Source organism: Copadichromis virginalis, linkage group LG4 (genome assembly GCF_057382275.1).
Source record: "Copadichromis virginalis isolate Kocher_CV1m ecotype Utaka linkage group LG4, C_Virginalis_male_GT1.1, whole genome shotgun sequence".
NCBI lineage: Eukaryota > Metazoa > Chordata > Actinopteri > Cichliformes > Cichlidae > Copadichromis > Copadichromis virginalis.
The window spans coordinates 2,622,112-2,683,059 of NC_140621.1; the positions used below are offsets into that span (position 1 = coordinate 2,622,112).

Sequence of the window (60,948 nt, forward strand, 5' to 3'; positions counted from 1 at the left end):
TCTAGAGACCTTTGAAAGATACACTCTCAGAAAAGATGTGTCTTACCCACTTTTTGTGTTCATGTATTTTAAAACGCACACACACAAATAATTGAGCACATTATTCTCCAATCACGTTGCAATTTGTGTGCACCATTATTCTATTTTTAACTGTCATAAAATGATCATTGGTTTCTTTTGGTGTGAGAGCTGAGGCGAGGAATGAAACGAAAGAAAAAGACAGGAAAGTCAGTCATTCGGTTAAAGACATTCAGCAAAATAATATTCAGGTCACAATTTCTAAAAATGTATTCAGTAGAAAACAGTAACTAGCGCATCCTAATGTGAGACTTTCCCATCCCCTTATTGAAAGATAAAAATGATTTACTGATGTTTTCCTGCTTTATATAGATGTGTGTTAATCTTAGCAGAGTTGTGTTTTTTCTACTGATGATTTTTTTACAGTTAGAACTGCAGTAAATTATTTTAATTTACTCAGTTTTCATGCAACCTTTGGAAGCTTTCCATGCCACATCACCTTGTTTGAGTCTTTCTGTTGGAGCTATTTTATTTTTTTCAAGAGGTGCAGTAGTGAAGGGAGAGGAGTCGGATGCTGGGGGTCTGGGAGGATTTGTGGCTCCCAGAGTGGAGGAAGAGAGGAGGTAGGTCTGTGGGCAGGCTGGGTTCTGGAGCAGGGTAAAGAGCATGGTGGTTTGGGTCCAGAGCATATTGAGTCTCACAGAGGTGGGGAGCAATGTGGAAGGTGCAGGAAGCAGGGCCAGTTGAGAGTGGGAAAGTGAAAAAAAGAGAAACAGGAGAGTTCTTCTGGTGGTTGAGCAGGTGGATCATAAATTCATGAAGGTAGGTATAACAGTTTGCCAGAAAATCACGGCCACAACCGGTCCTTAAATATGGAGGTCTCTAATGAATTATTACTTCCAGATGCAGGGAACAGAAAGCCCAGGAAGGTAGCTCCACCGGAAGGAACCACCCAAAGCTTCCTGGAGAGAAAATGGTACAAACCCCCCAGCCTGCCCTCAATGCTGACATAATAGGTTATATTGTGGTTCTAAACTGATGTGGTGTGAATGTGAGCATGAATGGTTAAACCTGCAACTGCTAAGATTGTATGGTGCTTCTCACCCTGTGATAGCTGGGATAGACTCCAGCAACCATATGTGGGTTAAGTCCCAGTTGGACATGTCTACTATGGCTGATAAAAAAAGAGAAATTACGATGACTGTTTAAAACGTATACATTGAGAAATAAAAGCATTTCTGATCGTTAAAAAAAAAAAAAAAAAAAAGAGAATTCCCCAACACTGTTTGACAAGTTTGACGAGCATCTTGACTTTTGGTCTTTGGATATTAACAGTCCTGGGTATGTGACTTCTTGTTTAACAGAAATGTTACAGAGAGCATTTGCAGTGCAGCCTTTAATTGCTAGTAATTCACATGTTTTTTAGATTTAGACATAAACCAGATGCCTCAGAGAAATCACTAATAACACTAAGGGCTGGACGGATTGTTCTTAGAAAGGTGTCTGTTTCTCATAAAGCCTGATTGTGTCTCATCGATAATTGTGTCCAAGAACTCTTTCATTCTGTTAGCAAGTACTAAAGCCATAATCTCATAGTCATCATTGAGCAGAAAGATGGGTCTCCAATTATCAATAAGAAGTAAGTCTTTGTTTGGCTTTGGAATAAGTGTTATGAGACCCTGAGTAAGAGTAGGAGGGAGGATGTTATTCTCTACACTTCCTATGAAAAGCTGCAGTAAGAACGGAGCCAGGAGATTAGAAAATGATTCATAAAACTCTGCAGTTAAACCATCTGTGCCGGGAGATTTGTTGGCCTTAAGTGCAGAAATTCCACAGTCAGAGGGCCGTCACAGTGACTTCTATCTTCCACAACAATAGTTTTTAGGTTTTTAATATTATTGAGAAACAGCGTTGAGACATATATATATATATTCTACTTTTCTAAATGATTGACTATTTCAATGGAGAACCTAAATGACACGGACCCGTGTTTGTTATTACATATCTCTATTTTGAATGTGACAAGTCTATCATTGCCTGTTATTCATAGGTATTAACAGAGTTTTTGGCCTTTTTTCCCTCTATAAAAGCTAATTGACTCTTTACAGTGGCCTGCTATGGTTAATAATAACATGTTCAGTCATGAGTGAAATCAAAGCTTTTCTTCACTTTAGCATTTAACATTCCCAACAATATAATGTGATACCTTAATTAAAACACAGCTAATAAAACACAATTTTCTTAATGCAAACATCAGTGACTCAACATTAGCAACCAAAGGGTTCAGTCTGCAGCTCACACTCATGTGAAGCTACAGCCTCCCCCTTTAGTCTCTGTCATCCTTCTGCTCCTGCACAAACAAAGCAAGACAAAACCTCCACCCTTCTTCTACAGGCTGGGTGAATTGTTGTGGACATTCACTAATCCTAAAGTCGGCACCGTTTTTGTCTCAGTATCAAGTCTAGATCCTGGTTACCATAAAAATTGAAGGGGTCTACAACAACTACCATCCTTCTATCTTTATCCTGGTTGCAGCAGGGCCGGGAAATAACACTGAAGTGATAGGTTACCAGGCAGGGTACACCCCGGACAGCTCACCAGTCTATCAGATAGAAACACACAGCCGTTTACATTCATGGATAATTTAGAATCATCAGTTAACCTAGCTCTAATAACTGCCTGACTTTTCCTCTCACACTGGAAACCAGAATACCCAGAGAGAAACCACTGCAAACTAGCCAGACTGTGGCCTTGAGCCCAGGAGCTTCTTACTGTGGAGCAACAGCACTAACCAGCATGCCAACAATGGAGGAAATACAGGAAAGCTATGATTTCCTGTATTTGATGCAATGAAGTTGAATTTCGTACAGATCTTTAAAGCCTGAGGCAATCGTGTTAAACACACGCGAGATGCTCACGTAAATCCAAGAGCTGCCCTTTTTTGTTCCTTTTTTTTCTCAGTGTGTTCCTCCTTCAGTTTGTCAATATAAAATTGTACTTAGCAGTCAGTATAAGCTTTGAGTGATATAAGTTTGCATGTGACAGAATACTGCATGATGACCTTTTGATGACTTAGATTTGATAAATTCTTCCTCACAGCGATAAAAGCTGAACCAGCTGTGATTATTTCACTCCTGCCAGGAAGAGGAGAGCTGGACACTTTATCTGCACTAACAAGAAGAGAACCACACACACACTCCCTACACACTAACATCCCTCTGCCTATGAATAGATGTATTCACTGTTGTATTACGTTTGTATATAAATAAAGACAAGTGCAAGAACAGAGCGCACATCACAGGCCCCACTCTGGTGGGAGCATCTGTGATCATGCCCTTGCAAGTAAAAGCTGCAGCGTCTGTGTGTTTCTACCTTTAGATTCTCAGCTGAAGAAGTGTCTTTAGAATAAATCTCTTGAGGAGTAAACATGACTTGGGATCTGATGATTTTTTTAGATATCTACAGATCAGAAATTATTTTAATCACAACTTAATTTGTAGAAACATTCTTATTACTAACCAAATCTGAAGTGCAAAGTAAAATTATTTCTAAATTATATAACAGCATCCGGCGGTGTAAAAACGACAGCACTCTGTATATTAAAGCGAAGTGGGAAAAGGAGGGTAATTTGACAATTACAGAGAAGTGTTGGGCTCACGCATGCAAGATACAGTGGGCTACCACTGGGTCTAATGTTTGGCATGAATTTAGCTGGAAAAGCATCATGAGATTTTTCATTACCCCTGCTCAACAAAGATATCGAGGACTTGGTGATAAATGTTGGAGATGTGGGGGAGACGGAGCTAACCATTTCCACATCTTTTGGGACTGTAAAGATATTCGCCAGTATTGGTCTCTAATCCATGATCATTTACAAAATGTTTTTTCATTTGTTTTTCCTTCAACTTTTGAGACCATGTTTTTGTGCAATGCACCAGTGGATAAACTGGATTCCAACGACAGAAGACTCCTGTATATCCTTCTGGCCGTAAGTAAAAAGCCTCTTACGAGAAGATGGCTTAAGCCTGAACCACCAACGATAGAAGACTGGATCCATTCTGTACAAGAGATCTATACGATGGAAAAAGTGTCATTTTCTCTTAAACTTCCAGGGAATATGGTCTAAATGGACAGACTATGTTAAGCATATGAGGTGTGATTTTGTGTACGATGTTACAACCCTGAGTACTACGTAAACCTGGCTGCCCTGCTGCCTCCTAACCCTAGTTTTTTTGTTTGTTTGTTTGTTTGTTTGTTGTTGTTTTTTTTGGGGGGGGGGTTGTTTTTGTTTTTGTTTTTTTCTTCTTTTCTTTTCTCTTCTCTTTCTGTTTCTACCTGTGGCTCCCTATGTGTGTTTTGTTAGAGTCTTCCCAGTTTAGGTTTTGTAGAGTTTTGTGTTCAGCAATAAAAGCTGCCATTTTGAGTTCAGTCTTGTCTCCAGTGAGTTTGCGTTTGGGTCAAATTCCTGCCTGCACACAGCCGATCATGACATTATTGACCAAAGATAAGCTCACATGTCACCTCATGACACAGACACTTATTTCCACAGCATGCACGAGGACTGACAATAAGTGTCTATAAAGCCACTTCTATCTGCCACACCTGTGCTTCTGTCATGGTTGCTCTCCTCTCACTCTGTCATTTATCCACAGTCTGCCTCCCTCTGCTCCGTCAGCTGACGTCCTCTCTACACCACCTGCTGTGTTTTATCCTGCAAAAACACATTTAAGAAGCGTTGGACCGAGTAACGGGAGGAACTGCTATAAAATCCATTTAAAGGAGGTGGTGCTGAGTGCTGTGACTGGGGTCCCACCACTGACATCACGGGTGGAGGACATGTTGGAAAACTGCTACAAAGTGCTGTGCAGCCAGCAGAGCTTACAGTCTGTCCTGTGTGTCATACAGGCTCTCACACTTAGTGTTTCTGTGACACATTGAAGAGAAGTTTGTGTTGTTCACAGTTGTGCTTGTACTGAGTGACAGCTGACATGACCTAACAGGAATAATGTGTCTGTGCTGAATGAGAAGTAACACACAATGAAGTCTTGATGCATCTCAATCATCCAGGAAAGTGAGTCTGTTGCTTCTGTTCATCTGGACGCAGCGTTTTGTGGGAGAAACGTGTCGTCATCATCAGGTGACGTCTTCAGTCTCAGCTGCAGGTTTCAGTCTTACAAACAGGACATTTGCATAAAGACTGAAAGCAGCTGCAGGAACGATGGGCTGGGAGCTCCGTTCCTTCATCTTAATTATGCAGATTCTCAGGACCATTGATCAACAACCACTGATCCATGTCCATGAGTCCCATTCACAGAGATGTGGGAATGGCTGCAGTCACAGCATGTAAGATGGAAAGAAATTAGAAGTATTTAGCTGAAGTGGATTTGATTTATGTTACTTCTTTTTTAACTTGTAGTTCTACATTGGAAGATTATTGTGATATTGAAATATAAAAATAAATTTATATTCTATTATTTTCTCAAAATAAGCGTCACACTCGTGGAAGCCGGTGTAGCCGCCGAAACGCCTGCATTTATGGAGACTTTCAGCCCCAGGTAGGCCAGTTATGGATCTTCGGATCCACATTATGTCAGCAGCTCCACCGTGAACTATGTTAAAGACAAACACGCTCACGCCTCACAGACGACAGCTTACAGTCCTGTAGAGATAAAGTGACTTCGTACAGCCCCGACCTGCAGACGCTGTGCGCAGAGGTTCAGGAGCAGAAGTCCCGTTGTAAACATATCACGGCAGACCCGACGATGTTTCCATGAACACGCTTTCAGCATCTCTTTATTGACCACTCAGCCTGTGAGTGGGTCCTGTCTTCTCCACGTCCACACCACCTTCATGAATGCACGGGCACCCCCCTCCAGACCTGATCCCTCCGTCCGTGCACATACCACTCACACCCGTCTCCTCATAATGGGGCGAGTTTTATAAAGTGATATTTCAGTGTGAATTTATACAATGACTTCATCTTTGATCCTGACACTGTGGGGCCCCCTTATACACAGACGCGTTTTAGACACTAGTCTGTAAAGGTGTATGTTAGACAAATTGTGTTGCCTTTGATGTACATTGTCATATTGTCTCAGTAACGGGACATTGGCAGATATTTTAGACAACCCCCCCCCTTCACTAAGGTGTCGGTTATATTCTCCTCACAAATGTAATAATAACTTCTAAGCTCTCCTGACAGGATAATAACACAAACAGACACACATTGTCATGGGTAGTGAGGCAGACTCAGCGCAGACCAGAAACTCCTTCAAACAAGAGTGAATTTATTTACAGTGCTCTCCACAGTGAAACATGTGTACAACGGTGTTTGGGAAAAGGGGCCGGGATTCCAGGGTCCGGGTGTGAAAGGGGCCGGAGTCCAGGAAGAGAAGGTTTTCACACGGATTTCACAAACAGCTCCTCTTCTCTCCACCAGCACTCTGGCTCACGCTCAGTCACAGTGCACAGGGAACGGGTCCAGGGGGAATGCTGACGGCTCAACGATCCAGCGACGAGTTGAGCAGGTCCGCCATCTTAAGTAGTGCTCTAATTCGTGATCGGCGGCAGGGGTGCTGATCATCCCCAGGTGCGTGGGCCAGGGGCGGGAGCCCACACTGAGCTCCGCCCCGGCAGGAGAAAGAGAGAGCAGAGGCGAGAGAGGGAGAATGAACAAAACTAAGTGTCTGACTGGCGTCAGCTGGCGAGGTGCGGGGACCATGACACACATGGAGCTGACTGTGAGTCCACAGGAGGCCTCCGTCCCCTCACTGTCTCTGCTGTGGTGAACATCTGGAGTCCTTTAACTGCTCGTCTCACAGGAGACTCAGCGAGGACGCCTCTGGTCTGCTCACTTTATCTCCACCATCTCCACCCACATCACTGACACTCAGCCCCACCCTGTCTCTATCTGTGACCTTTCACCCACTTTAACTAAGGTGGTGATCTACTGTGATAAGTTTCATCAGAAGCTTCATGGTAGAATCAAACTCTGTTGGTTCGTTTGCACGATAATGTTAATCACACACACACACGCATGTACGCACGCACGCACACACGCACGCACGCACACACACACACACACAACAATTCTCACACTGGGGTTTTTGCAAATGATATCAGTGACCACAACCAAGACCACAAACAGCTTTTAAAGGAGATTTGAAGCTTTTCTGGCAGCAAGCTTCATGATTTATGGGACTATAACTGGAACAGAATCTACCTGATCACCAATGGTGACGCTCCAGATCAAACCCTGATAACTCATAACCTACATGGTCATTTCAAGTGTGGGGGATGCATTAATTGTCAATACACCAAAAATGTCAAATCATTCAAAGACCCTATAGGTGACAAAGCCATTGCCACAAAGGGCTTTATCACATGCAGAACTAAAAATGTAATCTACATGATACAGTGCCCATGCAATAAGATATATATAGGAGAAACATCCCGCCCTCTTAAAGATTGAATTAATGAACACAGAAGTTCGATCAAGAGGAATGATTCAACCAGCCCTGTTGCAAGACACTTCAACGATAAACATCCAAATTCACCATTATTTTTCCGGCATTGAAGCCATTAAACTAAACCAAAGAGGTGGCAACATAAATTTTATCCGGAAAAAAAGAGAAGCATCTTGGATATTCCGTTTTAAGAGTCTGCACCCCAGAGGTATGAATGAGCATTTTTCGATCAATGAGGTTTTATGAACTACATCTTTTTTAAAAAGAATTATTTTTATTTTTTTATCCTAATTTTATCAGTTAAATTACTCTCACATGAGTAATGTTTATTCAAGTAATCTTGTTATTTCAGCCAAAGAAGGAGTAGCGTGCTAGACATCTCACCTTAAGTCCTAATTTTAAGTCTAATCTTTAGAGACTTTACAATTTAGAGACATAAATAAGGTTCTTTTAACAAATGTGTTCCCATGTGATGATGTAATCTTGTTTTCTAATTCTAACGTGCTTTTACCATTAAAGACTGCCCCCCTGTTTTTGTTTTGTTTGTTTAAAATCTGTGTGTATATTTATAGCATCCTTCTTATGCATTTCATGCATGTGTTATTTTCAGACATATGGGGGTTATGTCCCCCCCTCCTCATCATTAATGATCTAGCCCAGTATTTACTTGGGCGGGACTTAACCAATTAACCAATACCTACCTATTATATGTCAGCTGACCTATCTATGAAGTTTTGACTGGTTAATTTGAATTTTTTTCTGTTTCCTGTCTTGTATTTAAGCAATTCTTTACAATGTTTTACTATGACCGTGATGAAGGCCACAAGCCGAAACGCGGTGGTCAATTATTAAAGTTGTTCTTCTTCCCTCAAGTGTTGCTGGAGTTCCTGCTTTTTTTATATACAAGTTATATGCCAGACAAAGGAGGAGGTGATCAGTGCAATATAAGGTGCAATGTGATGGGTGGTGGTGCACAGTGAGTGTCCAGGGTGCGAGGGGTCCTTGAGGATGACATTGCCAGTATATAAATGTCTCTGAGGGAGGTTAGTGTCGGGCCCAGGGCCGCTCTGCTGCCCTCACCACCCGCTGCAGTTTCCTCTTGTCCTCCACAGCAGCTGAACCACAGTGTGCAGCAGAAGGAGCTCCATGGTAGAAGTTCATTAGCAGTTTGTGATTAGCATTCTTGGACATACGTAGATCTTGTGGAGATACAGAAATTATTTTTACTGCAATAATATAACCTGCATTATTAACATTGCCTTAATAATATTACTTACAGGATTGATATTGTATCAAAGATGTTTGCCATCATATTAACCTTTTTCATTACAGGTGTAGCTATGATCATTTTATACACATTGCATATTTGTGCTCATTCAGAGTTGATGTTCAGTCTATTAAAGGTCTCAAGCTTTGTGAAGCGCTATGTCTTCACAATCCATTGTGTGGGTGACCTGGAACATAGAAGGCCGCGTACACGCTTGCAAACACATATAATCTAGAAACTTGCCAGGCCAAAGGTCTGGAATTCATTTAGCTTCTAACTGCATGTTAGTCTACTTGGTAACAGATGACAGGAGAGCAGTTAAGAAAGGGATCAGTCTTCAGGGACCATGTAGGCTTGAAATGTATTACCATGTATGGCAGGTGTTATCAAAAACTGAACTTTTGTATCTCTTTTTACACATTTAAGATGTACCATTGACTGTAATCGATGTATTTTAATCTGTAATTGACGCACGAGGGGGCGTAAAACCCTGATGCTATGAAATCATCATCTTGTGTATTCTTAGGGGGAGGCGTTTTGCTGATGTGATGCTGTATACTTCTTCTCCTGCGTGTGTTTTAATAAACTCATTGTCTGATTGCACTCTCCTGAGCCTCTGCTGGTGTGTTCTGTTGCTCAACATTTTTCGAACTCGAAACAATCTCAAATTAAAAACCAATGATTGATGCAAAACTCATTTGTTACTTTGGGTTTGCTAGTTTCAGTTTATTTTATATAAACTTTTAGTTATGTCATTTCTTCTTCAAGTAATGATTCAAGACAAAGAGAAGGTAATAAGGCAAAGACGTGGTATTGGCCACTAGTGAAGTGTGTGACTGTCAGGCTGCCAAACAAACCTCTTCTCCAGCACGTCACACTTGTGGAGCTTCCTGGAAACTGTGACTGTAACAAGAGCAGAGATCAGATGTGGAAAGGGCTCATTCAAGTTTAATTCAAATGTATCTGCACCTTTAACTTTATCTGCACCAAGTCTGATCTGTGTGATCATTCACATGATCTGAAAGCAACTTAAAATTCAAATATAGATCTTGGGGAAGAAACACTGACTCCACATTCACAGGAGACTGAAGACACAAAAATAAAAGAAATGAATCAGCCAGTTGACCAGTGTGCTTATTTTAGGAACTGTTTAATATTAGATTTTTCATAAACTCTGAGACATTGTAAGTACATTTGTAAATACACCCTCTAGTGTAAAATTTGTGTTGATGAAGATGAAACAAGGGTTGACATTTCAGCAAACAATGATCCCAAACACAGCCAGCTGGTTTCAGAGAGAGAAACTAAAGCTGATAGAACGGCCATTGACCTGAATCCTCACAGTTTATAGAAGGGGCCCTGTTGATGTGGAGAAACATCTGAGCACATGTGATGTGCAAGTTAAGAGCATTTGAGCATCTCATGGTGGTTACCTCAGATACTATCTGTCACTTTGTGTAGAGCCACGCCCACAGCGCACAGAATACATGTGTTCGACTAATTTGTCCACCAGGAGGCATCTTGATGCTGTCATCATACACAAAGGCTTTTGTACAAAGTGTTAAACAAACTGCAGCAAGTGTGTTCAAGACTTTTTCCCTGTCTTATTTCTCTTTATTACACATAATCTATGGAAACGTGTGGTTTGATTACTTTGCATGTGTGGATTTGATGGGTTGTTGCCACATCTGGTGAGATTTTCATGTCAACAGAACCTTCTGAAATATATTTCTTTAGAAAATTGGTGACATTGGTGACATTCGTCCAATACCCGCTCTAGAAGAAGCCCTACAGTACAGAGATTCTAAAGACTGCAAGGTGGCATCAGCAGGTATTGAGGTAAGGACAGGAAGAAAGTGGAAGGCTGAGAAGGCAGTTGAGGTGGCGGAGTCACACCTAAGGAAGAAAACACTGGTGAGGGTCTTAGCAACAGGGGGAGCAGGCTTGGGGTACTTCCCAAAGGCCCAGGTCAGCAGGGCACAGGGAAAGGAGAGACACCAGCTACTCCAGGAAGAGGTCCGAGCAGGTGTGGAGGAGGGGCGAGTAAGTCGAGCTGTAGGCCTTAAGCGGCAGAGAGCATGGACAAGGTGGGAGAGCACCTTGCAGCGCAAGGTCACCTGGGCAAACATCATGCAGGCAGACTTCCACCGGATCCGATTCCTAGTGCAGGCAGTATACGATACTCTGCCAAGCCCAGCAAACCTCCATCTGTGGGGGAAGAGCGAGACACCTGTCTGTCCCCTGTGCTCTGGAAGAGGGACCCTAGAACACCTCCTTAGCAGCTGCCCAAGGGCCCTGGCCGATGGTCGGTATCGTTGGCGGCACGACCAGGTGCTCAGAGTAGTTGCTGAAAAGATTGCCTCAGCAATCAGCACCAGCAAGCATCATCATGCTCCGAGGAAGGCAATCTCTTTCATTAAGGCTGGAGAGAAACCCCAGGTGCGCCCGAATTTAACAACCGGCCTCTTCAACACAACCTCTGATTGGCAGCTACAGGCTGACCTGGGTAAACAGCTACAGTTCCCTCAGAACATTGCAAAAACATCCCTCCGTTCAGACATGATAATTATTTCTGAGGCCTCAAAACAGCTGATCATGCTGGAACTCACAGTGTCCTGGGAAGAGCAGATCGAGGAGGCCAATGAAAGGAAACGAGGAAAGTACTAGGAACTAGTGCAGGAGTGCAGGGGAAGGGGCTGGAAGACTTTCTATGAGCCCATAGAAGTGGGTTGTAGGGGCTTTGTAGGACAATCACTATGCAAAGTCCTAGGCTGGCTGGGCGTGGCTGGGGCAGCCAAGAAGAGGGCCATCCAGGCTGTGAGTGAAGCGGCAGAGAAAGCCACAAGGTGGCTGTGGATCAAGAGGGCTGATCCGTGGGTAGCTACTGGTACGCAAGTCGGGGCCTGATCACCCCCAGCTGGGTCGCCTGGGCGAGGGTGTATGATGTTGTGAGACCCGAAACACCTGATGACCCCAGGATACATCACTGAAGATGCGTACCAGTGCATCCCGGAGATGTGTCTTTATAGTCTTTTATAGTTATAGGAAAGCTTGGCTGAGGTTGGAATCTGCCACACATGGAGTTGAAATGACAAAAGATGAGACTGAGAAAAAAATATGAGAAAACCGAAGCAAAAATCCTCCTTATATATGACTTTAATTATCCATAAAATCATCAACTACAACTATTGAACAGCGTATAAGTTAAAGTAAAAGCTTTAAAACCAAGTTAGTACAAACATCACTAATGTCACATAACTTTGTCTTGGGCAGTTAAAGGTGAGTCTGTCACGGTTCTTTGTGACCCAGCATTTTAACTTGTATTTTATATTGTGCTTCTAAGTCCTTGGTTGTGCTGTTTTGTGGGGAAACAGGAGATGTATCACTCCTCCTGTTTCCCCACAGCGTTTACACTTCAACCTGCTGTTGGTGGCTTTTTTGCTGTGACATGTAAAAGTCACAGTGGTATAGTGTCTCTTTAAGACAACCCAAGTTGAGGGTTAATGTTGTCATCGGTATGCGCCACTGCCCTCTCTGTGAATGTGTGGACATGTGCTTGCACGCTAGTGCATGAGGAGGGACGGATTTTATGTTTTACCTCTCCAGACACCTTTCTTTTGCAACGTTATGGGTTGTACGAACACTGTGCTATGTTTGTAAACACTATGTTTGTTAAGCTGCAGCCGTTCAACCGGGCTTATATGGTTGCCGAAGAGAAGGTCGATCGTGGCTCAAGAGTTGGCAGTTCGTCTTGTAATCGGAAGGTTGCCGGTTCGAGCCCCGGCTCGGACAGTCTCGGTCGTTGTGTCCTTGGGCAAGACACTTCACCTGCTGGTGATGGCCAGAGGGGCCGATGGCGCGATATGGCAGCCTCGCTTCTGTCAGTCTGCCCAGGGCAGCTGTGGCTACGACTGTAGCTGCCTCCACCAGTGTGTGAATGTGAGAGTGAATGAATAGTGGTATTGTAAAAGCGCTTTGAGCGTCTCGAAAAGCGCTATATAAATGCAATCCATTATCAGGTGCATTAAAGGACACACTGTGGAATTCCCAGTGTGAGTGTGTATTCTCTCTGTACCAAAGACGCCTCGTCCCAGTGGCCCCCAGGATTACAGGCCCGTGGCACTGACCTCCCACATCATGAAGACCCTGGAAAGGCTCATCCTGGACCAGCTGCGACCCATAGTAAGACCACATCTGGATCCCCTTCAGTTCGCTTATCAGCCTCGTCTCGGAACAGAGGACGCCATCATCTACCTGCTCAATCGTGTCTACACCCATCTGGACCAGCCGGCGAGCACTGTGAGGGTCATGTTTTTTGACTTTTCCAGTGCTTTCAACACCATCAGGCCGACCCTCCTGGGTGATAAGTTAGCAGCGATGCAGGTGGATGCTTCTCTGGTGTCCTGGATTGTTGATTACCTGACAGGAAGACCACAATATGTACGTCTCCCACAGTGTGTGTCTGACAAGGTGATTAGCAACACAGGGGCACCACAGGGGACTGTCCTCTCCCCCTTCCTCTTCACCCTCTACACCACAGACTTCAGCCACTGCACAGAGACCTGCCATCTTCAGAAGTTTTCTGATGACTCTGCGGTGGTTGGATGCATCAGCAGGGATGATGAGACAGAGTACCGGGCTGTGGTCGACTCCTTTGTCACGTGGTGTGAGCAGAATCATCTGCAGCTCAACGTGGCAAAGACCAAGGAACTGATCGTGGACTTCAGGAAGACCAGGAAACACTTGACCCCTGTTTCAATCCAGGGGGTCAGTGTTGACATTGTGGAGGACTATAAATACCTTGGAGTACACATTGACAATAAACTGGACTGGGCTAAAAACACCACAGCACTTTACAGGAAGGGCCAGAGTCGTCTCTATTTTTTGAGGCGACTGAGGTCCTTCAACATCTGCCAGAAAATGCTGAGGATTTTCTATGAGTCTGTGGTGGCCAGTGCGATCCTCTATGCTGTTGCATGCTGGGGGAGCAGGCTGAGGGTCGCAGATGCCAACAGACTTAATAAACTGATCCGTAAGGCCAGCAATGTTGTGGGGATGGAGCTGGACTCCCTCAAGGTGGTGTCGGAGAGGCGGATGCTGTCCAAGATAAAGACAATGTTGGATAACACCTCCCACCCACTCCATGACATGTTGGTCAGTCACAGGAGCACGTTCAGTGAGAGACTGAGATTACCGAAAAGCACCACTGAACGACACAGGAAATCATTCCTGCCTGTGGCCATCTCCCTGTACAACGCATCCACTTAACACACTGTTTGCTGCTACAACTACACATGTTTCTTTTCCAAATATTTATTTATAAGTGACTTATGTATGTATGTGTCACGGCTGCACAGCAGTCGTGTGGTGAATTGAGAAAAGGATCCAAGATGCAGGCACTGACTGGGGTGCGAGTGAAAATTTATTTGCAGAGGTGATAAAGTGACAAAACAGGAAGAGCAGAGCGGGGAGTAAACAAACCTAAACTGGGAAAACTAAAGAACAAAACTTAAACCAGACACTCACGGGAGGAGGAGCGAAATGCACAAAGAGAGATGGCAGAGAGACGCAGAATGAATACCAGGTAACAGAATAATGCAGACTGACATGGAGTTAAACAGACGACGCGACAGAGAGCACAGGAAAACACAGGGCTTAAATACATGGGGAGTAATCAGGGAATGGGCCACAGGAGGGAGACACAGCTGGGAGCAATAAGGCTAACGAGACAGGGGAGAGGTAAAACTGAACACACTGACATGAGACATGAACTTTCAGAATAAAACAGGAAACTAACAGACACAGAGAACCAGACCGGACACTGAACTTGACAGGCAGACTCATGAGCAGACACAATAACACCATGGACAGACAGAGGGAACACAGAGAAGTGGAAGCAGGCAGGCAAAGAACAGAAACCTAACAAATGGCAAAATCACAACAGAATACACACTCGGAATGAACAAAAGCACAAGGAACACAAAACACTGAGTCCTCAGACTCAGGACCATGACAGTATGTATGTATATATATGTATATATTGTACTATTCTTAGTTAGTGTATTGTCTGTCTTGTCTTAATGTTGGTTTAAAATGGAGCACTGTAACAAAAAATAATTTCCCCCAGGGATCAATAAAGTATTCTGATTCTGATTCTGATTCTGATTTTGACTATCCTGCTAAGTGTTTTTGCCGCCTCCTCTCAACCACTAAACACAACCCGACATTACAGACACTTAGTAGTAGAACTGACACACAAAACAAAACAACAACTACACTAACTATATACTCTGCAACACACCCAGTGAGCTTGATTTGAAGTGGGTTTAATAAACACATTGCAATGTGGAGAGAGCATCCCAGTGAAACACCAGGACCATCTCTGTGGCCACCGCCCTTACATCTTATATACAGACACACAGACAAAGAACATCCACAAACTTTCACATGCTCACACACATGTAAAGTGGAAACAAATAAATCTCCTTTCTGACAGTTTCAGCACATTTCTTCTTCTCTTAGCTGCTCCTATCTGTATGTTTCAGCCTGTATTTTTGTAAGAACTATAACAGTGTGGACAGCAGGACCCTATGATTGTCTGTTATTAACAGTATTGAGTCTGAACTCTGTGGGGAAAAACGTAAGTTGGAAGAACATTGTTATTCAATATTTAACCCCAGTGCGTGCATTATGATAGAAATGGACAATGAACAGGACGCTGGACGCTCCTTAGAGGCACAGGCTGACACTCGATGATGTCTCAGACAAATCTGTGCTATGGAAACAAAGATCGGCATCATTCACTTTCAAATCAGCACATTTTTGGAACATTTCCTCCGATTTCAATGTCTGAAAAAGGACTAAAAGTGGGTGGAGGGACCATTTTAAAAACATATATAAAAGTATTTAAAGCAGAAAATTCACATTGTTATGAATATAAACATTTTCTACCGTATAATTTTCCTACCATGTTGGAGCAGGAGGGTGGGTGACCCACCATCCTGTATTTGGACCTACTACATCAGAGCATCTGCGTTAAAATAGTGATGTCGCTCTATAATGAGTGACTTTGAGTTTAGTGAAAGAAATGTTCATTCTAATTGTAATTATGAACTATGTGCAGATATTCTTGATGCCATTACAACTGCTGAGCAGTACAGGCAATGTTTAAATCGCCACGCCTCACTGGAAGTGTTTTATTTGTGTTTTCTTTTAAGTGCTTCACATGTTAACTGTGTTGTGTTTCATACATGACTTCTGCTCTTTTGTTTCTTAGAGTTCTCGTTTCTACACTGTGAAGCCTGCATCAGCATTAAAGGATTTCTTCAGCCTGCTCGAGCTGCAGGTTCTTGCTTGGCAATAATAATCTTATGGTCGCCCACTCGCTGTGTGTGCAGTTTCTTTCTCACAGCTCATCACTGGAGTGAATACTCACTCACTACTTAAGTGCATGGACGGCTGTTTATGTGTATCATAGATTTCAGTTATAAACCACAGACTCGTTTATAATGAAGCAGCTTCTCTGGTTGAATCCTGTCATCCTCCTGAGGTATCAGATTTCTCCAGAGAGCCGCTGTCTTACAGCCTCCGACTACCTACGTGGTCTCCGTTAGGGGGGGCAGAAGAGGCCCCAGCCCTCCATGCACCAACAATCTGTAACAGCTGATCCCGGGAAACACAGACGTTCCCAGCATAGAGACAGAATCTGTCCACTGTGATCTTAGTGTGTGCAGTACTGCAGATTGTGGGATAGATGTGATACCAAGTAAATGTATGGCCAGTATTGCTGATACTATAAAAACAGCTTATGCAGGGGAGAGCAGTGTATCATAACTTATGACATGAATCATAAGTTTGCAACTTCTGCAGACGTTTTTAATGAATCACTGTGATTCTGCAACACTGAGTTAATAAAAACACACCTGTGAGCTTTTCATTTTAAACTTTTTGTAGACCTGAAAGGTCCGTGTGCCTGTCTGCAGAGCACAATGTATGAAATGTGCCTGAGACCTGAAAATATTGCCTTAACTGTTCACCAAAGCCTGCTGTATGTGACAGTGAAAGAATGATATCGATGCTTCAAATAGATTTAGACTTACAAACCGTTGTTTGAGGGCAAGTCAAGGCAGTTCAACTCTACTCAGTTATGGTGCATTATAAGCCATATATCTTTAATAATTTATATTTTAATTATGAACTATCAACACTTGAAGATTCCCCCATCTCCTCTGAACAGAACGGTCTAAGAATGACCGCTCCAGCCCCTACGGTTAGGAAATTATGGCCAGTCGTTTGACAGGAATCCATAAAACCAGGAAGATTCAAATTGAATATTCAGAGTGGTTGACTGACATCCTGTGTGTCTCTGTGCATTTGTGTTTCCATATGTGCTCATATTTCTAATTGTGTGTATCTGCTGGCTGTTCTTTCGTGCGTTTTTAACATTTCTGCCAGTTTTTCACAGTTGAACAACAAGTAGTTTTGAGTGAACGTCACCTTATTCAGCTTTTTTCAGCTGCTCATTTTCCAATATTTCTGCTTAAGTTGTTACTTTTCTGCTGAATTGTCGTGTTTCTGCTCTGTTTTAGTTATTATGTTTCTCTTAAGTCACAATATTTTTCAATATTCAAAATGAGCAGATCCAGTTTCACTGGCATAGATACACACAGGCCACACGCTTAATAAGATAAGATAAGATAGAACTTTATTAATCCCTCGGGTGGGTTCCTCTGGGAAATTCGACTTCCAAAAAAAGCACAGCAACGACCGAAGTTACAGTTACAGAATATTATATAAAAAAAACAATATATATATATATATATATATATATATATATATATATATATATATATATATATACACACACACACACACACACACACACACACACACACACACACATATATATAATACAGAGACAATATAAATAAAATATACAAAGGGGATAAATAGAATAAATAGGAATAAAAAATAAAAATACATGTGAATTGCACATTTCAAGTATTGAGGTCTATTGCACTGTTGACTATTTACAAAGAGTATTGCACAAGGTATTGTACAGTGAGGTGAAGAGGCACTACAGCTTAGTTGTTCCCCCCTCCTTTGTCCTCCTGTTTCCCCTCCCTCTCCCCTCCAGGGAGGAGTTAAACAGTCTGATGGCGTGTGGGACAAAGGAGTTTTTAAGTCTGTTAGTTCTTGTCTTTGGGAGAAGCAACCTGTCACTGAACAGACTCTTCTGATTGTTTATGGCCGTGTGCAGAGGATGCCCAGCATTGTCCATAATGTCCATCAGTTTCTTTAATGTCCTTTTCTCTGCCACTGTCACCAGAGTGTCCAGCTTCATGCCGACCACAGAGCTAGCCCTCCTGATCAGTTTCTCCAGCCTGGATGAGTCCCTCTTTGCTGTGCTGCTCCCCCAGCACACCACAGCATAGAAAAGTACTCCAGCAACCACCGACTGGTAAAACATCCTCAGGAGCTTCCTGCAGATGTTAAAAGACCTCAGCCTCCTGAGGAAGTACAGTCGGCTTTGGGCTTTTTTATACAGGTGCTCTGTGTTGCATGACCAGTCCAGTTTATTGTCCACCCACAGCCCGAGGTACTTGTACTTGTTGACCACCTCCACCTCCTCCCCCTCTATCTGAACCGGCAGTGGACCTTCTCTGGACCTCCCGAAGTCCACAACCAGTTCCTTAGTCTTTGAGGTGTTGAGTTGCAGGTGGTTTGTGTGACTCCATGCGACAAAGTTCCTCACCAGACTTCTGTACTCCTCTTCCTGATCATCCCAGATACACCCCATGATGGCCGTGTCATCTGCAAACTTCTGAATATGGCATAATTCAGAGTTGTAGCAGAAGTCAGAGGTGTACAGGGTGAAGAGAAGAGGGGACAGCACAGTTCCCTGTGGTGCTCCTGTGCTGCTGACCACAGTGTCAGACGTGATGTCCTTCAGCCTGACGTACTGTGGTCTGTCGGTGAGGTAGTCGGAGATCCAAGCCACCAGGCAGGGGTCCACCTCCATCCTGTTCAGTTTTTCCTGAAGCATACAGGGCCGGATGGTATTAAAGGCACTGGAAAAGTCAAGAAACAGTATCCTGACCGTGCCTTTTCCCTCATCCAGGTGTGAGTGGGCTCTGTGTAGGAGGTACAGGATGGCATCCTCCACTCCGACACCCGCCTTGTATGCAAACTGTAGTGGGTCCTGGGCATGTTGTACCTGTGGTCGGAGGAAGTTGAGGAAGAGCCGCTCTAGAGTCTTCATAAGATGTGACGTCAGTGCCACCGGTCGGAAGTCATTCAGCTCATTGGGCCGGTTCTTTTTAGGGACCGGGACGATGCAGGATGTCTTCCATAGGGCGGGCACTCTCCCCAGTCGCAGACTGAGGTTGAAGACTCGTTGTAGCGGCTCCCCAAGTTCAGCAGCACACGCCTTTAGCATCCTAGGACACACCTTGTCTGGGCCTGCTGCCTTTCTGGGGCGAAGCTTCCTCAGTTGCCTCCTGACCTGATCCACTGTGACACTGGGAGATGTTTGGGAGGAGGGGAGGGGGGGAGATGTCTTGCTGCTGATTGGAGGAGGGGGGTGTCATGGTGTCAGGAAGGGGGGGAAGCGAGGGAGGCAGGAGAGTGGGGAGAGGACTCTGTAGTGAAGGTGAGGGTGGGGGGGTTGTGGGCTGGTCAAACCTGTTGAAGAAGTTGTTGAGTTCGTTTGCCTTCTCCACAGTCCCCCCCACTGTGCTTTTCTTGGTGTTGTGGCCTGTGATGGTTTTCACACCATTCCAGACCTCCCTCATATTGTTCCTCTCCAACTTCTGCTCCACCTTCCTCCTGTAGGTGTCCTTTGCTTCCCTCAGGCAGCGTTTCACCTCCCGCTGTGCTGCTTTCATCTCCTCCTTCACTTTGCTCCTGAAAGCCTTCTTCTTCATGTTGAGGACAGCTTTGACTTCCTGTGTTACCCACGGTTTGTTATTAGGATAACACCGTACCGTCTTAGCAGGGGCGACTGTGTCCACACAAAAGTTGAGGTAGTCTGTAAGACAGTGTGTCGCCCCCTCTATGTCCTCACCATGTGGGCTCAGGAGCACATCCCAGTCTGTGGTGTCATAGCAGTCTCTCAGAGCATCCTCCTTTTCTGGGGTCCATCTCCGGATGGAGCGCGTTGTGACAGGCTGCCTTTGGACGAGGGGTGTGTATTGTGGCTGTAGGTAAACCAGGTTGTGGTCTGACTTCCCTAGTGGGGGGAGGGGGGTGGCTCTGTATGCATCTCTCACATACATACATACAGTAGGTCAATTGTCCTGTTGCTCCTTGTGGGACAATAATAGTCCCTGTTCACTCTATGCTCTGTGTGTGTGTGTCCTAAATTAAAGGTAAGAACACACACTCTGACACACGGATGCAAATATAAGTCATCTTTATTTATAGAGCACATTTAAAAGACATCAAGTGTCGGCCAAAGTGCTGAACAGAGGGATGATATGGTGAAAAGAATTAAAATAGATAAGATGAAAACATCATAGAAACATTGAGACATCCGTATATGTTTGTAAAAAAATATGTGTACATGCAAATATGCACATATACAAAAATGTACACATTCACACTCAAGCACACATATGTGAACTTAAAATACACGTACACGTGTCTACACATGCAAACATCATCCAATGAGATAAAAGAGCAGAATAGCTGAAACACAATAACAGAGGTGTCAGAGAGATCCGTGGAAAATAGGAGGGGCTTCAGATTGGATTTGAAGACTTCCAAGGATGAAGAGGATTTCATGAAAGGGGGACGACAGCAATGGAGAAAGCTGTCACCTCTAGATTTGAACTGGGAGCGTGGAACTAATGACAGCATCTGACTGGAGGAGCGCAGAGTTCGAGTGGGGCGGTGTGGGCTGAGAAGACCTGAAATGTAACCTGGAGCCATAATAATAAACGCACACGCAGCTGCAGAAACCCAGCATTACTGGGTTTCTGCAGCTCCTGGTTTCCTGTTTAATACATTCACACAAGCAATCAAACGCTATGAATCGTTCCACAATGTTTGCAGTCACTTTGTAAAAGTTGTACAAAGGCAGTCACGGATCAGCTCATGATCTGGATTCATTGTGGCTGCTACACAGATACTTCTGGGTCACTTCTCTCAGTTAGGAACCTTCCTCACCAAACTGACTGTTGGACCACACCCCTGGTTTCATGAGAAATTGTTTCAGCCATGATTTCTCTTCCTGTATTTCAGAGTAAAGACTGAAGTGACAAATGGAAGCATGTTTAAAAAACACAATGTGAGAGAGACGTTGAGGTCCTTAGAAGTTACCCTGGGTTTTTCTGTCCCCCTGCTAGATGTTACACACCTTGTTATTGGACTGGTTTCTACTGCTGGACTACTCCTGCGGAGAGTAACAATACTCTTACTAATTAGCTCCCTTTCACACCTTTGGGGATATTTATTTCTGTGTTTGCAGCGCTGTGAGCCAGAACAGCGAGAGAAAAATCTGCAGCAGCGACGAGCCGAATGCTTACGTGAATCGCAGCAGCTGCACATGTGCTACGCTGAATTAGAGGATATCTTTGCTCTGGATTTCTATTTCTACTTTTTCATTTCTATATGATTCTTCTTGCATCTAAACAAAGATGATTCAATTTGCTAAATGTTGATGGCTCTTCGTGCTCAGGTGTAAATGAGACGTAATATTTGCTCTTGGTTTGGTTCTCCTGTACAGAACCTTGCAGTACAACAGAAACCTAAAAACATTATTTGTAGTTGTTATTCTTAGTTGTTCTGCTGCCTAAATACCACAGGGTCTGATTATGAAGTTATTGAGCTGCACATACTTTACGACCTGCTTAAGTTCGAGGTCACAGCGTCTGTAGAGCAGCTGGAACATAATGAAGTCTACAAGGTTAAAGTTTTCTCTTCAGTTATTGTTCTTTCTGCTGCTTGGTTTGATGGATCTGAGAGCTTTTGTTTTTATTATTGTTATTATAATTATCATGAATATTTTACTCTCTAGAAGCTTTAAAATAGTGTTTGTGTTTGAAAAAATTGATTTAAGAATTGAACAGAAACATCTGTCCTTCTGAAAATGGCCCAAAGGCACGGAGACAAAGTCAAAGGATGCAACCTGTAACTTTCTCTTCCTTCATGTCAGGACCATCATCCATGATTTATATAAAATGCATATAGCAACAGTAGCACTTTAGTTTGGACTTTATGATTTCTGTAACTGGAAAATATTATTTTGTTCAAAGACAGAAGTGACCGCATAGTTGCAACATCAAAGGGAAATATTAATTAATTAGCATCAAGTATATTATTCTGAAGGCACATTTTCAGGAGACACAAACAACCAAAAAAGCAAATAGGCCTACTCAGTATTGTCCACTGCAGCACCATGAATTCAGATCAAGCAAAAACAACATAATACAGTAATAGAAAAAACACTATACTGTACACACAAAAAATCATGACAATTGTGCATACGTGGGCTCATGGATCCCGCCGTCTGTTGGGGTCTGGCCACAGGACCTCATCGACATCGCAAGCAATGTCCTCTCCCGCTGGGCACCGGGGAAAATATCCTCTTCCATGTCGAAACCATCCATGGATTGCTGTCACCTGACTGTCGCCGCAGGCCTGTTCCATTGCCTGCAGAAGAGGCATGCGGGCATGTAGTTGGCGGTCATATACACGCCATCTCCAAGCCTAAAAAAATCCTCAATAGGGTTTAAAAATGATGAGTAAGGGGGCAAGCATACCACTTCAAGTTGGCTGTGGTTGGAGAACCAGGCCTGGACCAGAGCAGCCGATGGAAACTGACATTATCCCATATCACCACAAACCTGGGCTGATCTGCTCTGTTCTGTACAACTATATCATGGAGAGCATCTAGAAATGTGAGTATGTGTTGGCTATTGTATGGACCTAGTATTGCATGATGGTGCAGAAGCCCTCGAAGGCTTATGGCGGCACACAATGTGATGTTTCCCCCGCGCTGCCCTGGGACGTGCACAATTGCCCTTTGGCCAATTACATTACGACCCCGTCATCTTGTTTCGCACAGGTCGAATCCAGCTTCATCAATGAAAATGAGGCTGTGCAGCTCCATCCATGGCCAAGACTCTCTGTAAAACAAAGAGAACATATTACTGCACTACAGTGCTACACATACAGAACCCTCACCCATCACACAGGTACCTGTGTAGCTCTCAGGATGGATCCATGTGGTACTGATATGGTACATATTCAGCTGCTGCTGGATTTCACCAATACTGTATTGTCATGTAAAGGACAGTTACACGTACCCGTACGTATTCAGCTCGAAGTCCTTTGACCCTGTCACTGTTCCTCTCAAATGGGACTCTGTAGAGCTGCTTCATGGTGATGCTGAGTTTTCCCAAGATGCGTGTGATGGTGGTGATGCTCACATGGTCTATGTTGTTGAACACTCGCCTGTCTGCAAGTATTTGCTTTCGTAGCTGGTGGAGACGGATGGCATTGTCTGCCCTCACTAGGTCCACAACGGCGAGTTCCTGCTGTTGTGTGAACAGGCGTTGGCGTCCTGCCCCAGAAGGTCTTCGAGTCATTCTAGAGAAATACAATCAGAATCAGAATCAGAATCAGAAAGGGTTTATTGCCAAATGTTGAGCAGGTTTACAACATTAGGAAATTGCTGCGGTGCTTCAGTGCAAACATACTGTCATAAAAATATAAAATGAGAATAAGAATTAAAAGTGCTAAGTAGATAGATATATACATGATATATACATGATATATACATGATATATACATGAGTGCAGGTGGTGATCAGTGCAAACATGGAATGATGCAGTGACACAGCGTAGGGTCATGTGTTAGTGGTGCCAACAGTCATACGGTTATTGTTCATGTGTCCGACAGCAGAGGGGAAGAAACTGTTCTTATGGCGAGAGGTTCTGGTGCGAATGGACCGGAGCCTCCTGCCTGAGGGGAGCAGGTCAAACAGACTGTGTCCAGGGTGAGAAGGGTCAGCTGAGATCCGAGCTGCACGCCCCAGTGTCCTGGAGGTGTACAGGTCCTGCAGAGATGGGAGTCTGCAGCCAATCACCTTCTCAGCAGAGCACACAACACGCTGCAGTCTCTGTTTGTCCCTGATAGTGGCTCCAGCGTACCACACGGTGATGGAGGAGGTGAGGATGGACTCGATGATTGCGGTGTAGAATTGCATCATCGTCCGTGTTGGCAGGTTGAATTTCTTCAGCTGCCTCAGGAAGTACATCCTCTGCTGGGCTTTCTTGATGACGGAGGTGATGGTGGGCTCCCACTTCAGGTCCTGGGTGATGGTGGTACCCAGGAAGCGGAATGAGTCCACAGAGGTGATGGGGGTGAAATACAACCACATACTGTCATCGCTTTGCTTATTTTCTTACACTACTTTACTGTATATACTGTATCATCCACTGTACAACACTGTACTTCAATATAAGTAATCATGGTATGTTTCACAGAAACTACCACTTTGGCTGCAAAAGCAGCATTAGCACCCTGCAGTACGCTGTACACTTGATATGGTAACTGTAGAACAGTGCTATGAAAACCATCTGAGTAGAGTAGAAGGCAGAGAGGTGAAGACAGACCTGCTTTCTAGTCTGAATGTTCTTACAGTTTTTTCTGATTGCTTAAGCACATTTTTTGTAACTATTGGCTAATTTTGCAAAACTCTTCACACAAATAAGAAAACCTGTCACCCAATCATCAAAACATTTTAGTTCTCTTGCAAAAGCAAACACAGCTAGATTAACTCCTCACACCTTCGTAAAAATGGTGTTTCCGTATCAAACAGTACACACAAGCCATCATCTACTAAGCACACAATGCGTCAACTGCACACTGATGGTATGAATACAAAACACATCTGGCTTTTGCTTTCTCTGTGCACAAGGTAGGCTATGTCAGTTTGAGCTCATACATCTGTCATAGATCCATAAGCATAGAGGGATCCAAACTTCAAGTACTGCTGTTTATTCAAACACATCAAAACAAACACAAGTGTTTATTTCCAAGTATAGGATTATTTGCAACCGCCATAATGACTATATGGGTTACTTGGTCTGCAGTGAACATGCTTCCTCTGCCCCAGCATCTGGTCATCTAGCAATTCTGTAAAGTAACAATTTCAGTATTTTTACATCAATGGTATTGGTGTGTTTCTCATTGGCATATGGCAGTGCTACAGATCTTTGTGCGAAGTGACTGTACTCACCGATTCTCATTTCAAGATGTCCTTATGGTACTTGCTACAGTGTAGCGGCTCGAGTTAGGCTGGACCCGTTGGCCAGCTACCCTCAGGGTCATTCCACGGTTGATGACATGGTCCACTATTGTAGCTCTGATGTCATCAGCAATTCTATTTCTTACTCTTCCTACCCTTCCTCTCCCCCCTCCTCATCTTCCTCTCCCCCCTCCTCGTCTTCCTCTTGCTCCTCCTTGTCCTTGTCGTCCTCTTCATCCTACTTCTTCACCTCCACGTCCTCTTCCTCGGCCTCCTCTTCTTCTCACTCTTCCTGCTCCCTCCATTGTACTCCGCACACACAGCTTACCTGTATTATAGTGCTTAGGCTGATTGCAAAGTGAACGAATTATCTAAAGAAGTTTTCACATGTGAAAGTGTGCCAGACAGTTGGCAGATTAGTGTTAATGATAGCCATACATGTGTATACTTTTGCTAGGAGTGTGTTGGAAATTTGGTAATTGAGTGTTGTGCAGTGAATTGTGCCTACAGTTTTGCAAAGTGTGTGTTACAAAATTGCAAACTGAGTGCAAAGCAGTTTTTGTGCTTTTAGTTTTGCAAACTCAGTGAGTGGTTTTGCTATAAGTCTGAATAGTTTTAGAGATTGTGCTACAGGAATCACAGTTAGGGTTTAAGCATTCAGAAAAAACTGTAAGTAGAAATTTCAGGTATCTGTACTTTACTCGAGTATTTTTTTCCTGACAATGTTTTACTTTTACTCCCTACGTTATCGGAGAAATATCTGTACTTTCCACTCCTTACATTTACAAAGCAGACATACTTTTGATTTTAAGGGGAGTTATTTCATCACACCTTCAAACGTCAACCTGATTTGAGCCTCAACAGCAACACGTGAAAGGCAGTCCTGTTCGTGTATTAATCACCAGAGGATGTCGCAAAATGAGATGAAAGAGGCAAAACCGTGTGAAATAGTCTGGGATTAAAGTGGGCCACTGTTTTTATTTCTTTTTCTGCACAGCACCAGAATGACTGCAGTTGCAGTACTTCAGCATCTGCCTGGCCAGGAGTGAACATAAAAGGATCAGTATTTTTTAAGTGACTTCTATCAGTTCAACAACCATCAGCAAACACAACAACTGTTTGTTTGCAGTTTGTCTCAGTGTTGTTTAGAGGCTGCATGATAAACAGGTTAGTTTGCTGCACTGTGGTGGAGTTAAACAGTGTGCTGGACTGTTGCTCAGCGGCTGCTGTGCTCACGGTCAGAGTTACGTTACATCAAGTGTAGCAGAGATTAATATGATCATCACCACAGGTTCTCATACCGACACTGTGACAAACCGTCAGTATGTTACATGTTGGGAATGACAATGCTCTGGATCTTTAGCTGATGATGCTGAGATTCGTTCACCTTCATACCAGCTGTATAGTGTCTAATATAAGACAGTATAAAGAGTATACTGTCAGTGTAGAGGACAGAAATCAGCCAGACAATTCATAAAACATCAGCTGGCATCTTGTTGAATTCAATTCTTTACATCCACAAAGAGCCGTGAGCAGCAGCACCCTGGATCAGCTGATCACTGAAGCTCTCGATAGAGACGACTGAGTTGTGATTCACAATCAGTCACAACATCTGACTTTGATGTTCCCCCACTTGCTAAACCCTGACTGTGCTCATTTCCCTGTTTAGAGGCAAAGTCACCCTCTACAGTGCACGCAGCAGAAAACAGATCTGAATGAGTCCTTCTTTAGATTCTGCTCATGCTCCATCTGACTGATTCAAGCTGAGGACAAGTAGAATTAACACTTAAACTGAAATAAAGCTTTTATTCCATCTACTAATATTATTTTAATATTACATTAATATAGCACAAGGTTCATTAAACATTCAAGGAGTTACTTTGAGTACTTTTCAGAGCCTGTACTTTCTCACTTTGGTTAACACGAGTATCCGTACGGACACTTTAGTCCAGAACGTCTGCAGCCTCTGCCCATCTCTCACAGCAGTGCAGCTGCCTGTTTAACACAGGACTGGAAACACTGGGCTGACTAACAAACTTCAACTAGCAGGAGCTGATTTGACGGTTTTAAAGCCACGATGCTGAGTTTCATGCATTGTTGCAGTTGGCTTTGTTTCCCCCCTGCATTCATTCACCAAACACAGGACTCAAACAGGCTCACATAGCTTTATTGGACTTGTGGAGAGGAAGCGTCTGTCAGGAAGCTTTACAGGAAACTGCGTCATTTCATCAATGCACCAAAAACCAGAACATGGCCTCACTGGAGAACTGCACTTACATGTGTTAAATGTTAAGCCAGTTCATTTTAACAGGCTGTGACCTGCAAAGGTATTTTGCTGCATAAAGTTTCTTAAAGATCTCTTTAGAAATAGCTCCAAAGCCTCACACTTCCACTTCAGTATAACAAACACAAGAAATAAAGAGAAGGCAGAAAATATACAGAAAAACCCAAAAACCCTGAAGAGCAGATGTGTTGGTGTGTAAAAAGAACTTGGCTAAGGAGAGGAAGACCAAAATGATGAAGGTACAATTACTGAACAAACTTTCAAACAGAGACGATCAAGTGGAGAATACTTGCTCATGTCTTTGGCAGTAAGTTTGGTGAATACGCTCTCAAAAAGACAAATACTGAGCTTCATTTGAAGATCATCAGGCCGTCTAAGGATTTATAGGATTGCAGCTTACAGAGGGGGCAGCACATGCTGGACCACCCTGTAGGTGCTGGGTCCTTTTAATGGACTGACTACAGTGATCAGGGTCACATGGTTACCACGTGACTTGCAGCACATCACACCGTTTCACCTTCCTCTCCAGGCACAGTCAGTTTAATTCAAAACCAAAGCAGCTGTTAACCTTCACACTGATTTTACAGTCATTCAACATCCTGCTCTAAATATTACAAAGCACATTACTCCAGTTCACAGACACGCGCACAGCATTTGTTATCTGTGCCTCCATCAGGTCGACGCGGCTTGTACGCTGTGTGGTACGGTGTTGTTTGCTCCACAGTCGATGTACTCGTACGTCTCCAGGGACAGCTGCTCATAGCGGGCCAGGCAGAAGACTGTCAGAGATATCCTGCACAGAGATCACCGTGAAAATCAACAAGCTGGAAACTGCAGACCTTCACAGCTGTGCGTCAGCCCGAGTTTGAAGACACTTCTCCCTCACCGACTCCCTGCTGGGAGCGGAGAAGAAGGATGGCCTACACATTTCGTTGTCACGTACAAGTACCAGCAAACATTCATGAAGACCAAAGCAGACTCACGGGACATGTTCATACCTCAGCTGTGATCGGATCGAACAGCTTCTGTGAATCTCTTCATGCTTAAAATGTTCAGATTTCAAATAATGTAGAACCAATTAAAACAGCCAAGAGCAAAGACCTACTACACCACACTGATAATATAAGCTTGTTAACATCTAACTTTAAAACTTCTTTATTGTATTTTCTGCACAAACTGAAGAAGACTACGAGCCTGCTGAAACAAAAGCAGGAGGATGTCATACTTACTGTAGGTTCACATACAGAATATGGACAGGCAGCGACTCTTTCTTACAGTAGTTACTGCAGAGGGAAGACAGCAGAGACAGGAGAATGAAATGTTTTAGACACAGAACAGAAACAAACTGTGCACCAGCTGCTAAATGAGAGCGTGACACAGCAGAGCTGGATCATTTCACAGTGCAAACCAACCTTTGAACAACATTCACCACTTTCTACATCACCTGTGCAGAATGTAACCTTCAAACAGCGGACTGACAAATACAGATTTAAGTCTACAGAGAAAGACTCAGACTTGGATGCTTCGTGTCACACATCTGCTGTTAGACAGCAAATGCATTAGAATAGATATGATTCAGTGACCTCTGACCCCCCAGTAACCGCTCTGACCATAAATTCATCCCACTTAGGCTCACCTCAAACCAGGGTCTGTCAGCTGGATGGGTATCATGAAGGAGTACTGCGAAGAAAGAGAGATGCAGAGTCATTCCTCACTTACTGTGATACTTGTTGAACAAAGTCTCAACAACAGTAATCTTCCTTAAATTAAAAAGCACAAAAATAACAGAAATCAGATCCATCAGTGAGGAAACATCGCTCTGGACAAGTGAAATGTTTCAAACATCCTTCAAATAATACACGTAGACTTTTCTGCCTCATACATCTGTCTCACCACAGTAACCATAACAACTAAGCTCTCACTGGATGCAGAAAAAGCCTCTGACCACCTAACCTGGACATTTGTCCTGAAAACACTGGAGAAACATGGCCGTCGTTTATCCGATGGATCAAAACACTACGATAAACCAAAAGCAGCAGTTGTAACAAACACCTCAATCTCAACAAATTCACAGAGGTGCTACACGAGGAAGAAAACACTATGTTTGCACCTAAAACTCAAACACCCATATGGACTTACCCCGACTTCACTGCAAATGGAAAACACATCGCACACCTCTGTCGCACACCTCTGTCACATGTTTGATCACGATCATTTCAACAGCTCATTGACAGGAAACAGTTTCTCCAACTCAAACACTCCACCAAAGCAAAGTATCAACAACACTCAGCTGGCACAACATCGCTGCAAGACAGCGTCACTGAAACTGCAAAGTCACCAAAAACACTGAATACACGAAAACCCTCTAATGACAATGCACCGCACACTCCAATCAACAAACAGCAAAACGACTTCAACATCCACACAGACAGTCCAATCTGCACTAACAGCACCAACAATTTAAAATACTACAGTCCGCACACAGCACAGGACGCACACCACGGGACCGACTGACTCAGACATCTGCACACATCACTGATGAGCACGTTAACACATCCTGGTCTGACCACCAATACACAACTTCTGGAAATGGTAAATGGCCTGTATTTATAAAGCGCTTTACACATCCAGTCATTCACCCATTCACACACTGGTGATGGCACACCACCAGTTGTAGCCACAGCCACTGTGGCACTGACAGAGGCGAGGCTGCCGGACCACCGGGCCCTCTGACCACCACCAGTAGGCAACGGGTGAAGTGTCTCGCCCAAGGACACAACGACCGAGACTGTCCGAGCCGGGGCTCGAACCGGCAACCTTCCGATTACAAGATGAACTCCCAACTCTTGAGCCACGACCGCCCCATGGAAAGAAAAACAAAAAAAACTACCAAAACATCCCAAACCCTCGACCACAACATCCCGCTATGCCCCTCCGTCTGTTTACATGGTGATCTGGAAGAACTAAACATAAACTCCAAACAGATGAAAACAGTCCTGGCTGTGGCCCCGACTATCACCAGGAAAACAAACTGGAAAAAGCTTAGACCTCCTCACACAGCAGTATCAATGGAACAACAATCAGCAATACATAAAACCAATTTGAACACTTCATTCAAATCTAAAAGCTGCTGAGCTAATGCCACGGCAGAAATCATCAGCAGGAGAAGGAAACGCGACACAAACTCGCTCTTATTTATCTGCTTTTCTCTTCTTATCCTGCCTCGCTGCACTTCTACACAGAAGGACAGGTGTGTGCTCCTTCCTCTCAGCTGTGGTGACTGCGTCACATCTCACCGTTTTCATGGACAGAGGTCTGACAGACACGACGTTCTTGATGGACACCGTTCCCAGCACCGTGCCAAAGTTGAGTGCCTGTACTGTCAGGTTGTAGGCCTGCACCGCTGCAAAGTTGTTATTAGTGATGTTCAACACGTTCTGCAAAAGAAAGCAAAGAGCCATCATCCCGTCCGTCCCTGCACAGCCTGACTGCTCCGTTCATCACAGCCGTCCCTCTCTGCTCACCGTGATGTTAATCTGCACGCCGTCGTGAGTGAAGTAAACAGAGGATGAACTGACAGCTACTGGAGACAGAATCACGGAGCGCGGAAACAGGAAGAACAACACCAGGACGCTGACCAGGAGGCACAGCCCGACAGACGAGGCCACATACAGCTTCCTGAGTGAGGACAAAACATGAGAAACACAAATGCATAACACAACAAGCATCAGCAGCTCTCTTACGTGTGTCTGGGCCTCAGCCTCTGGTCAGTACAGGCAATGACAGCAACCAGCTTGCTTTCCTGACCTGCAACACAGTTGGAACAAGGTTCTTAGATTAGAGAAGAAAGTGGGGCAGACGTAACGTTGCTGGGTTATCAAAGCAAACCGTGACCGCTCATGTCTGTGTCAGCCCTGTGGCACACCGCTGACCCCACTGGGGGGCTTCTCACCCTGTGACAGTTTTTCACACTCAACATGTGGTTTCAGTGTCAGGGTTACAGTTGGGTTGAGCTTAGGTTTAGGGTCAGGCATTCATTGTTGATGGCTACGAGGATATCAAACCAGACATGCATGTGTGTGTGTGTGTGTGTGTTCACTACCTCTGGGTATACGCCCGGTGCCCTGACAGGTGGGACAGTGAACAGTGTCTGCTGAGCTGCATCTCCTGCTCCAGCTGGTCCTCTTAGTGCTGTCCTTCTCACTGATAGGCTGGTTGGAATCTTCCTGTCCCGCCCCGCTGGGCTGGACACAGTCCTCGGTGACACCCTCACACTGGCTTGGAGCAGCTCCCATACCTAAAGAAACAAAAGATTACAAAACACAAGCAAAAAAAAACAACTACCACACACACACAGTACTGTGCAAAAGTTTTAGGCAGGTGTGTAAACATGCTGTAAACAAAGAATGCTTTCAAACAAATGACTGTTTATTGGCCCCAAACGTACACTACAGCAGGACAACGAGCCCAAACACAAAGAACGAGCACTGAAGTGACGGTCCGGCCCCCACAGAGCCCTGACCTCAACATCGAGTGTGTCTGGGATTACATGAAGAGACAGACGGATGTGAGGACGCCTACATCCACAGGAGATCTGTGCACTGATGGGATTTAGATTTCTCTTTTGTTCATGTAGTGCACAGGTGTCCAACTCCAGGCCTCGAGGGCCGGTGTCCTGCAGGTTTTAGATGTGTCCTTGATCCATCACAGCTGATTTAAATGGATAAATGACCTCCTCAGCATGTCCTGAAGTTCTCCAGAGGCCTGGGAATGAACTCATCATGTGATTCAGGTGTGTTGACCCAGGGTGAGATCTAACACCTGCAGGACACCGGCCCTCGAGGCCTGGAGTTAGACACCCCTGATGTAGTGGGTGCGTTGGGTGCAGCTGGCAGATTTTCCAGAACAAACCAGGAGCGATGGGTCATCTGTGACAGTCCTGTAGTAGCTGGACTGTGCATGTGAAATTCCACAGTTTCAAATCATTTTCTGAATCATAAGGAAAAACTACTCATGCTGTGGAAGATGGGACCAGTGATCTGGATGTGCCAGGCCCGGAGGCTCGAGGCCTGGAAAAAGATGTGAGAGTGGATCACGTGAATCAGAGTGGGTCACGTGAAACGGAGTGGGTCACGTGGATGTGTGACTGCGCCCGTCAGTAGTAGTTTTTCGCTCAAAGCTCAGTGAATCAAGTATCACAGCGCTGTGTGCTCAGTGACACAGACGTGTTTAAACGTTGCTGTGACAGGTTTGAACGCGTGTCTCTGATGTCTGTAAGCGCTGCGTGAAAACGTCCCTTCTTAATATTTGAACACCCGGGACGAGTGTGAACGAGACGCCTCCAGCTCCGGGGCCGCTGCTACGTTACACAAGCGGAGCACACAAACAGCAGCCGCCTTTCCCAGCTTCTACCCCTCCTGCCCGCGACAGCACCGGGCTCGGGACGTACCTGGCCGCCGTGGGTCTCTGTTATGAAGCAGCCCGTGTCTGTATGCGCATTCCTGCTGCACCTGAGCCTCGGTTGGCTAATGGTCGATCACGCCGCTGACGTAAACACTTCCTGTAGCAGCTGGCTGCACTCGTTACGTGGCCTGTTATCGTCCTCTTACGGTTCTTTTTTATCCCAGAAGCTGGGACCCCGTGTGACCGCAGTCCGGAGCGGAATGTCACCGACAGGTCACTTCCCGTGTTTTCATTCGGAGCCGAGTCTGTGAGAGGAAGTGCTCTTCGTCAGTCTGACGTCAGTCACTACTGTTCACCTTTGTCTTCGTCACTGGACGCTGTTGGTCAAGCTGACTGTGATCACTGGGCCATAATAAATGTGTCAGTGCGATTCTGGCTTTGGCTCATTTCAGCTGGTTTCCTGGTATAAATCTGGCGTTAAGCACAGGAAATGCACTTTCTATGGGGTTGCTCCCTTATTCAGACTGGGTCGCCACAGGTTTGCTTTTCCTCTGTCTCCTCTCAGCTGTGAATCTTTGATTTGTTACGTAATGTGTAAATCGTTCACCCACGCAAACAGACCCTGTTAGAAATCTTTGACTGTCAGCAAACAGCACATGGTCTGATTCAGTTGAGTTCTTCAGCAGTAAAGTTTTTCAATGTGATGAAAACATGTTCTGTGGCTTCGTTTTCTTCACACACACGTTTACTGGCCCACGCTTGCCCACAGTGGGTTAGGGTGGAACCCACACTTAGGGGCAGCTGTGTCTCAGGTGGTGGGCTTGGTCAGTGGTCTGATCTGTGACTCCTCCAGGCTCCTGAACCCGTAGCTGCCTCCAGCGTCTCCATCACAGTGCGTGTTGTGGTGTGAAAGAAGCTGCTTAAGCGTAGATAAAAGTGCAGTCCACTTACCATTTACCACTCAGGCCGGAGTGGGTGTGCCCACGCGGAGTCTGTTTTAGTGTCTAATGAACAATTAGTTTATTTGAAATGACTTGTTGTGTTTATCAGTGAAACGTGGCAGCGTGAGAACAAAATCTCCCGGTGTTCAGAACATTGTGGGCATCATGTGGCTGCGTAAAAAAGATTTATGTCTAAAGAAGAGGATTATTGCTAAAATTGGGAAAGCTCAGCCCTGTTGTGGTATTGGAATAAAGCCTCAGCTTTGTGCATCTTTGACTGTCGGGTAGGATCATCACAGTCAGACTTTAACTCAATGATTCATGAACAGCTTTGTTTAACACGTATGTGGCACTACTCACACTGCAGGACATGCTCTTCTCCAGCATCTAGCCTTACCTGATGACAATGCTGAGTACATGCTTTCAGTGAGCACTGCTGTGGTTGCTCCTGCTGCTTCTGGCTCCCCTGGTTAAATAAGCGATGTTCCTACTGAAAGGCGGCTGTAAGGGTTTGGCTGTCCATAGAGAATTTTCCCACTTTTATGAGGCCGTGAAAGTCAAGATCTTATTTCAACAGAATTAAAAAATCATAATCAGAATAATCCCAGAGTAGTATTTGATGCTACCAGCAGCACTGTTCCTCCTCCACCTCTGATGGACGTGAGATCCAAACTCTCCTCAGTTACTCTTTTTCTCTCCTCCTCAGCCTAAACCCGCCTCTGTCAGAGGTCACTTCCTGTTTAAAAAGGAGCTACAGTGTTACAAGATACTTGCTCAAAGACGCTCAACAGTCCCATCTTTGACACTGTGAAAGATATATGATGACATTCATCTAGCATGTTTGTTGCTTCTATTTACAGGTGACATCACAAACGTGACCTTTTTAGTTGCACGTGATGCTTCTAACACACCAAGCAGAAGCCTCAGGTGGGTGTAATGCATTTAATTGGAGACATTGATTTGTACATCATACAATATTCATAAAGTGCAACACAGAAAAAAGCAAAGAGCCATCCCCCGTTTTTCTTCCCCCATAAATACATCTTCCCCAATTTGAACATATTTCATCCAACCACAGCTTCTGGCACACATGACGACTCATTTCAGCACGATGACACACGGCACACACCTGACCTTCATTTGAAGCAGGCCACACTGAACCTGTGGCAGGACACTTTTATTCTTACCTTTCAAATTAATTACCTATCCGAGAGGGTGAAACCCGACAGCATGATTTATGAAACGCTAATATAAAAGAAATAATGAATGCCTAAAACTGATGAAAAATCTAAACATCCGTGCGAGACGTCCGGAGCTGTTTGAGTCAAAAACGTGGCCCAGTGTGGGGGCTGTACCTCTGGTCCTTCAGGCAGCAGCAGGAAAGACAAAAGTTAGAACAAACACAGAGCTCATGCTGTTCTTTAAATCGTTTCAACCACCCAGCATGTGACCTGCACGTCTGCCTCAGGCTCCACCCACACTGTTGCTTTCTGCACAGACATGTTGCATCAACCACACACCAGTGCAGACCGACACAGACAGGGTACCATGTGACGTGAGGTGTAACGGCATAAAGTATAGAAGCACGCAGCGTATCGCACCACACCAACAAAACATCCGTTATTACAAAGTATGAGACTAAAACTGCAGAGCAGCTTTAACTAGCACACCTAAAGACACGCCGTCAGACTTACAAACAGCCTTCAAGCAGTCAAAGCAGAACTTAAACTAACTCAGCCCACTACTTTACTAATGAAGTCAGCTCAGGGTCCAGCTACGAGCAAAAGGAAGGAGCAGCGACCTTACTGTGCACACCTGACCGAGCCCGCCAACGTCTGCAGCACCACGTGTGTCTGGGATTCACAACAAGCGTGGCAACGAGCCCCTCGTGACCCGCACACCTCTTTGGAACTTTCTCTAGTGGATGGAGGGAAATCCATTTCCAAAGGTGTTACTATAGCTACCAAACCTTAATGCTGAAATCAAGTCGCCATCACCCGGCCCCTCAGCTGACCCTAATGAGCAGACGTACCACAAACCGAACAGGCAAGCACGTCGTGCCCGCTCGCCGTCCGCCCATCTTAAATCCTTCATCTGATGGGAGAACTGAAAGCAAACAGCTGATAATGAACTTCGTCTAAAGCCACAAAACTGCGTCTCCATTCAAAACAGCAGAAGCATGTAAACATGGGTGGGAAATAAGAAGATGGGACGCGCAGAGGACAGGAAAGGAAGAACGTACGCTGCTGCTCATCAAGTTTAGCTACGATCGCTCTATGCAGAGGAACTGGTGTGTTTCCACAGCAGCTCTGAGTAAACTGGTTCTCCGCGAGGTTGCAGCTCTGAGTGCTGAACAAACCTGGTTGATTAGCTAGTTAACCATCATGCAGTGGGACAGTGAAGTCTGTTCACCACCACTGACTCACAACAGCAGTAAATCACACACCAGCTAACAGTCCGGCTCAGTTTCAGCTACACTGAGTGGTTTCCAGTGACTTCTCTAAAACAGGTGATGCACACATGTTGTATTTAGTGTATATGAGAAAATCCCAGTGATGGACTAAAGTTACAGGACAAAGGCAACGCGCAACCAAAACGGCACGCTGCAAAAAGCTCATCACACACGTCGTTACCAGCATGAAGAGCGTCACTCAGATGATCTGGGCTGAGCACGTGTGCGAGTTCTGGGAAACCGACTCAAAAAAGGAGGAATGTGTGTTTTGAATAGCACGGCTATTTAAACATCAAAGTACTTCATTGCATTCATCATCACAAGTCACATCAACACGAATGTGTCGCAGCAGTCCTGCTCCTCCAGCTGGAGCTCTGGAAACACCAAAGGGTCAGATTTTATACAGTAAAGCCTCACACACACTACGTCACCTGACCAGTTCTGCTTACCTACAGTCAGTGTGATTATTTACAACCCGATAATAAAGTTATTAGTAGCTGTTGGAACGGCTGCTTAAATAAAACAGAAAGAAGCAAACCTGCAGCTGACACTGTGCAGACGAGCTGTGTGGGCCTGCTCTGGGACACAGGCCAATGATATCTAACCAAAGGAAATTTGCAAACAATGCTAGCTTCGTGAACAGCATCAGCTCACTACCAGTCGAGCTGCTTGTTACAGTCGTCACCACAATACGCAGAAACATGCACCACCAGCTGGTGTGATGGAGCCGACTGGACGAGGCGAACGAGACTCTGAGGAGATGAGATGACTTGATGCCTCAGCAGGACCATCAGCACGAAGCTGCATTTTCCTTTAGCCCAAAGATGTTCTGAGCGAGCGGGTTCGGTAGGCGACCTGTGAGAGTCTGCTGCTGTGGACTTGAGCAAAGGAAACGCGTGAGGGTGCCGTCTGTAGCTTTTTGGGATCCCTGCAACCAACAGGAGCAGGTACAGCAACCGTGGAGTTTCTGCAGCCAACACAACTTTAGCTCAGGTTTGATGGAAGCGAATGCTTTCACGCTTCACACTTCGTTAAAATCCATGATGTTAGCATGTGGTGTGATTCACATCTGAAGACCTAGAATGCCTGTTTTCACCTTTCTTAGACAGATATGCAAAGAAAACCTGCAACTACCAAGATCTACGCTGAAAGTACTAAAACTACAGACAGTGGGTGGGTGATGGTCCGCTGGAGGATCCAGGGCTGCTGGAATGTCCCCTGACAAGCTCGTAGTATAATCCTCGGTCCAAAAGGGCAAATTAGTGGAGAGCTGAAAAGAAGGAGGAAGAGTTTGGCCTCCTCGTCATCAGTAGCGTGTAGAGTACCAGTCATTGTCGGTCATCTGAACGAGCTCGTTGACCACGTCCAGCAGGTTGTAGTTGTGTTTCTTTAGCAGACGCTGGTTCAGAGAGCGGTCTGCAAAACCCATCTCCACCAGCACGGCCATCATGGTGTCCTGGGTGGATGCATCCACTGGAGGCTGGGTGGAAACAAGATCGGATCAGTCGAGCGAGCCAGCTACTGATTACCGCACAGGCCTGAATGAGTCTGTATCTGAAGTGTTTGAAGGTCTGACTGCTGACAACATGCTGTGTACAATGTAAATAAAAGCAGAGTGCAACATGTCACGACTGCGTGGCGTCCCCTCGTCAGGAACTGATCGAGCATCGGGAGCACCGTCTGATCAGGGAGCACCTTCGCCAGCTGGCTCCTGCTCTCCTGGATTAGGGATGCAGCCCCAGCTTAAAAGCCTTTCCAAGGTAGTGCAATTAGCTTTGCATTGGACTGATTAATGTAAGTGTAGCCCCACAACTGTGTCGCCTACGTGTTGCATCGCTATCATGCAGAGAAAAGAGTTCAAACCTGGGCTGTGACGTTTGCTTCAACACTGGAAAATAGGCTTGAAACTCCAAAACACACAAATGTGAATATGGGAGAAAAAAGCTGCTAAATGTGTCACCTGTGTGGGGCCTTGTCCGGTGAACAGGGCTTTGTAGGCAGAGGCAGCTACTGACAGAGCTCCTTTCACCAGGCCGCCGGTGAGGCCTTGCTGCCTGAGGAGGGCAAACATTTGGAGAGTTAATCCTTTTGTTCTCTCTTATCAGTGTTTACGATTCATGGATGTGAATTTATTTATGAGCTGTCTGCAAGGGGAAAGGTTACAGCAGCAAACAGAAACCAGAAAGCATCCTTGGACTTCATGCTGCCTCCAAACTGTTAGTGCTCGTCATTCTACTCGGGGGGCCAAAACATTATTCTGCTTCTGTCTTAGTTGGCAGCTGGGATTTAGAAGCACAACGATGGGCCAGGCTCTCAGCAGAGCCACGGTGAGACGACTCCTGTACGTATGTGCGTCTGAGCTGACCTTAACCTGACCTCAGGCTGACCTGTGAGGACTCTGCCTGCACAGTCATACTTCGAACAGCACTGCAGTTCAATCAGCTTCATTTGAACCTTTGTACATTACTAACTTCACTTTCTGAGCCTCAAAGGCAGCGAATCGTCCTGTGAGCCTGGGAAACTCGGACAAACAGCAGCAGGCAGCTGGACTGGCAGCTTGTTACAGTCTCACTACTTTAACATGAAGACATTGTTTAGCTTTTATGTTAGCGAGCAGATAATCTGCCTCCCGTCTCCTGGAAGCCTGCGTTTGTCCGTTTCTATTAGAAGCTACATTCAAAGTGATCGGATGATGGCGCGACTCTGATGTCTGAGATTTGTAGTATCAGTGGTGTGCACGCTCCATACTGAAGAGCAGATACAGGAAGTTGAAAAACAAACTGAAAGAAGCTGCATCATGTAGGCTCTGCACGATAAACCAAACCTAGCCAACGGATGGATGGACGAATAAAAACGTGATAGCTTCATTGTGCGCGCGCGCGCGTGCGTGTGTGTGCGCGCGTGTGTGTGCGTGTGTGTGCGTGTGTGTGCGTGTGTGCGTGCGTGTGTGTGCGTGCGTGTGTGTGCGTGTGTGTGCGTGTGTGCGCGTGTGCGTGCGTGTGTGTGCGTGCGTGTGTGTGCGTGTGTGTGCGTGTGTGCGCGTGTGTGTGCGTGTGTGTGTGCGCGTGTGTGTGTGCGTGTGTGCGCGTGTGTGTGTGTGCGCGCGTGTGTGTGCGTGTGTGCGTGTGTGTGCGTGTGCATGTGTGCGCGTGTGTGTGTGCGTGTGTGTGTGTGCGTGTGTGCGCGTGTGCATGTGTGTGTGCGCGTGTGTGTGCGTGTGTGTGCGTGCGTGTGTGTGCGCGTGTGTGCGTGTGTGCGTGTGTGTGTGCGTGTGTGCGCGTGTGTGTGCGTGTGTGTGCGTGTGTGTGCGTGCGTGTGTGTGCGTGTGTGTGCGTGTGTGCGCGTGCGTGTGTGTGTGCGTGTGTGCGCGTGTGTGTGTGTGCGCGCGTGTGTGTGCGTGTGTGTGTGTGCGTGTGCATGTGTGCGCGTGTGTGTGTGCGTGTGTGCGTGTGTGCGCGTGTGCATGTGTGTGTGAGAGAGAGAGACCTGGGGTCCTCGGGGTCGTTCTTCTCCGTGTCAGTAGCTTCAGGATCAGTCTGAGCGCGCTCAGGAGCTGCTTCTGCAAGACAGAACGATGCGATCACCGTGGACTTCATCAGAGTGGTACTGTGACTGAAGTGACAGCGAGACCCAGTAAGGAGCCTACCGTCCTCAGTCTGGTGCAGTTCTGAACCCTGCGCTCCTTCCTCAGCGCCGGCATCCTCCTCCTCTCTCTCTGCGCTGCTCTCTGGGCTGTCAAACACAAACATGTTTGCTTCGCTCATTTACTGTCCGCACAACAACAACGCCTGTGCCGCTTCATTAGCTTCATGACTCGGCTCGCTGTATTTGAATCTTGTTTAAATGAAGGAAAAATGTTTTTACATGATACGGCACACCATCTAACATATTTTGGTAGCTATTTTGTGACTGACAGGTGATCATTTGTACACAAGCAGGAAAGAAAGCATTAGTAATCTCCTTTGCCTGATGAAGGTCTAGCCCTGAAACGCTGTAAATGAATGGCGCTACTGTGGTGCAGATGTGGTGCAGATGTGGTGCAGCAGTGGAGCGGTCGGTCTGAGGAAAAGACCAGCTTTCCTGAGGAAACGTTCTCATGCTTACTGTGATGTGACGACAGCTTGAGGCGGGGTGACTACTTCAGGAGTCAGCGGCTCATCGTCCAGCGTCTGGGATGTACACAGCATATCGTTGGCACTGCTGGCTCCTGACAGCTCCATTCCTGGAGCCGCTTCATCCACCTCGTCCGCCTCCCCCTCTCCTGCGGCACTGTCCCGACGCTCAGCTGAGGGGGTATCTGGGTCTGTGTCGGTCTTGGCTTGGACGTCTCCGGGCTGGGACAGAGCAGAGCTGCAGCGGGACCGAGAACAAAGAAAAAGTGAAAGCACTGATTACTGTCCCACAGCCGAGGGTTCTCCCACACACTCCAAAGCCACGGCTCCTACCTGTACATGGACTCTCCCAGGGGCCGAGTGGTGTCAAAGCAATCGGGGAGGATGATGATGTAATCCTCGGAGGACGTGGAGGAGGAGCGACTCCTCATTACATCCCTCTTCTCCTCCTCTTCTTGCTTCTCCCTCACTCTGGGCTCCACACAGATGCTCTCCATGTGCGACTCCTCAGCTTCACCTGTGATGAGACCAAGGAAGCAAACGCTGGGTGTGACTGGCTGCTGTGCACATGCTGGGACACATGCTGGGACACATGCTTCACTCCCACTCATGACACAGAGGTTCAAGCTTCGCTTCGACTTCTGTCGTGCCCAAAAATGGCGGCAGAAGCTAGAAACATAAAAGAGGACCTGAGGGTGTGTAGTGTGTGGACCTGATGCGTAGCTTGATTTTTAGAAAGGTGCACAAGGTTTTAACACATAAGCTAGCTGGAGCCTAGCTTAGACTTGAAGCAGGAGCAAGACCATCGCACTTCTAGAAATCTGGACAAATTTATTAAACCCCCCAAAACGGGGCTCTCCAGAGACTGAGTCAGCTCCCAGCCAGACTGAAAACAACTTAAACATAAAAACATCACAAAGAAAGAACAATACAGTATCCACAACAGCACCAGAGAGTAAAGCAGAGAAATGTGGATTATTAAAGGTCCAGTTCAGTTTCATTTACACAGCACCAGATCACAACACAGTCGCCTCAAGGTGCTTAATATAGTAAGGTCGACCCTACAACAATACATACAACAATCATATGACCCCCTATGAGCAGCACTTTGGCGACAGTGGGAAGGAAAAACTCCCTTTTAACAGGAAGAAACCTCCAGCAGAACCAGGCTCAGGGAGGGGCGGGGCCATCTGCTGTGATTGGTTCTTGATTCATTTAAAGGAACATAATCATTTCTGTTAGTACACGACTTAATAAATTGATCAACAAATCGAGTCTTTCTATTTGTGGCAGCAATTTTCCAGCTTATCAATCAACCAAAGACCAGACAGACTGGTGCTTAGCCTCGTCCCCCCCAGCTGTAACACCAGTGATCACCTATCGTCCACCTGGGCCTTACACACAGTTTGTCTGATTTCTCGACCGACCCCTCCCCTCTTGTTTCCTTAGCGTAAGGAGGCGTGAACTCGTATGTCAGGTGCATGACAGCGCCGTGAGGAGTAGCAAGCCACAGAAAGTTGGGATTTGGAAAACAGATGGAATGGATTCAAAGGCAAACGCAGAGGCTGCAGTGTGGGAGCACTTTGGGTTTAAACTGAATGACCGTGGTGAAACCTGTGTGAGCCGGTTTGTCGCCTTTGTTGTCAAATAGTAGCAACTAAACTGCTTCCTGTTAAACCCAGAATTTAAAATGCTGCTCCTCACACACGAGCTCTTCAATAATCGGCCCCAGTCGTACAAAGTGTTGCAATTAGCTGACATTTAAAGCATAAACAGCTGTTCCTCGACAGAGTCCTCCTGTTTGTGGTGAAGGAGCTCCACACAGACCCTCAACTGTGCTGTCACAGCACATGTCAGCTGGCTGCCCGTTAGCACCGCTGCCTGGGGTTTCAGTGGCGCCCCTCCTGCTGATGCTAGCTGAAAGAGTTTCCAGAGCTCCTCCCAAACACTGAGCTGACCATAAGCTGCAACCCAGAGCTTCAAGTCTGCTCCCGTACAAACCAAGGCCGCCATCACACCTCACTGTCCTTGAATCCAGCCCAGTCATACGGTGACATCTTCACTCAAATTAGACGCCGCCTCCACTTTATATACAGTCTGCAAATGGTCAACGCTCACCCCCAAACTGGTGCAAACAGCTGTTTCTCACAGAGAAGCTGCTTGAGTCAACATATCAACTTAAAAATGTCACCTGTGGCGGTGTGTTCGGGCAGCGTGGCGGTCCCGGCTGAAGCGTGGAGCGGCCCCGGTGCTGAGCTCGGGCCAGGCAGCACGTTCAGGGGCACAGACGTTGGAGTGGGCAGGGAGGCTTTCAGTGGGGAAGGGATGGACGCCTTCAGACCAACGAGGGGTTTCATGGGAGTCTTGGAGTTGCTAGAGCAGCTGTCGGGACTCTCCTCCATTTTCACCGTTTTACTCAGACAGGACAGCGAGGAGGAGGAGCCCTGAGCAGCTGGACGTACCACTGAAAGGAAACACGAGGACCACAGTGAAACACCAGCAGATCACGCTGCAGTCTGACGTTCCAGCCAGAACAGACTGTATGTGAACATGGACGCGTTCCAGCCAAACAAATGATCATTCATTTAAACGCACGAGCCGGCGCCGAGGGCGTGTCACTGACCTTTTCCTGTTCCTGGGCAGGATCCTCTCAGAGGTATGTGATCAGGGGCCTCCTCCAGGGTCATCGAGCGAATCACTGTCTCACAAACAAACTGAGTACCGCTGATGTCATCCTCCCCTTCCTCCTGAGCTGGGACTCCGCCCCCTTCAGCTCCAGGTCCTACCCCGTGGGGGACATCTGAGGACCAGCAGCGAGACAACAAATGTCAAGACACGCCCATTTCATTTTGAACACAGCTGTATCAGCAGGACAGCTGCTCACAGTCAGAGAGCCAACTGCATGGCTGTGAACAGCTGGACAGTCTTAGAAGAAAACCTTCACCCCATTGCATGCTGGGAAGCCAAACAGGGTTTTTCAAGGGACCTGAATCAAGTCAGTCAGGTGCGGCTTCTTTAACGAGTACTTGTAGTTTCAACAGAACCTTTAAATAAACTGGGAGAACACTGAGGAGGATTGGGACTTCATTACCCATGATGCTATTGATGACTTCAGTCTCTTCCTGAATCAGACCCAAGGAGGGGCTGCCCTTGTCCAGCAGAGGGCCATCTTGAGACAGAGGGGACATGCAGGGTGTGATGTCTGGAGGAGAAACACAGACAGCACTGAGCTCTTACAGCACGTGGACTTTTACAGCCGGCTGACAGAACGAAGACCGAATGGCAGTTTTTCCAAAAGTGTAACATTTTGAAGCCGACGTGGGGAACACTTTAGAGAGCCTGGTCACCTGCTCTGCGTCTGGAAGCTGAGAGCACCGGTCTCTGATGTGCAGACTGAAATGTTCCAGCCTCATTCGTCATTTATTACGCTCCGAGTGTTTCCAGTGAATCAGCTGTGGGCTGCAGACACACCAGTTTAGCACCTGAACTGCACAAAGCCACAGAAAGCGGTGCGTCTAACCAAACTCAGTCTGCAGCTTCCCCACTCGATCAGGGTCACAGCACCTGACGCTAATCAAACTACGAGGTCAAAGAAACATGAACGTCTATGAATCACAGACGGCCTCCGTCAGTGTGTCGGGCCGATGCTGCCACTGCTCAGAGGACGCTGTGCTCGCCGTGTCTGAAAGAAATCTGCTGTCTTTGCATGTTACAGTTTGAACGTCGGTATTTGTGGTGCAACAGATTGTATCTGACTATTTTATTGTTCACATAACTGACGTGCTTGTAGTGCACACACGTGTCTCTTAACCAGGACGAGTGTTCTGGCTGTTCTCTTCTTACCAGCAGGCGTGTTGGTGGGGGCGCTCTCCAACTCTTGGACGATGTTGATATCCAACAGCTCAAAAGACAGAAGATCCTGACAAATGAACAACAGGTAACAGATTACAAGGCTAGTCTACAGGTCACCTGACCTGTCTCCAAACCAGTACAATCCAAGGCAGAGCCCCAGTTTATAAATGAAGATGATGATGTTTCAAATCATTTGTAACACGTTTCTTGTTAACAGAGGACTCAACTTATTGCTACATAAGTGCAGGGTTGTTGAGTGCCTGAGTCACTTTGCTGTTAAAGTGCCATCCTGTAGTAAGTACGAGTCATAGGCCACACCCCTTTCCTTTATATTTTACTGGGAAATGAGACTTTGCATAACTTCAGTGAATTTGAAGGTGAATGACGGCTCTAATGGCTCCACACACGCCCTGCCACGCCGCCCTGCTGCGCCGGATTTTCAGTCCAGTTGCTGTGTAATCTGCAAACCTCAGCCTCTCCCTGTCTAAGCTGGAGTGGACGTGAGTGTTTGTGTTTCGCAAACCAATCCAGCTGTCAGCCAATCAGCATTTGGCCCACAGTGAAGCCACGTTACGCTGAGTTTTTGGAGGAACAGATTGAAAAGCCCCTCCCACAGGCTTGCATAGGCAATTACAAAAGCAAACGGGGGTTGGTGTGACTCAGGTGGTAGAGCAGGTCGCCTACTAATTAGAAGGTTGGTGGTTCGATCCCTGCCTGCACGGACCAACTACACTAACCCCACGCTGTCACTCAGACGTAGCTGTATCTACTAAAAAGCTCTGTCACCTCATTCTTCATTTATCGCATCCACAAACTTGGAGGATCGTGTCGCTCGTTTATTCTGATGACAATAAATTTGACTAAAAGTCTGTCTCCATGGAGACACGTGGACTCTGAATGTGAATTTAGACGGAAGCAGATTTACAGTTGTTGCTCGTTTGTCACAGTTCATTTCAGCCTGTATCATAAACAGATTACTAGGGATGGGTATCGTTTAGGTTTTATCCGATACTGGTGCCAAACCGGTACTTTTGAAACGGTGCCGGTGCTTAAACGGTGCTCAAACCAGTGCTTAAAGAATGGAGAACACAAACTTTGTCCAAAAACCTCCCATGTTCAGCTGGTTTTTTGTAAAAAGATAACAATGTTAGCCTTTTCTGCAGCTATGGGGCATATATGGCATCACTCTTGGCTGGAAGCAGTGCTTAAACAATGGCCAGGACTCTCCTCTTCCGGGTCCGATAACAGGCACCACACCTGCAGTAGATGTGCACGGTGTGAGGTCTCGCAGCAAGCTATCAAATACGGCGCATTTCTCAGCTTTTAAAAAAAACGCTATGCGTCGCCAGGTGTTTCATCGGATTCTTGGTGTTACCTCCTTTGACAGTATCACAGTATCAGCTTAAAGCACTTGTTGCTGCTGAGTTTGCATCTTTTGCTGTGAAGTACAGCCAGACTTTGACCGCTTCGCCTTGGACATTTTTAATCTGTAGCTCTGCTCTAAAAGAACGTACGTACCTGGACCCGCCTACTATCCTCGGAAACGTAAAATGATTGGCTAGAAGTGTATCACAGCTCAGGAAAATAAAGCAGCGAAATGTGCGCTGCTTTTCGGTCTGGTTACTACCGTTTATGTCAGAACCGACACCGGTACCCAGCCCTACTGATTACTATCAAAGACAGAGCAGCACACTGACTGCCAGTGTGGACCAGTCCCAGTCTTCACAGGCAACAAGTTTACACAGCTGCAGTTACTTTGGTTGTGCTATGATCTGTACAAACAGATGCTTCACTGCACATTCATGGACATTTGAATAAACAGATAAAATATGAGCTATTATTATTCCACCTTCATGTCAGCTGCAGTATACGTACAGTAACGTGATGTTAGCATACTGAAGTTTAGCTGCTAGGATGGGGAGGAGCATCACAGCAGGTTACCTGTGCAGTGAGCAGGTCTACAGACGGGATGTAGTACTCTTCTTGGTCCACTGACAACAACGGCTGTTCCCTGGAAGCTGCACACGCTTTCCCATCCTTGGCTACTGGGTTCTTGCCCTGCAGGCAAACATTCACATCAACCTCATTTGTGAATTTGCACATCCAGAAATTTATTTCATTTTTAAACCATCTAAACTTCAATTTGTTTTGTATGAAATTTACAAACCAACCATCCTTGATCTCACCCCAACCCTCTCACACCAATTAGCTAAACTGCAGGAATGTCTTACAGAGTTAAAGTTTGAATAAAGGTTACATCAAATGATTTCAGCCTCCCTGAACTGCATTCGTCCTACCTGCGGTGTGACACAGGGTGAAACCAGGATCCCATCAGCCATCATGGCTGCTGGAGCCAGAGGGTCGACCACGATGCTGCACCACACTCTCGGTCCAAACTGCTCCCCAGCGTGGGCCAGACGCCAGTGAGATGTGTAGGAGCCCTCCACAGTGGGCGCACACAGCGCTACGCTCACTATGCCAACCTGCACGCACACACACACACACACACACACACACTTGTTTCAGTGCTTCACGAGGACACGTGCCACAGCTCTGTGGGATGTCTCACACTCACCTGTCCCGGCTGCAGGAAGGGAACTGCCACTTCTCTCCAGCGGTCTCCAGATCCCACTGCCAGGTTTCCCCACATAAACTTCAGCTGCAGGAACCAAACAAGACATAATATAATGGTTCCTTAGTGGGAGTTTGCACAGTGGACCAAAGCCTCCCACAGGTGTTGAGGTCAAAGAGCAAAGTGACGTTCTGTGGTCAGTAAATGTCAGCACTTTGCTGCTAAACGTGATGGAATAATGTTTGACACTATTAACACTGTTAAGGAGGGATTGGTTGGTCACAGTGAAACAGGGTTGCTGTTTGTTTACACGAAACACAAAGCACCAGGGATGAACCTGAAACTCATGAGATGTGACGACGAGCATGGAATTTGTGTTAGTCAGTGATGACATTTCACTACAAAGGTTGGGTAATCAGTGACGCTCATCACCTGGGATCATGAGTATAGCTGTTTCTATGGCAACCCAGCCAACAGTTACACTTCCCCCAAAATGTAAAAAGTACATCTAACGGTGGGTCGAATAATATAGTTGCGTCACTGTGGCCAGCACACCGTCAGGTCACGTCTGTGCTGTACACACATGGACGCGTCCATGATATTCACGGCTCTGAGACGGCGAGCAGGTCTCGTTCTGGTGTAGGTGCTCTCAGGAGAATCCAAGCTGTTAATGAGCTGCTGTTTGAGACTTTACCTTAGTCTCAGCACTCCAGCTGAGCGTCCCAGTGTTCCTCATCTTCCAGTACTTGATAAACTTGGTCCCAGGACGCAGACGCGTTCCGTCAGGAAGGTTTTCGTCCAAAAACGCTGCCGTCATGGCAGGAACCACCAGGGGACAGGGGCGCTTTGGTCGCCTGGGCAACAAGAGGAAAACCCCTTTATTCAAATTCTTCATCACGTCTCACTTTAAACTCATTCATATCGTCATTCAGCTCCCATCATCCCAGAGCAGCGGTTACAATGGACCGCCTTATTGACTGCTGCAGTCTGCTTGCCATATTTTCCCACAGTCTATTCACTTCATTGCACTATAACAACCTAGGATCACCATTCATCTTTAAATGTGCTTCAACTTTTGGGGAAGCCGTAGTAGGTGGACAAAAGCTTTCAGGCTCACAGAAATGCATTTCGTCCACACCGACCCCTGACGAGCTGATAGCGCCTCGCTGTGACTCGACTGTGTGAGCTGATGTTTGAATAAAGACAGACTTTGTTTCTGGAGCTACTCTGGAATCACACATGAGGAGATCGACACTGAGATATTTGAAGTGCGTCCTGCAGCCTAACTTGGTTGGGACCTACTCTGGGCTGTTGTGCTGTGTGGCTCGAGGCTGCAGGAGGACGGGGGAGGAGCTTCCGTCTCGATGGGACGAGCTCCACTGTATGCCCCGCCTCTCCATCCTCAGCTGCTTCCGGATTTCCTTCACCTCGGCTTTCAGCAGGCGCTTCTCGGCTTTCAGCCGCTGCTTCTCTGCCTTTCGGAAACTGCGATCCCCCCGCCTGTAGAACCTAAACAACAATGGATCGAGATGAAGTAACATCAGCATTATGGGAATGTCTACAGCCAGGTGTAGCATTTCATACTGGATTCAGACAGCCCTGCATCAGCTCACACTCATACCACATATCTTTAAAACAAACATTCATGTTTTTAAATATTTAGTGTGTAAAGCTGATAATATGAAGCTAGTTTGTGCTTTTTGGTAAATATGAACACGTGTTAAAGTCCGGTAGCTGTGTCACACCTGCTGTGGTCTGGGGCCGGTGATCCGTGCTCCGGGATGGACAGGGGAGTCCTGGCTCTCACCAGATTGTGACTGGGATCGTGGGAGAAGCTGCAGGGCTCGCACAGAGTACAAGAGGTGCACACGCTGTGGAGTGAAACAGCCCATAAAAAAAGCCACATAAAAAAAACAGCTGCTTGTTTAAGTGAAAATACATTATTAGTGCAAAAAACCCATCAAAGTTGTGGAGTTGTAAAGTATTTTGTCTCATGTCAATTATATCGTCAGTTATATCGATATTGCAGATGTTCAAATGCGTATCGTGATAAATATTTTGGGCATATCGCCCTGCTCTGCTTGGTAACAACGTTTTGCAGCTTATTCATTTGTACACTGACAAGTGTTAGAGTTAAACCCAGGCCTACTGCGACACCGGGACAGCGTCTTTCACCAACAAAGATAAATCAACAAGCAGAATCCAAAGACTGAACTTACTCAACAACACATACCTGCACTGATAGCCTCCTCCAGTAGTCTGCCCCCTGCAGGACGAGCAGGGAGGAGTTGAGGAGGACGGAGCTCCAGGCAGAGTGGAAGAGGACACCTCGGGGACCTGCTGGGTCTCTGCTCCTCCTACAGCTTCCACTCTACCTCCACCAGCTGCACCAGCTCCTCCTGCTGCTCCTCCTCCCCCTCCCAGGGGTTTGTGGATGCAGCACTGTCCTGAAAACTCCCGACAGATCTTTTCCACTGCCTCACGAACTACCTGGTCCTTAAACTGAATGCAGTAGCGAGCACTTTAGTCATCAGTCGTTTAGCGGAGTTACTGCTATGACACTCATCAGGACGTTCTTACCTTCTCCATGTAGGAGGTGAACCAGGCTGGAGGAGTCTTGTCTTCTTCTTTGGTCCCTTTTACTTCTTTCATGATCACCTGAGCAACAAAAGAACATCATCTATGTGCATGCAAACATATGGGCGCAGCAGTGGATAGATGCAGTAAGAATGAAGCCTGTGCTGGGCTCTTACCATGCCCTGTTCTGGCACTGCAGCCTGGACCTTGCGACTGACCACCTGAGCAAGTGAAGGGCAGTGCTGTGGGGGCCTGAAGCCCCTCTTGGGTTCTGCTCCGCTGGCCTTGGTGGTGGCAACCCTCGTCGGCTGGCCTCGAGTTTCGTACACATTCATGTGCAGTCGGTTCCCCTGCCTCACCGCACTCTGGAAAATAAACACGCCGTCAGTTTCTCCGCTAGATTCGTCACCGGCAACACAAATGCTTCACTTAAGAAGAGCAGTAAGCACAGCGATACTATATCATAAGGAAGTCTTTATTTTCATGGGTCAAATGTAACTGCACAAACCATGAACGAAGAGAAACACCAGTAGGCTATTATTACTTTATTTCTTTATCAATTAAACAGATCAAAGTTGTGGAGAAGCCTGGAATCAGGATTGGGAAAGCTGTGGCTATCGACCCAAACATGAGGCCAAATGATCTCAATATAAAAGAGATAATCACAGATGGTAAAGACACACCCTTCATATCACATCACAATGAAACAGAAGCTTATGGCGGATGATAGCATGGGCGGGACGTGAAAATATCCTCCGTAAATCTGGAGTCTTCTTCAGACACTAAGAATAACTGTGGAGTTCCACAGGGCTGCATGTTAGACCCAGTTCTGTTTTCTATGCCTTGTCCATCAATGAAGGTGGATCTGTGCTATACACAGGTCAGGGATCTGTGCTGGAGCTGGATGTGAGGGGGTTCGATACATCTTAGCTGACGTTGCAAAGTAAACAGGCGCTGCTTACACAACGAGCTAACACAGCACTCCAAGACACCAGCAAACAAACACTCCACAGAAGCTTTCCACGTCACGTCTGCACTGTAAAGGAACAGGAGTGTGGAAGCAAGGACACCACACTAACACTTTCTATCCACAGGCTACTGAACCACTGCCTATGTCCAACTGTTTATCCATAACTGGAAATTTGCACTTTTCGTACATATATACACCCTGATATCGCTCTGTATATATTAGCACTGTGACAGTGTTGCAACTACTCGCACTCTAACTTCTGTTTACACCCACATATAAGCTGCAGGATTCACAAAGCACTGTTTTACTATTATTACTTTCTTGTAGTCGTGTGAAGGGAGCCTGCAGACTAAGCAGGTGCTCTGCATAACCGTCTGTGTTCTGCAGAGCACATGACAATAAACTTCTTGAATCTTTAACCGTGAATGAGCTCACCTTCAGAGCCTCCTCATACTCAGCTGGAACACAAGCAGAAATGACCAACGTTAACATGAGTGCACTTTTATTTGGACTTTGTTTAATGTGTAGCATCATGTGACTGACCAGGTGCACTTACCTTGGCTGTTAATGGACACCTGGAGGAAGAAAAGGAGAAGACGATTACATAAATATGTGCTAAGAATGCATTACATGGAGGAACTCCTGGAGTTCAAGGATCGCTCCTTCATACAGGGCTGCTCACTTGTTAGTGAATCCTGGTCAGAATGTGAGCAAAGTGTTATAGGCACAACTTACCACAGTCATTCAGCTAGGCTACCACATTCTACTGCTGTAGGTTAGCTGTACCTACTCACTAATCTCACTTTGTATGGCACTCCTCAGTCTCTTACCTCCTCGTTCTCCTCATCAAAGTAGGTCAGCTGCAGGCTGCACAGGCCAAAGGAGCGCTTGACCTGTAACAGACAGACAGATGTTGCCACATCCAAAGTCAACTCTTATTTACTTCTTCACTGTAAATCTCAGACGTGTGGTGCTACACAATAGCTCTGAATGGCTGCTCTGCAAAGCTGGTCTGGCCCCAAAAGCTGGTTCTGTTCATCTGGACGTTTTCAGACTCGTGGCCCCTGATCAATGATCATGACAGTTTGCATATGAATGGTCACAAACTGACCCCACTGTTCCTTCAGTGGTGCTAGTGTCAGTCATTATGCAAATGTGCTGTTTATAAGGTTGGAAACCTGCAGTCACTGAAAACAGAAACAACCTTTTGGGATTTGCTCACCTGGACGACTGAGCATGCATCAAGACAACTACTCAAAACATGTCATTACTTCAGGACTCGACGGTTATAATTCTCTTCTATAATTAGGCTGGAAACATCTGGACCTGACCCAGAACACTGTAGCAACAGAGAGCCTCCCCACACTGACTGCTTATGAATCCATTACTGAACTTCATTCCTGGTAAGTCTTGAATGATGAGCCCATCATATCCTGCAGAGCTGACAGCAGCACACACCCACAGAGGGCTGCTGCTTACTTCTGGTTCAAAGCCAGTCTTACACACAGTCCTACAGGGTGAAAGGTCACACACTAAAACTGTTTTACATAGAAGAATTGTTTTTGCATATTTTGCACTCAACCAATCACAGCTCGATCAATGCTCGAGCAAAAGCCCACGAACGTCACCAGATGGTGTTTCCTGCCTTGATTCAGTTAATGTAACACTTCAGCTGAGCTCTGTGCACTGACACCGAGTGTCTGCACCTCAGTCACATCTTCGGCTGCATGAGTGTTTGAACAAAACTGTGGATTTATCTCCTGCAGTTTGTGTTTCACCCACACCCAGGCCTCCCCAGACCTGCTGACCGTGGCTGCCCCTCCTGAGCCTGATGCTGTCGGAGGTTTCATCCTGTCAGGACCGAGCTCTCTGATTACGCTCACACTGTAACACAAGTGCTCTCTCTTGACATAACTGTTATTGTGGTGTTATAGCAAAACAATAAAATGAAGTGTATACTTTACACATCAGGCACAGAGTGAACACATTCAGATCCATGATTGTAAATGAGGACGACATCACAACTGTGTGTGCCGAGTGCTTCAGCTGCTGAGGGACTGAGGGAGGAGTTGTTCCTGTATGTTTACTATCAGGAGGATGATCCCTCAGCCACAGGGACCAGGTCACAGGCCTCCATCTACGCTCCTGCTAGCTGTTCACATGCTCTGAGCAGCACAGTGCATGCCTTTGACACAAACACATATAAGCTCGTACTGTTTCACAGATCGGCATCAAATGAAAAACAGTGAATGCTAAACCTGTTGCAACAGTCTCAGCAGCCAAACGTCTGTGACTCAGCAGCACTCACACCAATGATGTGCTCCAGGTACAGCCGACCATGCAGGGCTCCGAGCCTGTTTCACCTTCTTGTTCCTGACTTACTGCATTTCCAGTCCCAGTCATATATAACTGGGCTCTTGCTCAGGGCTCCGTTACTCTGCACTGCCAAACAGATCTACTGCAGCTCTGGATATCTGCATCCTTGCAGTGCGTAGCTGCATTTCTGAGGAGGTGCATGTCAGACTCACAGATTTAACACAGTACACAGTAATGAGCTGAGCTCTGTCATTCACATCTATATTATCCTATGGTTATTACACCACACGCCGAAGTCCTACACGTGGCAAATATTAGAGAAATCTGTGCGTGTATCTGAATTAAACCAACACTTGATAACAGATATAAATAAATGCAGCCAGGCTTTCATCCTCGGATCTGTCACTGCGTTACTAAAATGCACCAGCTCAGTGGAAATGCTTCCATTTGTTCCATTTTCTGTGGCAACGTCAGGAAAGCAGCATAACGTTAGTTACACATAAGGAGCGTGTGCCCGTGTCGTGCTCGCAGTGAGGACACAAACACAGCTCCTGCACCCCCGCTGCGTGCTGCAGCCGTGGAGTATCTTTGTGGTTGTTTCGTCTGTTTACTTCCTGCACTCGGAGTGAACCACTGCGCATGGCGGTGAATTGGCTACGCTGTTGCTGGTGGTGACGTTAAACCGCTGGGCAGAAAACGCAGGAATGTGTACGGGCCTGTCTGACGCGTTGCCTTTACCTCCCCGATGCCCACTGTGACCCACGCAGAGCCTTAAAGGTCACACAGTGATTTTTCTATTATTCGGCGTGTTTCGCTCTGACATGCACAACAGTGTGGCTCAGTCTGGAGGGGCGAGCACGTCCTGAACAGCCTAGTGTCTAAGCAGGGATCACGGCCCGCCCGTGGAGCTGCTCGAAATGAGTGCGGCCCGTCACGAAGCGGGCCGGGACACAGGTCTGCGCGACGTGACGCACTCCCGGTACTTCCCGCACACTGTCGCCGTCACACCCGCTGGGCTGAACCCCCATCCCTCCGTGTGCTGCGTGAGCGCCATGCGTGTGGCGTCGTGTCTGACAGCAGGCCTGCTGCTCGTCTCTGCTTACCATGGCCTCCATCGACTCCCAGCTCTTGGTCTCGGATCCCGACAGCAGGAAATTCTTGGAATTTCCCCTGAAATTCACCTTCAGGTTGATGTAGAAATCCATGGCGCCCCCCTCGGTGCTTTAGAGCATATTACACGCGACGTACACGGAGGGTTTTCCGCACCGCCGACGACTCTTTCTGGGTTAACCTCAGCAGCTCAGTCCACCACGATTATCCGTCGAGCTGTGAGGCGTATTTTGTGTTTACATCAGCGCAATGAACACACCCACTTTGCACCACGTGTCCGGAACAATTTCTTCTTTAGGGTGCCTCTGTGCCTCTGAGTTGCGTTACTGCCCCCTCTGGTTTAACGCCGCCATATTGGCTTGTGTCCGCGATGCTGTGGGCTCCTCTAACGAAGATAGAGCCACGAACTGGTTTGGTTCTGGGCGATGGCTCACTGCACATCAGCACAAAGCTGTTTCAGATGTACAGGAGCGTCATTAGAAGCTTTTTGATATGTTATTATTAATATTATTATTATTTCAAAGTCTTTGGGCAAAAAGAGTGTTTCTTCCCTCCATCCATCCTTTTCAGGGTCACAGGGGGCACTGGAGCCTATCCCAGCTGGGCAAGACGCAGGGTACACCCTGGACAGGTCACCAGTCTGTGGCAGGGCTAATGTAACCAGTGTTCCTGCGTTGTGTCTGATAAAGAAAGGTAAACGAAATAAAGACCTCCAAGTTATTAACTTGCCCACTCCAGCTGCTCTCCTACAGGGGAATTGTAGAAAAGGGCCTGCATTTATTTTTTTACATTAAACATAAAGTACAAACTTACATTTGACACAAGATTAAAAAAAACCACCAACACGAAATCCGACATACCTGATAATGAATGGTAAATGGCCTGTATTTGTATAGCGCTTCTACTAGTCCCTCCTAGGGACCCCAAAGCGCTTCACACACCCAGTCATCCACCCATTCACACACACATTCACACACTGGTGGAGGCAGCTACAGTTGTAGCCACAGCTGCCCTGGGGCGCACTGACAGAACGGTAAAAGAAAGAAAGACAAAGTAATTAACTTGCCCACTCCAGCTCCTACAACCAAATGCAAAGTAGGGAAGAGGGTTAGCTCCACCCACCACAACTCCCAAGCTAGCAAGAATTATCTATTCACGCTAGCATTAACTGTGCCTATAACACATATGTGGCACACACGTACTACACATTTACATTTACAGCATCTAGCAAAGTCAGGCACAATGATGACAATAATTGAACTAAAGACACACAATCAGAAACATCAGGGTGGCTAAATATACATTATATGTGTGTTGTACGGTGTCTGGAAAGAAATGACACCCACCTCTCCCACAGGGGAATTGTAGAAGCGGGGAGAGGCCAAAGGGGTGCACTGTATTTATAGGGTTGCACCAAAGAAGAAGAAGAATCCATGATAGTGTGCGGTCATCACTCTTGCCAATGCTGTAGACGGTATCGACAGTATGGGTGGCCGGAGGTACAGCTCCTGTGTCCCCAAGAGATGTCACAGACCCATCCAGGTCAGACTCAAGGGGGCCACTGACAACGCTCACAGCAGGATGTGCAGCGTCGTCATTCAAAGTTGTGTCCAAGGGCAAAAAGTTAACTTGAAGGAGCAGGTTGCGATGCACCTTGTCTGTCTCTGATACAGCAGATATGAAGAGCAGGATCCAAGTCGACTACCGTGCACACAACAGGTTCCCATTTGTCAGGGAGCTTCCTTTTCATTCTGACTCCCTTGTTTGCCAACAACACCTGGTCTCCCAGTGAAAGAGGCAGACCCTTCACCTTTCTGTTGTACTGGTCAGACTGGTGTCTCTGCTCCATTGTGCTGAGTTCCTGGGCTTAGAGCATGGCAGAACGCAGGTCATCCATCAGTGACTTGACATAGGTATCATAGTCACAAATGTTGTCATCATGAAGGACATCCCGAAACATGAGGTCAGCTGGCAACCTTGGGACCCTCCCAAACATCAAGTAGAAAGGTGCACAGCCGGTGGTCTCGTGTGCTGTACAGTTATACACAAACGTCATGGACTGTATCATCTGCGGCCATTTCTGCTTAGATCTGGGGGGGAGGGACCGTAACATGTTTCCAAGGGTGCGATTAAATCTCTCTGTGGCACCATTACCCATGGGGTGGTATGGTGAAGTGTGAGATTTGGCAACGCCACCCAAAACCAGAAGCTCTGCAAGCAGCTCGCTCTCAAAACTAGCTCCCTGGTCCCTGGTCCCAAAGCTTTTTAGCAACTCTCTTAGCTGTCTGATCCTGGCATTGGAATGCATGTGCTAATTTTGTGACGTGGTCAGTGATTACAAGGACATCCACAGACTTGTTGTTGCTGTCCTCAGCTGACCAGAAGTCAATCTACACAAATCTACCTCAGAAATCCCTCCATAAACTGCAGTTGGTTCAAAACACAGCTGCTCGTATTATTTCCAGAACTAGATCCACTGAACATATAACACCAGTTCTTAAACAGCTCCATTGGCTCCCAGTTCACCTCCGTGTCAATTTCAAGATCCTGCTTCTCACTTTCAAAGCGCTTCATAACCTCGCTCCTCCATATCTATCCGATCTTCTCCACACATCCTCGCCCCTTCGTACACTCCGCTCTTCTTCAGCTTCCCTTCTGTCAGTTCCACCTGCTCGCCTGACTACCACGGGACTCAGAGCCTTTAGTTGTTCTGCCTGAGACTTTGGATGCACTTCCACTTGCTCTACGGACCACACACTGTCTCACCACTTTTAACTCACTACTCAAAACCCATCTGTTTAGAACTGCATACGACAGATCTGTCTTAGGCCATTTTTACCTTGCTCAGTTTTTATATTTGCTTTCATACTTTTATGGCTGTTTATGTCTAAATTTTATCTACCATGTTTGCTATATATACATTATTCTTATGTTTTTTATGGTATTGTTTACGTGTTACTGTAAGGTGACCTTGAGGGTCTGAAAGGCGCCTATAAATAAAATGTATTATTATTATTATTATTACAAGTTGCAGTGGAGCACAGGTCTTAATGCTTTCCAACAGGGCCCTAGCTGCTGGCTCTGGGGTCTTGTTGGGGTCTCACATGATTGCACACATCCTTCTCCATATCATACCAGAAGAAACGCTGACGAGCCAAGGAGAGTGTGCGAGGTTGACTTTGATGACCAGCGTTGTCATGTATGCCAGACAGCACCACTTGTTTTAAGGAGTCAGGTACCACAAACTGGAATCTCTTGTGTTTGGTCAGTGGGTCCCTCACAACTCTGTAGAGGACACCATTGAGGAATGTGAGCTTATCCCATTGTTTTAGAAGCTGCAATGTATGTTGGTTCTCGTGATAGCGCTCATGTCAGGAGGGCCTGCGCTTACGGTCAACATAGCAGGCTACTCTGGAGATCACAGGATCTCTCTTCCAGGAGATCAGCATGGGATATCAATTTCTCACATGATTGCGCACATCCTTCTCCATATCATACCAGAAGAAACACTGACGAGCCATCACATGAGAGACATCACAGTCAGGTGGACTAATGGAGGTCAGGTGAGCAGCGCTGGTGAGAAGCAGACTCCCACTCACAGAGGGAGGACATGATAGAAGAGACGTGATCAGTTGACAGAGACACATCGAGCACAGCAGATGGTGGAGCCCTGTGTATCGACTGAGGCTGACAGGTCAAACAGAAGCCATCTTGGACACTGGCATCTTTCACATCACTGACTTGCTCTAGCAGCTCAAAGTATGGCTCCGACAGGAGGCGCTGGGCCAACGGCCTCACAAACGGTTCCCTGCTCAGGGTGTCTGCCACAATGTTCAGCTTTCCAGGAACATATTTGATCTCAAAGCAGTATGGTGCAAGCTTAGAGACCCAACGCTGTTCACAGGCATCCAGCTTTGGCTTAGTCAGAATGTATGTGAGAGGATTGTTATCAGTCCAGACAGTGAACTGGTGACCCTTGAGCCAGTGGCTGAACTTATCGCACACAGCCCACTTCAGAGCCAAAAATTCAAGCAGGTGTGCTGGGTATTTGGCCTGGCTGCGGCTGAGAGACTTACTAGCAAAGGCTATAGGTCTTGCTTTCTCCTCACCAGCTGGCACCTGGGATAAGACAGCACCCAGCCCATCCATGGAAGCATCAGTTGAAAGGATGAATGGCCTCTCAAAATCAGGATGTGCCAGCATCGCACAGCTGAGGAGTGCACCTTTGAGTTCCTCTCTCCCTCCCGCTCTGTTCCTGTGCTACTGTGAGTGTAACTACCGCCCTTCCCCCCTCTGCCCAGCGCAAAGCACAAGGCTCGCGTGCAGAGTGAAGCGGAAAAAAGGGTGAGAGAGGGTGAGAGAAAGGGAAAAAAAACCCATGGCTTGCATCGTTCACTTCAAAGAGTCGGCTCTAAGAGCCGTTTCGTTCGCGACCGACACATCACTACTGGTCATTGCAGCTAGAGGGCACATTCTGGGGAGACCGTGGCTGGGTGGTGCATGGAGTTAAGGGAGGACGTGATATTTTCCCCAATTTGCTTTGCTAAATCAGTAATCAAGCTGCTCAACATGTCAGTAGTGACAGCTTGGGTGTGTGTTTGCCATTTGCAAGCAGTTGGTGTGGAGCTAGCTGCCCATCCATGCGGGCACCAATACTGCTGGCCTACCCCTCCCAAAACACCTTGGAGCAATCTGATGACCCCTCCCCAAACCAAAAGTCACATTACTCCCCGCAGAGAACAGATCAGGCATAGTGCTATCCACGGTGGCTAAATATACATTATATGTGTGTTGTACGGTGTCTGGAAAGAAATGACACCCACCTCTCCCACAGGGGAATTGTAGAAGCGGGGAGAGGCCAAAGGGGTGCACTGTATTTATAGGGTTGCACCAAAGAAGAAGAAGAATGCGGGGGGCTCCAACTGATAAAGAATATAACTACAGGCTTGAAGGTCCTAAAAGTCATGTATAACAGGAACGGGAACCCAGGACCTTCTTGCTGTGAGGCAACAGTGCTAACCACCAGGCCACCCGAGTCTTTATCCCTTTTCACTTTTTTTTCACGTCCCAGTTCAAATCATTGTCAACATGAGGTGGTAATGAGCAAGGTGAGTTGTCAGGGTTTGTTGGAGATCTTGTCCAAATGAATGAATTTCAGGATGGCAGCGCTCGCAGATACACTGCCAGTGCAGTAAACGCATACCTGGATAGAACAATATCAGTCATGGATTGGCCTCCCTAGAGCCCAGACCTCAACACTATTAAAGCAGTCTGGGATCATCTTGATAGAGAACAGAACTAAAAGCAGAAACATCCAAAGAAGAGCTTTGAATGTCCTTCGAGAAGTCTGGAGAACTGTTCCTGAAGATACTTGAATGACAAAGCTGCCTCAGAGAGTTCAGACTGTGCTGAAGAATAAAGGTGCTCTCACGCAATATTCACTTTCACATTCACTGAAATTGTACAAAGTTTGATTGTGCCTTCTATACTGTATTTGCAGGTACACTATAATCAGTGTTAATAATAAAAAATAATAAACTCTTAACCATTCTCTTACCATATTTACATTATTTTCGTCCTTATATCAACTGATATGAATTAGTATTAACTGAACAGTTTTATATGCAGTAGTCCTTCAACCTGTCACACGTTCTGTTGTTCCAGGCGGCAGCGTTACAGTTGCCATGGTTACAGGGTGCCGCCTCTCTGACTGTGTGTTTCCTGGGTGAGAGAGCGCCTTTTTGTTGTTGTTGATGTTGTTGTGCTGAGCTAATAGGCAGAGTGTTACAGGCATCGCCCTAAAGCATGTAGCCTGATGGGCAGTGTAGTCCGTGCTGTAGGGAGGATGGACTGTCATACCCGTGATGTGTCAGTGAGCGAGGGAGGGAGAAAAAGGAAAAGTACGAGCTGTCATCGAGCAGAAATGGGAGCTGGAAGCATGTAAATATAATAATAACCACTGCAGCCAAGAAGAGTAAGTACACTATTAAGACTCGACTGTACGCTGTGTTCGTGTTTTCCTCTGAAACAATAAGTCCCGTTGGAGCAGCCTTTCAACGTCTCTCTCCGTCTCTCGCTGCAAACTTGACCCACACAACAAAGTAAAGCTAGTTTTCAGCTACGAGCCGACATAAACCCGACGTATTAGTCAGAGGTCCCTTTACTACGGTTCGGAGCCGCAGACCTTCAGTAACAGTAATAAATCACATGAATAGCACATTCATGTAGCTGTAAAAAGCATGATAATATATTAAGTAATCCAAAGTATTCAGAATACGTTACTCTCATTGAGTAACGTAACGGAATATGTTACAGAATACATTTTGGGGCATGTAATCTGTAATCTGTAGTGGAATACATTTTAAAAGTAACCTTCCCAACACTGACTACAATGCCAAAAGTGTTCGCTCTTCTTCCTTCACACACACAAACCTGAGTGACATCAGGGTTTAACAGGACGTTGGCCCAACCTTTGCAGCTATACCAGCTTCAACTCTTATTGGAAGACTTTCCACAAGATTTAGGAGTGTGTTTCTGATCTTTTTCCCAGAAGCACATGTGTGAGGTCAGACTCTGATGTTAGATGAGGAGGCCTATTTAGCACTAAATGATCCCAAAGGTGTTCTGTCAGGACTCTGTGAGAGCCGGTCATGTCCGAACTCACTCATTGATGTCTTAATAGAAGTGCTTTGTGCACTTGTGTGTAGTTATGTTGTAGCAGGAAGGAGCGATTCCCAAACTGTTCCCACAAATCATGAGCATGAAATTGTCCAAAATGTCTTGGCATGCTGAAGAGTTCCTTTCACTGAAACTAAGGGGGCGAGCCCACGCCTGAAACAAAACATCACATCAGAATTCCTCATTCACCAAAGTTAACAGTTCGCACAATGCAGTCCGATAAGCACAGTCTCCTGGTAACCACCAAACCCAGACCGGTCACTGCAGAGAGCACGTCTGCACTGCTGTATAATGCAGCGGGGCGGTGCTTTACAGCACACACACTTTGCAGTACGCTGGGTGATGTAAGTCATGGATGCAGCAACTCGGCAATGGAAACCCATTCCACGAAGCTCTCTATGCACTGTTCTTGAGCTAATCCTTTACTATAACAACAATAAACAACTTCAGTGAACAGTCCAAAGATTTCATGGTTAAGGCCCAATATTGATCCTAGCAACATCCCTAGAAGGAAGATTTCTATACTGATGGCAGTGGGCTCTTCTGAAGGACAACACCCTGATACAGCGAATTGTATCAATGAATCAGTGATATGAACATGAGCACTCACTGTTTTTATGGGGCTCAGGTTGTTATGGAATAAGGTGGGGACCTGTCCTGGTTACTTTCAGTCGC

General features: G+C 46.2%; 2 protein-coding genes and 1 pseudogene across 5 annotated transcripts; 1 reads left to right on the forward strand and 2 right to left on the reverse strand.

Annotated features, from left to right (window-relative positions):
- Positions 1 to 6,737: 6,737 nt before the first annotated feature.
- On the forward strand, positions 6,738 to 11,658 carry LOC146710565 (uncharacterized; annotated as a pseudogene).
- Positions 11,659 to 27,152: 15,494 nt separating this feature from the next.
- LOC146710566 (transmembrane protein 106B-like) lies at positions 27,153 to 33,246 on the reverse strand. The gene is made up of 8 exons (XM_085453114.1): positions 32,740 to 33,246; positions 31,393 to 31,587; positions 31,034 to 31,097; positions 30,815 to 30,968; positions 30,587 to 30,727; positions 28,927 to 28,970; positions 28,520 to 28,573; positions 27,153 to 28,083 (listed from the first exon to the last, which is right to left on the reverse strand). Exons 2-8 carry the CDS (start codon positions 31,583 to 31,585, stop codon positions 27,963 to 27,965), a joined length of 771 nt encoding a protein of 256 aa, XP_085309240.1. The 5' UTR covers positions 31,586 to 31,587; positions 32,740 to 33,246; the 3' UTR covers positions 27,153 to 27,962.
- A 1,311-nt stretch (positions 33,247 to 34,557) lies between these two features.
- nbr1b (NBR1 autophagy cargo receptor b) lies at positions 34,558 to 53,844 on the reverse strand. 4 transcript variants are annotated; one of them, XM_085453115.1, is made up of 23 exons: positions 53,589 to 53,844; positions 51,000 to 51,062; positions 50,726 to 50,744; positions 50,605 to 50,627; positions 49,376 to 49,564; positions 49,203 to 49,280; positions 48,856 to 49,124; positions 48,368 to 48,493; positions 47,925 to 48,131; positions 47,317 to 47,476; positions 46,626 to 46,709; positions 46,348 to 46,533; positions 45,992 to 46,108; positions 44,042 to 44,117; positions 43,290 to 43,400; positions 42,822 to 42,998; positions 42,390 to 42,662; positions 40,532 to 40,715; positions 40,191 to 40,436; positions 39,733 to 39,818; positions 39,573 to 39,645; positions 38,047 to 38,140; positions 34,558 to 37,566 (listed from the first exon to the last, which is right to left on the reverse strand). In XM_085453115.1, the coding sequence occupies exons 1-23, from the start codon at positions 53,688 to 53,690 to the stop codon at positions 37,393 to 37,395; spliced, it is 3,117 nt and encodes a 1,038-aa protein (XP_085309241.1). In that variant the 5' UTR covers positions 53,691 to 53,844; the 3' UTR covers positions 34,558 to 37,392. The 4 variants fall into 4 exon arrangements, with proteins under 4 accessions (XP_085309241.1, XP_085309242.1, XP_085309244.1 ...); XM_085453116.1 differs by lacking the exon at positions 43,290 to 43,400; XM_085453117.1 differs by lacking the exon at positions 38,047 to 38,140 and having other exon boundaries at positions 37,462 to 37,566.
- Between the last annotated feature and the right edge of the window lie 7,104 nt (positions 53,845 to 60,948).

Bases quoted from the DNA above. Each gene is read 5' to 3' on its own strand.
- LOC146710566 (XM_085453114.1), bottom strand. From the start codon at position 31,585: ATGGGAGCTGCTCCAAGCCAGTGTGAGGGTGTCACCGAGGACTGTGTC. The intron at 30,728-30,814 runs GTGAGCAGAGAG...TTTCTTTTGCAG, and splicing joins GCGTGCAGATTAACATCACG to AACGTGTTGAACATCACTAA. The intron at 28,084-28,519 runs GTAAGTATGACA...ATCTCTGTGCAG, and splicing joins ATTCTGTATGTGAACCTACA to GATATCTCTGACAGTCTTCT.
- nbr1b (XM_085453115.1), bottom strand. From the start codon at position 53,690: ATGGATTTCTACATCAACCTGAAGGTGAATTTCAGGGGAAATTCCAAG. The intron at 49,125-49,202 runs GTAAGAACGTCC...TACTGCATTCAG, and splicing joins TCACCTCCTACATGGAGAAG to TTTAAGGACCAGGTAGTTCG. The intron at 40,437-40,531 runs GTAGGAGCCGTG...GTCCCGCTGCAG, and splicing joins CTGGGAGAGTCCATGTACAG to CTCTGCTCTGTCCCAGCCCG.